The sequence below is a fragment of the Aulonocara sp. 'chitande type north' Nkhata Bay genome, linkage group LG4 (genome assembly GCF_057382095.1).
Source record: "Aulonocara sp. 'chitande type north' Nkhata Bay isolate Kocher_YH1m ecotype deep benthic linkage group LG4, A_spYH_male_GT1.1, whole genome shotgun sequence".
NCBI classification, from domain to species: domain Eukaryota; kingdom Metazoa; phylum Chordata; class Actinopteri; order Cichliformes; family Cichlidae; genus Aulonocara; species Aulonocara sp. 'chitande type north' Nkhata Bay.
In genome coordinates, this window is record NC_141347.1 from 25751655 (window position 1) to 25811763 (window position 60109).

A 60109-nucleotide genomic window follows, 5' to 3' on the forward strand; every position below is an offset into this window, starting at 1 on the left:
ACCTGAGAGACGGCTTCATTAGACAAACTGGGAGCCAATTACTCCCCAACTGCCAAGCTAAAGGAGCATTAGAGTGAGAGGAAGAACACTCAGTCATCTCGTTCAGTGGCACGAACAGCAGGAGACCAGATGAAGGGTTCATTTTTTTCTTCCCGTTGTGCCATAATGTGAAATATGCTGCAAAAATACTGTAAACCCAGGAGATCTTTAATAGTTTTCTTTAACATTGAAATGCACCACACAGTTCCCGTGTGGTTTAAGTTTATATTCACCCTTCCTGTTTCTCTGAAAAAGGGCATACTGTTCATTGTGCAGGGATTACCGGTGAAAGCGTTTCTGAAACAGGCTAAGCGGATGTGAGAAATCATCCACGCTGATTTAGAAGTGTCCAGAGACTCTAGAGCAGTACGTTTTGGGGGTTGGGGGCTCTAGAGTTAAGAAGACCCCTGGAGATACTTTTAGGAATCCTCCCTTCTTTAAGGGGGCAGGGTAGGTGTCTGAACTGGAACTGGCCAGTTCATCTGAGTGCGGACTAATGAAAACAAATGATCTGACAAGGTCAAAAGGTTGAGATCAAGGCTGAAGGTTCCCCCGCCCTTCTCAATTTCCAACATGTGAGATTAATGAGGGCAGAAAACAGCTATTTCTCTGTATCATTTACTCCCCGAGGCCTCTGAACCTTATGGCAGCAGCGTGTACCCCACCTGTTGGCCCATTAAGGCATATGACACTAAGCCAGAGGGCGTCACTCCTAGTCAGAGGTTTTAACTGCTTTGTGCTGTGAACTGACATGCAGGGATATATTTTGTTATGATAGCTCTATCCATAGGCTTCCTATAGCTTAATTTATAAGTATTCGCTTAGCATTAAGAAGAAAAGAAAAACGCAAAATGATGTGTCGTAGGTTGTAGTCACAATTGTTAGCAGTGTTTCCCTTGAATAAAGGTTTGCACAGTGCTTTCAGGCAATAAATAAAAAAGCAGCAATGACACTGTGACTAATAAATATGCATTTTACATTTGCAAGTTTTGGATTTATGTGATAAACTCAGCAGACGAGCATGCACAAAAGACAAGTACAGCTAGTCCAAACATTTGAGCTCACACATCATTTTTGTTTGAATGTGGGAACATACCAGACGTTATGATGCTAACACTGTTATTTCACACTGCAGCTGTGAAAATTTTAAGTGGTTTATAAAGCAAGACTGCTCCCTTCTGGACAGTTACCCTAAAAGCAGCAAAGAGCCCATAACACAGATGCAACAAAGCCTATGCCCTTACTTTTAACTTTCACAAAGGAGACAAATAGAAAGACCCCTTCATAGTTGATATTTTCAGTTCTGCACTCCAACCAGTTATAGGACAGAAAATATATTTCAGAAATATGTGTGTTATTCTTAGTGTCATTAAAAATTACATTATGAGCACAAGAACTTCAGTCAAAGTTTCGTATTTTTCACGTAATAATTAACTTTTCCCCCTTAATATTATAACTTAATACTACATGTGCCATGTAGTTACATTGCACTGGCAAACAAATGACACTAGATGGGGATGTTGTGCAAATGCAACAAAAGGGTGAATTGGCAATGTATTGGCACATAATGGACATTAGATGGGGTTGTGGCCAAGGCTGACTTACAGTAATTGAGCTATTAGTGGAGGTTTGAGTGCACGTTTCCTTATTGAAACTCCTGTAGCAGCTTAATTTGCCATAAGGGTAAAAATAAAAATACAAATGAATAGTAAAATTTTCTCAATCAATCAACCAATCAATCAGTAATTAACTGGGCTTCCCTTCACGCTTTCAGTGGACCAGTATAGGCAACCACTGATATCTACAGAAACACACACACACACACACATAAGAAATAAATACAAAAATGCAAAAATGAATACACATTTGATCCGTTTAAGCCTAATAGCTCACAGGAACCGGCAAGAATAGAGTCTTTATTCAAGAGTCAGCCATAGATACACTACATTTCCCACACTGCATTGCTGCGCAGCCGCTACTTGTCACTGCTGTCGCTCCCTGCCTGTGTGTACGCGCGGTGGACTGGTCCAGCATCCCTGCGCAGGCAATGGAGCAAATATAGATGTGCAAAAAATATACATATATCTATCAATTGAAAATATGTAATCGTGGAATACTTCTTCGGCGCTGGCAGCTTGCGATGAGGGAAAGGGGGGGAATGGGAGATTGGAATTTGTGCTGCACCTCTGTGGAGGATGGAGATATGTATTGTGAGAAGTAATGCGGAATATTTCCCCTCGTAGGTGCTAACAGAGAAAATACAAGATGAAGAAGCAATTCAATCGGATGCGACAGCTCGCCAACCAAACGGTGGGAAGGTAAGGAAACCGTTTCCGTGCGCTATTGTCGCGACTGGCCAAGTCAAAGAGAGGAGAACCCCCCTGCATGGCCCCAGAAGGATGCGAATCGGATGAATGCAAACAGACTTTCATTCTTTAATTTGCCCCTTTTTTCCCCTTTTTGCGCTTTTTGCTTATTTACTGAAGTATATTGTATACCTCATGTTCAAAACGCCCTAAGTGTTCTATGCGTAATACCAACTGGAATAGGCTACCGCATAGGCAGCGTGTAGGCGCATTGCCACAGTAGCTCCAACCTGCCCACGGAAATCTGTTAAATATAGAAAATCACAGCGACATGGACCATCAAATAGTGACGACCCAATTTTTATGACAGAGTATCATCGGTGGAGTTTGACAAATATGGCATTGCCAAGTTATGTCGTGATTAAAATAGACTCCTGTCACCGAACCTGTCGATAGGTAAACGTGATGCAGACGGATGCAGTGTGGGCTGCGACGTGAGGGGAAAATGAGAAAAAGGCGCAATGTTTTTATTACGCAGTGATATCAGCTGTGAGGAGGGAAGCACCTCTTAGGCGTGAGTTATCCACTCCGTGAATTCCTGAAGGTCGTGATCACGCCTCCCTGATGCGCTTCTGGAATGATATGTGTCAGTTTAAATGGACGGTTTTCCATTCCACTGAACGTGCTAAAACTAAATTAGGGGTTTCTGAAGACAGATTTCCACCTCTGTCCTCACCGTCCAATCTTTTCATGTTCTTGCTCTGCTTCTGAATGGTTCTGAAATCCGGTGACATTTTACACCGATCCAGTGGGCTTATCAGTCTTCCCCCACCCTCTGTGTTCAGGGAAAGCAGCTTGTCAAGCAGCGCTGGGCCAGAAGGTGTTCTCTGCCCAGCAGGGGGGTGGGAGGGGAGGTGGGGGATTAGGACCAGGAGGTGTGTCTGTCATTATTATTATTATTATTATGCGGAGGGGCACACATTGCAGGCTGTGTTGGTGCTATCATTTTTGTTTTCCCCATAGGTCATACTGCTTTTTCTAGCCTCAGTCTTTTTTATCATCATTTCTTCTAGTGACTCATTAGAGTGTTTGTGTGTGTGGGTGTGATTCTGGATATGTGTGTGGGCAAGCAGGTTGGAGGACTTCAGATGGCCACAGAAGATATGGCACTTTTCCTTTTATGCATGTGTACGTGCACATATACAGCTTATTTAATGCAGATGGTCCAAGTGGTGCTAGTGTAAGTAGAAAATTAGCTCATTTCTGGGGCTGTCTAAGTTGGTCTGTTTGTACCACAGTGATAATGAGGAACATAACTCTCCCCGGACAGCCCTGCTGGGCTCTTAATAATAACAGTGGTCCATAACAAGAACTGCCACTCTCAAACCATAGTCAGAGATTTGATCTTTGGATCAAGAAGTAATGGATCTGACCCTGTGGTGACCTTGAACAGTGTCAAACACTGGCTATGCCAATGGAGATAGATCACTATCTATCTGGAAAAACCAAATCTAGCAACTAATGACCTGATCATGCTGGTTTGACGATCATGTTTTGTTTGTTTTGAGGTTTCTTTCGCTAGAAAAGAGCAGGTGTCTCCATTCAGTAACTATGTCTGTATTTCTCCACCACTTATAATTTGAAGGATTTTAAGAGGTGTATAGAGGTGCTGAAGCATGGTTCATTTGGAGAGCTAAATTTAAACAGCTCTTATTTAGATTAAACCGCGTAACATAAATGTTTCTTGATATTACCACCAATAAAGTAAACACGTATGCTGTATGCATACACTATGTGTGGATCCAGGTGTTCTGCACCTACATGCCTTAGAGTGTTAGTGTCGGACAGTGGGAAAAATGTGTACATATCACAAATGTGCAGATTTATTGGACTTTTACAAGCATTTATACAAGAAACAGTCTTATCATGCCAATGTCATTTTGCTGCTCTTCCTTGCACACTGCTCTTGCAGAAGATATACTATTATATAGTGCATTAAGTAAAATGGACTTGATTTAGCTTTACCCCTGAGCTGTCTTTTAATTCCGCTGGTTTTGTCCTGTGAGTAATGCAGGGCTCCTATAGGAAAGAATAAAGTGCCAAAACAGTGAAAACAGGCTTCATATTAACTGTTCTGCTGACTCAAGCTTTAACCATCCTCAGACTGGAGCAGGGTTTCTCTGTGGGTATGGCCTTTGGTCCCCCTGAAACTCAGTGCTCTCTTTAGATTTGATAATACCAGTGACAGGTCCTGTTACTAAGAATATGTAGAGTTACATTTTATCATTTAGAAACAAGATTTAATAATAAAATTATGCTTTAGTTTATTTATTGTAGGTTTCTTTATTAAGAATAGACTCATAACTCATATCTTTTTAATAACTGTTTTTTACTATATCTGCTCGTCTTTTTGTCTTGTATTGGCATTTGTAATGGCAAGTCTATAATGAAGGTCTTCTTTTAGCTGGGGGTTGGTGTTCAGGTGTGCTGTGTCAGCATCCCTCTGGCTCTCCAAGGCGGCTGCTGCTGCTGCTTCTGCTTCTGCTGCAGCTTGCCTGGGTGAGACCCATGTCATGTGATCACCAGCTTGACCAATTACCTCTGTGGAGCAAAAGGGTGTGCAGCCATGCATACTTTAGTGCTAACAGAAATGTGTTTTGGTACAGCAGGAGAGACCTGTATTATAAATATTATTTTTGGACATTAACCTTTAATTGAGATTTTAGTCTCCGTGAAAACTCTCCTGTACTTTAGTGTTTGCGTTTGTCTAAAAAAAGACATTCTAATTTTTTGGTGTCCTTACAGGAAGCAAGCAAAAGATTATATTGGTTCATCCAGCTCCCACCCTTCATTTCTCTTGACCTATTTCTCTATTCCCAACTCACTGTCCTATGTAGGTCTAGGACAGACTGTTAAAAAGATTCTATGATTCAAGACTGTAAGAATATGATTTCCTGCACAGTAACATTTACATATAGATACAAAAAAAAAACCCAGGACTATCTCATTCCCTAACACACCCACATTCCATCTTTGCACTCTGCTTCTGCCACCTTTGTGGTGTTCGCAAATACCTCTATGATAGATGCATTCTTCTTACTTGTGCCTTCTAGCTCACCAATCCACAATGCAATTATCTGAAAATGGCAGTCATTTGTGGGCTGCTTTCTCTTTCATGCATTGTCTCTTACTCGGTTTCTATCTCTTTTCTGACGCAGTAGGCGAATGAATTATTGTTAAGCACGCAGGTGGCCGATTTACAGATTGTGGATGTGGAAAATGTCCACATTTTTTGAAGGTTTCAGTCCCGTTATATCTGGTGTAACACTAACACAGAATTTCATAAAAAATAACATCATATCAACAGTCAAACATGGTGGTGGTCAAACAGTGTGATGCTCTGGGGCTGCTTTGCTGCTTTAGGAAATGGTCGACTTGATGTAATTGATGGAACCATGAATTCTGCTGTCGACCAGAATATCCTGAAGTTAAATGTCTGGTCATTAGTTCATACCCTGAAGCTCAAGCACACTCGGCTTATGTAGCAGGACAATCTAAAACACACCAGGAAGTCCACATTTGAAAGGTTTTTGAGTGACCTAATCGAAGTTTAGTACTAATATTAGGTTGAGATATAAGCTTAAACAAGCTGTCCACGCTTAAAATCCCTCCAATGTGGCTGAGTTAAAACAATTCTGCAAAGAAGAGTGGGCCATCATTCCTCCACAGTGATGTGAAAGACTCATTGCCAGTTATTAGAAACGCGTGATTGCAGTTCTTGCTGCCAAGAGTGGTGCAACAAGTTATTATGATTAGGGCTCATATTATTGTTTTACACAGGATCAGGTAGGTATGGATAAGTTGTTGTCGTTTTTTCCTTAATAAATGAAATCATCATATAAAACAATGCATTTTGTATTTACTTGAGTTATGTTGGGTTTTTCTACTATTGAAATTTGTTTGATTATCTAAAACATCTAAGTGTGACAAATATGCACAAAATAAATAAGCAATGAAGCAAATACTTTCTCACTGCACTGTATAAAGTAGAGAGAGGAAGGGGCAGAAACAGCATTGAGCACTAATATGTAGCTGACCATATTAACACTGAAAACAAATTACTGTTAGAATAAGAAGTAGGTGTCTGTGCTTGTTTTTAAATTCAGTGCAAGATTAACACATTCACACCTCTTGGTGAGAATGTGTGCCAGGCTCTAAAAGGGCATATGGTCGCTGACAGGTAACTTGTTGCATGAAAATGCAGCGTCCCCCACCTCTCAGCTCTCTGTTCCTCCTCTTAGCCTTGATTCTCTGGGTTGGAACCATAGAAATCTTGGAGCAAGTTGCATTCACAATCTGATTCACTGCTGTTATTGTCTTTTTTGTAATCATTTCTAGCTGAACATGGAACGACATTATGGTGTTATGAATTATTATGAAGCCATCAACAGTCAGAAGTGAATCATTATGTGTGCGCTAGATCATGCGAGAGCCGTTGCTAAATAAGTGTAACCCTCCCATATCCCCATCAGTGCCTTTCAGAGACAGCATACTACAGGGTATGGTAGAGATAAAGAGCCTTTGTCAAGGGGCCATTTTGGCCATCAAAAGAGAGATGATGTAATATCAGAGAGAAGCGCTGTTTCTCCCTCTCCATGTCACTCGTGTTGATTCATTCAAAAGACTAACCTCTTAAAGAGCGCCTGTACTAAAGATCAACTAAAAAACTCGGTACTGATTTTTTATTTATTTTTTTGTTGTTTTTTTAAAGAACAAACAACAAAACTTGCAACATTTTGAAGGAGATTGATTAATCCCATCAGATCCAGATTCTCCTGTGGAGTTTTATTTTCGTTTTGTCCCTATTGACCTGGCTCCTGTACAAGTGATCATGTACACAGCAGGGTGGCAAATAGAAGAACTCACATGATAATAATGGTGTCACAGAAATTCTGCAATATATCACAAGACAATCTTCTCTGATACATAATGAGATCTGTGTAACTGAAGTAATTTGCCCTAAATTGGTAAAAAAAAAAAAAAGAAAAAAAAAGAAATAGGGATTGTGTATTTATTCACTGCGCTTTAATGTCAGTGTGAGCGTGTGTGTGTGTGTGTAATGTCATTATTGTTCATTCCAGTAATGTGTCAGTTGAGCTAAGTAGAGATCTGATTCGCTTTCCACCACCATCCACCATTTTCCTCTTGTGAATATCTTCTTCTTCATTTAAGTTTCCATTCGCATTACCCTCATTTATCTGAGAGGCCTCCCCCCACAAAAACCCGTAAAATAGCAAGTCAAAATGTCAGGGAAGCTGTTTAACTGTTTAACAGCGACTCAATAACTGGATTGCAAGAGAAAGCAGTAGAATAGCATTGCTGCATCAATATTTTGACGTGACATGTCAAAGTATTAGGGTTGACCCAGGCTGTTGCTCATGATATCATCTCCAACAGGGATGCAGAGAATGAATCACTAAAGGCTAAATTTATGATGATACCACTGTACATAAAGTTCTCTGGTATATAATTCTTAGTACTAAACTGCTATAAATGAACTGGACAAGCTTGGCATTGTTAAAAAGAAAAACGAGACGGGTGACTCCCTTTAAGCATGCTCACTTCCGTCCATTCAAGAATGTCAATAGGCTCAGAACAGGAAGCACTGATCTACTAATAACAACTTCCTGTTTTATTTACCTCTTTTTCCCCTTTGCTTTTTCCCCTTTGCTGTTTAATCATTCTCCAGCTCCTTTTTTTTTGTGCACAGCAAATATAGTCGTTCCTTTGCTTTGGTTGCCTAGAAACGCTCATTTAGTATTAGCTGTTTCATCACATTCGTTTGACTCTGCCAGCGCACATGTTACATTTCCCAAAATGGTGAAGAAATTTATAGCTTTAACAAAAAAGGTGGCAAAAAAAAGGTTTCATTTCTAAGTAAAGGATTGTTTTGACCTTTGCTGCTTTGTCGTAGTTTATTGTTTGCTTGCATTTGAAGTCATTTAGCTGCTGTGTGTGTGTGTGTGTGTGTGTGTGTGTGTGTGTGTGTGTGTGTGTGTGTGTGTGTGTGTGTGTGTGTGTGTGTGTGTGTGTGTGTGTGTGTCTGTCTTTCGGAAGATGACAAGTGTAAAAACACAGTTAAGCCACATTGTTGCGCGCCTTTTTGTCGAAATTATTCAGCGCACCATGAATAAAGTTATTAGAGATAACTCAGTGCTTGTGTTTCCAGTGAAACATTAGCTACTGAACACTGCAGGCTCTCACTCTCTCTTTCATTCACTCCTTCTCTGGACGCATGTGTGTGTGTATATGTGCATGCCTGTGTGCATGTATGTGCTCACAGTTGCATGCCTGACAGAACTGTGACCTAGTTTAGTGGACAACTACAGTAAGTGGGTTTTTCTGTTTTAGTAACCCCGTATCCCATCGCCTGCCCCGCCTCATCGTTTGGGTAGAAACCAACTGGGCCTTTAGATGCACGAGGCAGGTCTAGAGAAAACAAAAAGCAATCAGTGGAGAAATATTCACGGAGCATCTCAAGCATAAACACCATTGTGGGTTTTTGTGTGTGTCATTGCTTGTGTGTATGTATATAACTGACTGTGGATCTCATGCCAGCGCTCCAGGGTGTGCAATGCCCCGCTGAGGCCCAGGGCCACCATTCTGCTCCACTACCCTCCCCTAGCAGTACAAGACCTAGCATCCAGTGTAGCTCTTCCAGGCCTCAGAGTAGGGGCCTTTGTTAGCCATGCTAGCAGTGTGAGCAAACCAGATAATGACCTTTTTTTTTCCTTTTTGTCCTGCTGAATCTCAGACAAACTGAAAGTCAGCAACAGCCAGCAATTGGCTCGCTACCAATGCAATATGTTCTAGACAGCGGCTGCTTCTTTATTCGCATTTTGATTATGTCAGCATGGATTATTTATGCTTTCATAAACCATGCTCAGTGCTGGGGGGCTAACGATGCAGCTGTCCAACATTGACACAGCTTGAGATAAAAATATATAGATGCAAGCTAACATTTTAACTGCAACTTAACAGAAATACAACGAATTATAATCTCTGAAACCTTACAAATATGTCCTAAACAGACCTTACCTAGACTTTTATTCATGTCAGCTCTTTGCTAATGTTCCTCCCAGATGTAGAAAAAGTTTGTCATTCTGGCAGCTGATCATCTTGCGCAAATATTGTGTCAACTCATTTATCTTCCTCCGCTCTCTGGGATCGTTCATGTTTGCATTGCTCCGATTTGAAGTCCTTTTCACCAGTGTTACATTTTGCATGCAAGACTGTAATAAATGTCTGCAATTTGAACATTACTTCATTAACCTGCGTATTTTTAGATGACTGTGCACGTGTTTGTATTGAGTCATCACCAGTTCCAGGTAAAGGAATGCCTGCATAGTGGCAGATGGTTGGCATAAACCTGGCAACGTCTCCCTTTCCCTCCATGAGCATACCACCTGCGAGGTTGCCAACTCTCCCACGTCTTTATTTTCCTCCCAGGTCTCACTTTGCACGATATTTGCTGAGAAGAACATCTCTCCTCACCTCTAAGCTGTCCCTGAAGCTAGACTTACATCAGGTTCGGTAGGGCCAAGAAACTTCAGTACCCCCCAGTTTTCATGCCTCGACAATGCTGCTTTTTCTCTGCATCTTCGCAGCAAGATTATGTGCGATGCTGCTTTCCTAAGAGGAAATGCCACTCTCTGAAAACAAACAAACTCATAGAACAAGACAGCGCTGCCTTTGAAGATAGGCTCCAATCTGTTTGATGTCTAGGTCATAATAGCTTGCGGTCCTTGAGGATGCTAGATGTCTATGATTTAAATTGTTATTGCCTCCTTTTAAACAACAAATCCAGTCAGCTGATCAGCCTGCAATAGACAGTGGCAGTGACAATGCAGAGCAACTACCTACTTTCAGTACATAATACAGTCTTGCATGGGAGGTTGTTTCATAAACCATGGCATTTCAGAGTTTTTTTGTCTGGTGGAGTGTTCAGCAGAACGGTGCCAAACTTTAGTGTGCTGCTTGGGTTATTTTTGTCCTCCCTTTGTCATGTAATCTGCAATCTGCGATCGCAGTTATCCTTATAAATCACGCCAGAAATCTCTTGCTTTGCTATCTTTCTGTCGCTCTCTCTTAGACATGCACACACACATTTCCTGTATTTTGCCTCCTAGCTCATTGAGTAGAGCAGTTTTCCGAGAGGCTGGCTGTGATTAGATCCACTGGTACATGATTTGACCCAGTTCCCATGGCTCCATGCTCACTTTTTTTTTTCTCTGAGGCTGGAGATGCTAATGTCTCAATAGTTCAGCTTTCTGTTATTGGTAATGTGTAAACAACTGTGTGTCAACATTAGACACTTTTTAGTCATTTCATACTTTGCCTCTTTTTAGCAACAGTTTTAGAGAGCTGTTATGTTGCCTGTTTGATAACATACATGAAAACAGCATTTTGGTAATATGCTTCTGAATTATTTCCCCTGGCTCGTGACAATTATTGCACAAACCAAGGTCCTTTATATAATTTGCTTTGCCAAGATAAATTCAGATTCATTATTTGCGGTTGGCATGGGCATAGTCTGGGCACAATCACAGGAAGAGGCTGTGTGTACAGGAAGGGAAGTCCCAAGTAACTGTGTTCTGCTGGGGATCTGAAAATGCCTCATTTTAGGAGGTCAGATGGTCTGCCCGATCCCTGTTTCTTGGCAGAAAGCATATGTTAACCTCCACATTAGGTATTCCTTATATATTGTTTATATATTGCATGCATTAAAGTTTGGTTGGTGTCAGATTCTGTAATAGTTTACCACAAAAAAGAAAATGTACAATAAAATTGTTCTTAGGAGACAAGTGGCTATTCTGTCTTTTCTTATAGGATCATAAACGGCATGTTAAGCTATATGGAAAATGTCCTTGCTGACTAAAGTCATAAAATGAAAGCTGATTGAACTGAGCTGACACCATGTATTTGTAAAATCCAGTGGTTTGCTCTTTTCTGAACTAATGGCTCTTTCACTTCTCCGGATGAGTAGCTTTATCTGCTTCATCTGCTCTGCAGCCCTTTCCTTCAGTCTTTGGCTCAATCCCCATCTGCTGGATTTTTAGTAGGATGTGATGCAGTGGGAATTAACACATTTGAATCGGCGGCTTTAATGTGCTGTTGTTATGCATTGTTGAAGATGATAACTTAAAGAGACACTTGCATTCTTACACAAACTCACCCACTTACACCAAAGAGGCAGGTGTGCATGCGGCCTATAAATTTTGGAGCATTGCCACATTGGTAAATGAGCCTTCTATACCCACAGCATTTTGAGAACGACACGCAAGAATTGTAAAATGTGTTAAATTATTCAAAACTAAACTGGCATGTCATCAAGAACTTAAAAAGGTAGCATGTCTGATGTTATTTCTCCTGTGTGAATCAGAAACTGTGTGATTGTGGCAGCTGTTCTGTGTGTATATGGAAGCACCAAGATGCCGCCTACCCAATGAAGAGCATACCAAAGCTTCGTAATTCTTTGTGCGCATTGTGCAATAATTCCTTTCATTTGTTTTCATCAGAAAACAAAAAATAACATAAAATAATACAAGGAAGAGAGAAGCCGAATACTTTAAACCATGGGTTAGTTTCCCAGTGAGAAAGTTTGCTTCTCTTTCTTGAATGCAGTGTTTAATATATGAAATTTAATAAGCTCTGCATAGGAAAGATGATGAATGAACATTTTCCAAGAATTTCTGCTATCTTGCAGTAATGTTTTATTGGTCTAGAATTGATTCCCATATCTTTCCCTACATACTGATAAAATTGCCACATGCAATCATGTTTCTGTGGATTTAAAAATACGAAAGAAAACGTATTAATATATATGTTTGTTTGTTTTTTTATCTTTACAGAGCAGAAAAAACAGAGGTGTTGAGCGAAGACCTTCTACAGGTGAGCTGTAGATGTGTATGGGAGCTGTGATGTCAGATGTGTATATATGTGCACCTGTGAACAGCAGTGAATTATTAGTAGTCTGTAATAAATTGATAATGATTATTAAACATCAAAAATAATGTCCGTCAAAATCACCACATGGTACATTGGGAACAATGTACTTTAATTGCTATATATTCTGTACTTTTTTTAAAGTGCACTTGAGTCACAGTTCTGCCAGCTTTCCAAAGTGTTTTTTATTTTTATTTTTTCTTTGGACATTGGCTGCTTTTTCAATTATTTTCAGTCAAATCCTCAAACATGACCATTTTCAGAGGATTTCTTTTTTTGCTTCTTTGTTTTCCTCCCATCATGCCCAATCGGTCAGGGCTGAGGGCTGCCCTTTTATTATTTTGACACAGAACAGAACAAAAACCAGCCAAAATTCAAAGAAGAGCTCTAAATGTCCTTCAAGAAGCCCAGAGAACTATTCCTGAAGACTAATTGAAGAAATGGCAAGAAAGCTTGCCTTTTTTCAATCCTTTTTTAAAATATCACAGGTTTACTGTCAGTATGTACCGTGAAGAGAGAGCAGGTGCTGATTCATGATGCTGCGTTAGAGCTGACAATTATGTTGCATCTGTGAGGATACATGTGTGCATGTAAGCACATTCACCTGCTCTGCGTGTGCTTTCCCAGGTGGAGAAACGCCTAGATCTGGTCAAGCAGGTGTCACACAGCACTCACAAAAAACTGAATGCCTGCCTGCAGGGTCAGCAGGGGACTGATATGGAGAAGAGATCTGTAAAGTCACCTTCTGTGAGTACGGGCGTCAGTCCTGCTGGCAACTGTTGAAGTTTACAGAAGTGCGTGTAACATTTTTTCTATGTACCGTCAGAAAAAATTACCGCTTACCATCCTGGCACAATGCATGGAAGAAGGGGCTGCAGTGTTGGGGGAAGACTCTCTCCTGGGGTTAGTGACTACTAATACGCCTGTGCTTAACTCACACACACAGAGTCATCTTTAATTACAGATTTGGCAGCTGAATTCTTCTCTGTCCTTATTATCCTTGTGTTTAATTGTATTTGATTGCTTATGACTTTGTGCTTGGCTTTTACCAACAGAAAAATGCTGAAGCTCTGTGGGGAGACAGAGGAGAAGCTCGCCCAGGAACTCATTCAGTTTGAGTACCAGATAGAGAGAGATGTGGTGGAGCCTCTTTATGTCCTTGCGGAGGTGAGCAGATAGTGTTATTTTAATGTACCAGTTAAAAGTTGCATTTTGGTGTTTTTATTTCCATTGCTATTAGCAGAAACAAAGTATAATGAGTTGACTGTTTTCATATTAACTCCTTGGATTTTTTTTTCAGGTGGACATTCCTAATATCCAGAAACAGAGGAAGCACTTAGCTAAACTTGTCCTGGACATGGACTCAGCACGAACAAGGTGAACAGTGTTCAAACAGTGAGGCTAAAACCTGCTGTGGTTAGTGTATTGCTAAAATAAAAACTTGGAATGTCTAAAGCAGGGGCGACTGCTTCATTTACCCACAGATATCAACAGTCATCCAAGTCATCCAGTCACCCCAGCACTCTGCAGCCCGGTGCCAAGTCTGAGTCCCTAAGAGAGGAGATGGAGGAGACAGCCAATCGGATGGAAATTTGCAGAGTGAGTCAACGATCAGAGCTACGTATATATCATGCCTTCATCCAGCTACTTTTGCCCTCCTCTTTGATTTATAACACTTGCACATGAATCAGACACAAATAGGCCACAGTCATGGAATGATATTAAAGTTCTATCTATGATGTTAGTGAGATTATTTCCTTAAGACGATTTTTCTTTTTCAGGATCAGTTGTCAGCAGATATGTACAATTTCATGGCCAAAGAAATAGACTATGCAAACTACTTCCAGACGGTAAGTCAAATATGTCATCAAATTGGCAAATTGTTTTGTTTTTTGTCTTTTGGTGTAAGAGTTCATTTACACCAACAACATTAAATATGGGAGCTACACAACTGCTTCATATCATGTAGGTCCCACTCATGTTGTCACTTCTAACCTGTTGGGGTATGGACAGGACATGTGGCATTAAAACTTGATATTTTGGCTCCTTTGTGATCAGGCCTTCTCTGGCATATCCAGATTAGGATTCTAAGAGGCTCGGTTAGGTCAACGCCTTGGTGTCTTTGTTGTGTCGATTAAAACCATGTCCGAGCGGGTTTGTTATTTGGCGGTGAGCATTGCCCTACTGGTTGAAGCCACTGCCTTCAGGGCATGTCATTGCCTGAATTGGTGGGTGTGGTTGGTGCGCAGCGATGAGTACTACGTGTCAGTGAATGAATGAATAAGACGATGAGTGTTGCTGTCTTAACCTGCCGGACATTTTAACGTTGCGGCTGATAAGAATCAGATTTTTTTTGCGTTTAAGCACAAGCTGTAGTAAACACTGAAGATGACTTTAAAATCATAATTGTTTGGTGCATTATCTTATATTTTATTTCCCCCTGCTCTCCTCTGTAGCTGATAGAAACGCAGGCAGAATATCACAGGAAGTCATTAGAGATTCTTCATAGTGTCCTACCCCAGATTAAAGCTCACCAAGGTGAGTCATGCATTGTGTCAAGAGCTATGTGTGTGTGTTTGTGTTGAGATCTGCTCCATTTCTGTACCCGAAGGAATACCAAGATGATCAGTAAAGAATACACTAATAGGCCTGGCATGTTACATAACAACATAATTAAGGAACAGTTATGCACCTTGATATTTAATTAATGGTTAATTTACAATTGCTAGACAAAAGACATGATGCATAGGGTTGTTTTTATCCACGTGTGATTCTGGGCACTGTTTGGTATTGCAGAGGCGTGGGTGGAGAAGCCGTCGTATGGCAAGTCCCTGGAGGAACACCTGACTATAAGTGGGAGAGAGATTGCCTTCCCCATCGAAGCCTGTGTCACCATGTTGCTAGAGTGCGGCATGCAAGAGGAGGTAGAATAAACGCTCATATACATGAATCACTTGTCCATAATTAACATTTAATGGAAATATTCAAAATCTGCGTTGTGTTCCTGCTCAGATGTGTTAGATATGATAATTACACATCACGTGTTTCCTGTGTGGGGGCTGTAGGGCCTCTTTAGAGTGGCTCCATCAGCCTCCAAGCTGAAGAAGCTGAAAGCGTCCCTGGACTGTGGAGTTCTTGATGTGCAGGAGTACTCCTCCGATCCACACGCCATCGCAGGTGATCTACGCCCACATAAATGCATTGTTCAAAGCACATTTCCATAACAACAATCCCAACTCTCTGTAATTGTTAGAGGCTAAATTGTAAACAGCCAATTATTTTCACTCCATGATCAAAAGTTCATTTGTAAAAAGCTGAAGTGTTTGCAGTCTTTTTTTGGACATAATGCACTTTGCAAATGTGGTTCTTTGGAAAATGTCTTCCTCTGCGTTATCTTCCCAAGAGCTTTCTCTTCAGATATTGCTGTTCATTTCACAGATTAGCATGAAATCTGTGTTGAGCTGTCTGACTTTGGCAGATGCACTAGCTATGAGGGCCTGCTAGAGGGGAGTAGAGATATGGAGCATGGGCTCGCCAGTAGAGAGAAAACAACCCTCCACTTCTTTCAAAGAGCTGACCAGTTTTTACGCTGTCCTTGTTTTTTTAATCCCACAGGGGCCCTGAAATCATACCTTCGTGAGCTCCCAGATCCACTGATGACCACTGAACTTTATGATGAATGGATTCAAGCCTCCAAGTGAGTTGCTGTACTCTTAAGAGTATTTTCTCAAATTGTGCCATTGGCAGTGATTAAAAATAGAAACCAGTTCAGCGTGTTAGTACAGGGCCCCTAACTGTCAAAAAGAAAAATGATGAAATTTATAAAGAAGTAGAGCAACAGTAAACCGTAATAACTTTATATTTCCTCAGCATTCAAGACATTGACAAGAGACTACAGGCGTTGATGGCAACATGTGAAAAACTCCCCACAGACAACTTAAACAATTTCAGGTCAGTTTCTTTCCCTGATTTTCTGCCCATTGATTTGCAGGATTGCACATGTTTCAGTGTAGCCTTACTATCATAAACAAAACATTAGGAGATCAAAAACCGGGAAAGTATGTAGAAACAAAACTGGACCACATCCAAGTGAAAATCCGGGTGAAATCCTTTCAATCCTACAAATATCTACTCAACTTGTGCCACCTACAGGAAATAATATTAACAGCAGGATCAGCAACTTTAGAAGTACAAGAATCACTGACAAGAAAATTACTGTAATGTCTTTGCAGTACTCGTAGTTGTACCTCCTGCAGGCAATAACTCATGCTGTTTTACAGTCTTATTTACTGCCTGCAGGTGGCACGTCTAATATTGCTGCTATTATTTTTTTTTTACTTTATAATCAGTAAATGGTACAAGCAGACATGTCACATCTAACCAAAAACAGTGGGTTATACTTTTAAAATGCACAGTTAATTTTATCCAATCCTACAGATATTTGATCAAATTCTTAGCCAAGCTGAGTGAGTATCAGGATGCTAACAAGATGACTCCTGGTAACATGGCTATTGTCCTTGGACCAAACTTGCTCTGGACACACAATGAACCGTATGTATTCTTAAAGCAACTAATAATTTTATTCTTTGGATTTAAACCAACGATTGAGTGACTCTGCTATAGCTCACTTGTCTGCTCTATCCAGGAACATGACAGAGATGATGACGACCGTGTCCCTACAGATTGTTGGCATCATCGAGCCAATCATTCAGCATGCTGACTGGTTCTTCCCTGGAGGTGGGGATTACACACTATGTATGTAAAATTGTAACTGCGCTGGGCATCTTATCTGTTTTCTTGTTTAAATTATATCATTGTAAGTAACAATTAGGGGATTTGAGATGATAAAAACATTGCCCAGAACAAAAAAGTGTTTAGCTTTATTCAAATGGACATAGTTTTGCATGTCATAATCATGCAAACATCTCAAAAATCATATGGTTGCATGGCTATTCTCCCCAGCCTGATAATACAAGACAATAATGATACAAACAAACACCATACAGCAATACAGCAAACTGACTAACCCAATAAAAAACATACATAAACATACTTAACAATGGACAAGACACTATGGACCCTTAACAAAGGTAATGCCTGTTTTTTGTCACGCTTCAGAAATAAAAGAACCACTGATGTTTCATATTTCTGTATGTTGAAGGGACTGCAAGAAACTCACTCTGGTGATATTTAAATGTATACATCTTTTTTTTTTTTTCATTTTTGTGGATTTGAACAGCAGCACCTGGTTGGTGTATCAACTACTATTATACATTGATTCACAGCACAGTGCAATGCTGATGTTGCAGCATGTGACTTAAATTGAAGATTAACTGTTATTGATTGGATGTTCTCTGTAGACTTTCATATGCTAAAAAAGCATTAAAATGTCATTTTAGTACTGTATTTGTTGCATAGCTTAATCTTAATTTTATTATAGTTATTTCAGTTCTTCATACTAACTGTGGGTTTTTTTGGAGTAATTGTGTGCACTCAAAACGCACACAATTCTAAACATTACTGTAAGTATAATAGACTACATGCTGATGGTGTGTCTGCTTCTGCCTCAGAGATTGAGTTCAACTTGACAGGCAGCTATGGAAGCCCGATCCACACCAACCACAACTCCAACTACAGCTCTATGCCCTCACCAGACATGGACCAATCCGATCGCAAGCAGCAGCACGATCAGAGCCGACGCCCACTGAGTGTCGCCACTGACAACATGATGCTGGAGTTTTACAAGAAAGATGGGTATGATGCCAAGTGCTCACTTCTGCTACCCACCTCTCACTCTCCTTCAGTCTCTCTCTTTCCACCCACGCCTCTTCTCAGGCAACAGATACTGAATTCTTATATTTGAGGAGAGCAGCGTTTGCACATTAAGATCCTCCGATCTAAAGTTTTCATTCGGATGAGTCAGAAGCCTTCATAAGCAGCACAGAAATCAGTTTCTTGTTAAATATCTTATCTCACCGTAATATATACAGGTGTATCTTTAATTATCAGGATTCATCAAGAGAAGCCTGAAAACTGCCCTCATTTAAATACGTAGGGCTGAATAAGTTTGAATGGCATGGTCTCTATGGCAACAGGTTTCTGATGGAGAGCTGCTAGGTTTTTTTCTTCAAGAGGAAATATTTCTCCAATCCCATCCTCCCACACCCAACTCCTCGTTCACAGTCTGGATTGCACGTCACCTGGCATGACTCATTCACTGAGACGGTGGAATATCACTGGAGAAATTAGAACCAACACCTTGAACAAAACACCCCAATCAAGTGAATACAAAGGATGTAACACTAAAAGCATCAATCTAAATTTGTTTAAGCAACTATTCAATGTGGGGGAGAAGCCTGAGCTTTTCTTAGACTATAAAGGTTTAATTGGAAGAAATAACCCTCTAAATGGTATTCAGCAGATTAGCACATACTGGTTATATGACCTGACTTTCTCTCTGAATCCCTTTACTGTTCCCTCTACTCATCTCCCTGCCATAATCATTGCTTCATATCAAATATTAAACATTTTGTGACCCTTGTCTGCATTACTTATGACCTCATGTCACTTTTGCCTCTCTTCTCCCTTACTAACGCAGCATTAGGAAGATACAAAGGTATTGTATCATTCCTTCTTCCCACGACTTCTTTCCTTACTATCCCCACTTGCCTCACATGAGTTTTGCTGATGTCACACATGAGTCTGTACATGTTTTTGTCTCCAGTATGGGCGTCAGGGTTATGGATACCTCGTGGGTGTCTCGTAAGGGTTCATCCACCCTGGCGCGTAAGGCTTCCTCCACTCCTCCAGGCATGCAAGGCCCCGGCTCCCCTGCAGACACACTCATCCCCGAGCAGCCCGGAGAGCTTGCCATCTCTCCGTCTGCCACACCTCCACTTGGAGAAAGGGTTTGGTAAGTCACCGTGGAGACCCTGGCCCTCGCTTCTCCATGCATCCACCCGTGTTCGTTTTTATTGTCATCACCATCATTACCATCATCTTGCACTGGTTCTTGGCCGTGTTAACCATGCTTCCATTCATATGCAATGCTTCCATCTTTTTTTTTGGAGTATCTCCCTCAACATGTTCATGTCGCATTCTGTTCTGAATTTGTTTTCAGACATCACACATTCTTAGAGTTGTCCTTGTGTCCATTTGTCAGGTCACTGTGGGTAAAATTTGCCAAAAAAAAAGCCCATTTCTTTTCAAATCTGAAGGATTTTAGTCCTAATACTGTATAAACAAGTTTTGTTTATCTACGTGACGCAAAGCTTCAACCTGCTAGTTGTTGCGTGCATGCTAATCTATCCAATATCCCATTGTTGTGGCTTGGCTTTCTCAGCTTTGGTCGTGAATTAGTTATTTTTCTGTTGACACGCAGACTGATTTCACAATTTCTTTGGTATCATTATCACAATTAAACACATGAGTAATCACCTCATGGTCACTGGCTCTGCCTATGTGGCAGACAAGAAATATTATGGCTTCTGGCTTGGCTGTCTTTCTCCCCCCCACCCCCATTTCCTGTGGCTCTTTCAGCCTTTGAAAGGGTTTTGTGTCTGTTTCACACTGCCCTGGGCTGACTGCAGGACCTGCGATACAAACAAGTCATATAGGATTAAGGCGGGTAGGGCTTCCATATCCAGCAGTGAGGAGAGTTTCAGTCATCAACTCAACTTGGTATTACTGAAAGCTGCAGACCAGCACTTTGGTTCCAGAGAAGGATCCTCACAGCTCTATGCAGTGTGCAGACACAAGGTGATCACAGAGGGAGTCCTACACACTGTATCATTTTTTCTTTCACAATGAAACTTAATTTTCTTTGCTATTTCTTTGTGCTTGTCTTTGTATTTGCAATAAGCTGACTGTGTACCCACTGCCCACCGCAAGATGCAGCACTTTTTTTTTGCCAACTGGTTTCGGCTTCGAACTGACTAACACACTAACACACCTTAATCATCCAAACAGCTTATCCTATATCGCTCCAGTGCGTTTCCCTGTTCAGTCAATAGAGCTGTTTCTTTTGTGCTGTCTATTCTCTTAATATCTACAGCTCAGACAACGTGTCGCTCAATCGGCCGGACACCTCTCATGCCCACCCGCCCCCAGGGGAGGACCGTCCACCCCCCCCTTACCCCACTTCTATGTGCCACACTGCCCCCCACCACTTCTATCCCAAACCCCCGCCCTGCGCTCGCCCTGTGGCACCAGGTCCAGAGTCCCAGCCGCCTGGCTCACCCCCACCCCCAATGCGCTGGTCTGGCTTCACTCCCCCTGTTCCTCCCCCTTCCTCCTCTTCTTCCTCCTCCTCCTCGTCACTTGACATCAATTCGAACCCCAAACCTAGCTGTCTTCACTTCCCCAAACACAGCCCGCCTGGTGACATGTCGCATGCCCCCCCACAAGACACTAATGCTTTGCCCCTCTACGTCAAAACCCCCTTGGTACTAACCCGTCATGACCAGAGCCTTGGCAACCCCCCTAGCCTCCCTTCATCCGTGCCCCCGCCCCCGCCGTGGGCTGCCTGCCCCTGTGCCAGAGAGAGAGGACCCCCCAGGCTGACTAGGTAAATACAACACACGCCTGGCCACTATGGATGCATCACAGAGTGGCAGCTGTATTTCTCCTTTAGCTCGCTGGCTCATATTTTTTCTTTTTTTCTTTTTTTATTACCTCTCCCATCAAATTGCATAGCTGAGATTCTGTAACACACAGGTTGTCTCAGGATGCCTGTCAGCTGGGTTGCCTAGCAACCAAGGATGTTACTGGCTTATATAGCGCTCAGTTTGTTGCTGTTATTGAGTAGATGATAAATACACAAGGAATGGCTTCGAACTAGAATAGAAATGTATTTATTGTCAAGTCTGCTGCAGTTTTTCTACTAACCAGCACACAGTACATGAAAAACCTCTTCGTTTTTTTTGAAGAATTTTAAGGATTTATGAGATTAGCAAAATGGGAACCCTAACAGTGCAGTACCTCCAGCTGGACCCAAAGTGCTGAGTTTTACAGTTTTGCCTCTGATAGTTTCTTGAGTCAGAAGTCTTTGGTGCTACTACCAAACAGGACGGTGTGAATCATTACACCAAATCTCTGTCTGTGGTCAGAACTTGTTTTTTTAACACTTTTCCTGTGATTTGGAAAGCTGATGACCTGTGGTTCGGAAGTCTGCTGAAGATGTACAACTAAAACGAATACCATTTAATTAGATGGCAACTTTAAATGGCACTTCTATAAGTGTGTTATTTTTTGTTTGTTTGTCTGTTTTTTTCTTACTTGTGGTGGTGGTGATGGTGGAGGGGGTGGGGGGGTATTCAAATGGGTCATGTAAAACAAAGTTTCTAAACCGTTTTTAAGCAATTATTTGTTATTGTTGTTCATGCAGTTTATTTAGAGTCACTCGACTTCGGTTCATTTATGTACTCAGTTAATACTTTGTCAGTCATATCTAGTTGCATGAAGTGTCTCTCATCTATTTTGAGTGTATTGTCACTGTCCAAAGACACATTCAATCCGTATTCACACCCTGTTGTTTACTAAATCTGGCAAACGTTCTGCAAGCCCAGGTGGAATTTTTCTGTTTGTTAATCACTCGTGAAAATGAATGTCACATCCCAGTAATTGAGTTTCTTAGCACATATATAGTCAATATACTGGTATTGCTCAATTATTTTTTGAAGTGTTTGTCTTATTTTTTTCTATAGTGTAGTGGTTTACACATTTGCCAAGCAACAGAGCCATGATTCCTTTTAAGAGGGAGACAGAAATCCTCCAGGGATGCATCAGGAAGGGCATCTGCTGTAAAAATCTGCCCAATCAAATATGTAGAGCTACCTGCTGTGGCAACCCCTTGTGAATAAGGAAACACCCAGAAGTAGCTTTTGTTGCAGGGGGATTGAAAGCATCTGCATCCATACAGAATATTGTGCACCAACTTTTTGTAAATCTATTAAAAAAATAACAAACAGGTGTTGAGATTTTGAACTGCTTTCCTTGAGATTAGAAAAATGTTATTAACAGTGGAAGCAGCCATGTATATGATGGTGATGATGGTGTAGTGACTGTAAATGTAGACTGCGATGAGTCCAAAACACTGTTTATATGTTTATATGTCCACATAATAATATATATCCATCCTTTTCAGTTCATTGAAGAGTAAAGAGCTTTCCCCTGTAATTGGACACAAAGCCATCCAGGTCGCAGGTCCAACAGTACCCCCCAGCAGTAGCCCTCAAAGCAGCAGCCAGTCTCCCCACTCCACAGAGCACAGTCCACACACCCTGCGCAAAGGTCAGGGCCTCAGTAATATGTGCTTTCATTGACATTGACATTGAAGTTTTAAACATGTCTTATTCGTATTTCCACAGGTAACTTTAATATGACTATGGTGTGTTAACAGGTTCCAAGAAGTTGGCTCCCGTGCCTCCTAAGGTCCCATACGGCCAGTCTGGAGGGATGTCTGACCAGTCCACAGGTCAGCCGTCACCAGTCAGCCTGTCCCCTACACCTCCTAGCACCCCTTCCCCTTATGGACTGGCATGTCCTCCAGGTCAAGTACCACCGTCCTCCCCTGGGCAGACCCCACTGGGTACACCCCACTCTCTTTCGTCCCCGCCTTCCCTGACGGGGACACTCACCAAGTCGCGGCCTGCCCCTAAGCCCAGGCAGAGACCCAGCCTGCCCCCTCCTCAGCCACCCATAGCCCCTCCGGGGCTAACTGGCCCACCTGTGGCCCCAGTCCCTCAGCCCATGGAGCAGGGCCTCCTGGATGGACTGTCTCCTGGGGAGAGCATGTCTACAGGTAAACATCAACCCTTGGCAACAACACCCCCACCGCCACCCCCACAGGTGGGGCTGCAGCGGCCCTCTCTCAGACTCGCTGTGGCTCTGTCCAATGGAGACGGTGGACGAGTGTAGGACTCTGTAGAACCTGTCACTGTAGACAAACCTGTCCCCTTTACTGACTGCTCCCAAACAAATGTCCGAATGAATACAAGTTGCCTTTTAGACACAGATGCCTGAGAATGATAAGAAAATGTAAATATTAGCATTTCTTGTGCTACTGTAGTAAGGAAATCTCTTGAACAATGTATTCATTGCTTGTGTTATGTGATGATGTTTCTGGGTAATGTGTGGAAACATCAGAGAAGCATAGCTCGTCCTGCTTGTATGAAAGTTGCCATTAGATTCATCATGTGCTCTCTGTTTATCTGTGTTACCCAGACCCCCACTTGGCAGAGGTAGGTCAGAGGCTTACACAGTTCACACCAGTCTAGCATCTCTTACTGGGTAGCAGGAGTGGAAACCTAGCCAGACAAACCCAACGATAAAGCTACAATATGATGTTCTCAAACTGAGGTGCTCTGTCAATATATATACACCAGTGATTTTGTCACTTTGTTATATTTATCATTCTCTTGTTCCCCCTGCTACTATTGTGTACTTTGCAGCTGTGTGAGGCCAGGGATTCAGTGTGGGCTAAGTGTGAGGGGGACTTTTAGGGTAAGCCAGACCGCCCCCGCCCCATATACTCCATCTCACTGCCTGGCCTCGTACCGTGGATGCCTCTGGGGTCTCCTGCAGCCTGCCTCAAACATACCTACCCTGTAATGCCCAATCATAATCCCCGTCCTTTTTTAGCAGGTTGGCTGTACTTTCCTTGCACTGTCTTCAACCAATAATGCACGGCTTAAGGACTTCCCAGAGTGCATCACACTGCGCTCACATTGCAGATGCCATTGCTTACAACGGTTTCATCTTAAAGCCCCTTTCCTTTTGTTCCCCATTCCCAGCCCTATGCTGGCAGACATCTCCAACGCCCCTGCCACTCGTATCAGGGGGGTCACAGGTAACCCCCACTCCTCCTTTGGCAGGTTCATCGCTTTTTATAACCTCTGCTTCCTCTTACTACACTGCCACACTCCATCTCATTCCGACACAGGAGTAGCCATCCGTCTCTGTTTGGATCTGCCGCTTCCATTAAATGGAGCAGCACGTAAGAGTATCTATATTCACAGCAAATACTAATTTCAGTCCTCTAGAGATCTCCATTCTTACTTTAAGCCCACTTGGTGTCTTGGTGCCATTTTCTTTCCAGAGAGTTCCACACACATCCTGTTGCCTCCTTGATGTTTATCTGTCCACTGTTGTAAACATGTAATTTGTCACTGTGCAGTCATTTTGACTTGTTATTGTATTTTATCTGACAGAATATCTGTTCTTCCTGTCTCAAAAGACACAAAAGGCAGCGACTCGCTACACTAGCCTCTACCAAGTTTATTGACATAATCAGCACCACACTGTAAAATGTGAAGCACACGTAATCTACTGATTCCTTCGATCATATGCCACTTACCATGAGTTCAGACTCAAAACAATTAATATTATTTCTGCTCTCTTTCATTTTTACACTCCATTTTCATTGTCATATTGCCCTCTCCTCCTCCTCTTCCTTTTCCCGGTGCTCATTATCACCATCCACACTATTCTGCTCACCATACTCACCTTTCCCATCCTCACCATTAGATATCTTCAATTATGAAATCCCTTCCATCAATGTCAATCTGGACAGCCTCATCGATGAGTTCAGCGGTGCCCCCTGCAGGAGGTCCATGGCAGTGACAGATCCAGAGGGGGATGGTGTGCCTGAGGAGGAGCCCCAGAGCACCACTCTATGACCTATCACCCATAGGCATCATTTCCAGAACCCCTATGGCTGTACATACTCTTTAACTGTCTCCGCCAAGGCCCGATGGAAAAACACTGGCCGCACCATTGCCAACCAGAAAATGAACCCTCCCTCACATCTGCTACAGGCTGCAAACAAACTGAACTTTTCCAACTGCTTGCTAGTAAATTAGTGTGACTACAACTACCAAAAGAAAAAAGAAAAAAAAAAAAACACACCAAAATGCCATAGTGGAGGAACAGTTGCCTTTATGAGGAGAGACTGGAATTTAGATGAGTATTGCATTAAAAAGATTTTTTTTTCTAATTTCTTTTTATAGCTTTGCTTTGTCGTTTAATGCAGTGGTCTGTATTTCTGTGTTTTCAAGTTTCTTTTTGCCTTATTAGAACATGCAATCAAATTGCAATATGATATTTGCAAGTTGTACAATATTTGGTTAGGGAAACTCAGAGCCTGACATGGTTTGGAGCAAAGCCCATCCTCAGGGTGAAACGGAAACACGGAGCGAGAGCGTAGTCTGATTTTATTGCTCACAGGGTATTCAAGCTTTGTGCACATTAGGAATATGCGGAGCCCCAGAGACAGGCTTTGCATGCCAGAGTAACATTTAACGTTGTTTTTCTTAGTGCCACTCCCCATTTTAAATTCCCCTCTTCTGTCGCAAGTACAGCTACAGTGCTCTGTCTGAAATTTACCTTTAGGTGAACTCACTTTAACTCACTTTATACCAGCACAGTAAGAGAAGAATGTTATTATGATTCAAGTTTTTGTACTTCTTGCATCCATTATTTATTTAGAAAGCACCACGACGTGTTTGCATGACAAGCCAATATCGATCGACCTGCTTCTTACCAAGGGCCTGAGAATGGCAGTGCTTTATTTTGTGCGAGTGTTACTGTTGTTGTTCACACCGAAAAGTAACTTTAGTTCCCACCCCAGTGCTGTAACAGTGAGTGATAACGGATGGATGACTACACTGCCTTTAGGTTCGTATGTCTTTCTCTTTTAACTTTGTTTCAAGTGCTTCAGGTTCAGTGACCTTTGACCCCTTGTGTAAATACAAAGACTGTACATAAACTGATGTATATAAGCTGAGAGGAAAACTATATGTAAAATGCATATCTTGAATATATAATAATGATATATGTGCTGATATTTATTGTGTAGAAAATGTAATGATTAAAAATTTGATGTTATTTTTGTCCCGACACACAATGAACAGGTTTACTGTAGAGTCATAATTTTTTCACTTTAACACCAGGTAACTATGATGCTGCAGCAGAAATGCAGAATGTTTTTTTCTGCTTAAAGAAAAAAAAATCAAATGTGGTCTTTCTAATTCTTCCTCTTAAGCTTTGACTTCAGGCATGCTAAAGGCCGAAGGAGTTGCACACAGATGCCATCTTCTCTTCTTTTTTGTTCGACTCAATGATTTGTTTGCACGGGCCATCTAATGAATTCATAATGAGGACACATTTATCCCCTAAACTGCTGTTGTTAGTAGTAAAATTGGCGCACGTTTAAATTTGAAATAATTGCCCTTTGCTGTTATTTTCAGACAATTAATGATACAAATTTATCATGTAACAGATGCTGCAGTGGTAGTATAATTTCCTTCAAATATTCCGAGTACAATAACGTTGTCAGTTAAAGTGCAATTACAGTGTTTACTCATCCACGAGAGTCCAAAAAGTGGTCAAAGTCACCTTTCCCGAACCTGCAGAAATAAGCCATTAATTTCATTTGAAAGCCTTTTTGATTATAATTATTATTATTTTATGTGTGAATTAATCTCTGCCAAAATTAATTATAGATTATTCTCACTCCAGAAGTAATCAACTGTATGCCTCAGTGTGTGTTCTCAATGGACTTTGTTTATGAAGATTTTAGTGATGTTGATTATATTGATAGTTGTGGTAATTGTATGACAATTGCAAGTGCCCTCACACCGGTTGTTATTTTGGAACTATAGACATAATTAATGTGTGCTAGAGGATTTAATTTTCTGTGCTGGATCCATACATTTATACAAGGAGGCAGGTTTGTTTCTGAATGTGACTGACTCAGATCTCATATAGCAGGCTACCTGATTTTGTAATACCTAACAGGACAAGTAAGAGTTAGCATTGGACAGAAGGTTGATTAGGGCCTTATGGCATGTATTGTTACCAGTACCGAGCAGCATAAATGTAACGTTTTTGTGAATCATTACTGGAACTTGGAGCCACTTAAAAGCATGCATATATAGGTGTAATTATTATGTCGCCAAACAAGGGAAAAAATCTGTACCCTTCCCCATAACACAAATCATAATTGTTTAAAAGAATTACGACAGTAAAGTAACAGCAGATTTCAAGTGCATATCCATCGGTTGCAACAAAGTTGCATAGGTTTATCATTTAACTTAAGTTGGCCTATATTTCCTAACTCACCTCATCATCAAGTATGTTGAAAAAGTAAAGCCCAGTTTGTTTGCATTATTTTGTGTGTGTGCATGTGTGTGCGTGCGTGCATGGGTGAGAGGGTGGCGTGAAAGAAAAGCAAAAAAAAAAAAAGGAAAATGTGAAAATGTGTTTCATGCATGCGCTTAGATAGTGTTTTGATAATCCATGTTTTCTGTCGATCACAATTTTCTTTATGGATTGTAAGAAGGACCATGAATAAACTCTAAGCCTGTAGATGGACTCTAGAGAATGTGGATCGTTAAGACAAATGGTCCTTTGTGGGTTTCAGAGCAATACGGTGGAGGAGTAGACGTTGTCTGTGGATGTACTGCCTCCTTCTGCTTTCACTACTAATGTACAAAAAAAACCTGCTGCTTGTCAAGCCCACCCGTCCCACCCCTTCCTCTGCTTAGCATATCAAGTGGAACACAGTGTGTACTGTGAAGCCTACCTGCAATCCTTATCAGAATGTCAGAAAGAAATATATATATTAAACTCTACATTTTTAATAATCTCACCTGGTTAACGTGGGTTTTATTTGATATACGTCTTGTTATTTATAAAGTGAATATTTATAAAAGTTCCTTACCTAGTTACAATTTTAAGGTTCCTATTCAAGTTGTAATTGCAATTTGAGACACGTCCATGTTAGTTTTTCTACTTTTCAAGAGCATATTTCTTTACTACATTATTCTATTAGACCCCATGCAAAATTTTACATATGACAGAAACCATCTTTATTTCAGTAACAACACATAAGAAAAAGCTGATGGTTAGCTTTTGCATTCTTTTAGCGTGCTAGCTATGCTAACATGTCGACTGCCACTCTCCAAGCTTCAATGTTATGGTCACTGATGTGCTAGCTAAGTTAACTAGTGCTAAATTTCAAACAAAGTAAACAATGTGATGCTAGTGGAAGTTATATTTTGGTTAAGTTCACTTTGTAATATTTTTTGTTGTTGTTCACATGATTGGGGTGATACTGATGGCTAATATTAGGCACCTATTTGCCCGATGTTGGAGAGAGGAATAATGGGTTCTTATGTGTTTTTGTTCACATCAATGTCCCTTTTTCTGGTAAATGGACTGGTACTTGCATAGCACTTCTCTACTCAAACTGATCAGTCAAAGTGTTTTTTACTACAAGTTACATTTACCCAATTACACACATATACAAGCAATGTTCCCTCTAAGCTGCGCACGAGTGCAATTGCGCACAGAAAATCTGCGTTGCGCACACAAAAAAAAAATCTAACCTGAATTTAAAGTAAAATTAATACTTTAACAATTCTGTTTTGCAGTGTTAGTCAGTAAGTGACTGGCTGCTCCTGTATGGGATTAGAACAATGCCACCTTATCCCATAGTCCAGCTAATAATGAGATTCACATTCGTATATATGCAGCTAATCAACGTCGTTGACAGGCTATGACAGCGTCCTTGTGTGCAGACACCGGGGTTTTAGCTAGCAAAGCGGCGTGGCTGATGTGGAGTGAAGCCACGTTAATCACAACGTGTACAACCATTGGAGATGTGAGCAGGACAGACGGAACAATTGACGGGAAAAGTGTGGACTTTATACCAGATTTTATATTGCGTTGATAGGCCACGTAAAACCGGAGTTATGATAAAAATATATGCAACGTTTGGTTTTCTTCCTGAATACTATCGTTGTTTATATTTACTGTGGGAAGAAATGGTAAAAACGGTGTTTTATAAGGAAAACCTCGAAAGCGCTCTCCGCCTTTGAGCAAAAACAAAACCAAAAAAACCCCAACCTTTCCTATTGGTCGAAAAATATACCATGTCGACCAATCAAAAAACGATATGGCAACATGGCATTTAGTTGTTTAGGAAGGGGGAAGTTTTAGGAGCGACGGCAGTGTCTTGAGATTGAGTGAGAGATTTTCGACGTTTAACGCAAATCTCGTGCAGTTAGTGTGTAGTGTAGTCAATAGTTTTGTTGTGTGTGTCAGAACAATGAGGCCACTACTGAATGTTACAGGTGTTACAGGAGTGATACATCTCCTGTTGTCAGGCCTGCAGGTATCAGGCTGTTGTTCTTCTTTATCTCATAGTGGACAGAAATTATTTTTTGGAGTGGCACAAATAATTTGTGTGGCATCAAATTTGATGCAGAACACCTGATTGTTCTATAAATAGTTTGAAATGTTAAAAAAAAACGCCTTGGCTGCATTTTTAGGTAAACAGCTGCAAAAAACTTTGTTGTTTGCATAACTCAGTTACTTTTTTAAAGAAGTAACTATATAATTAATTGCCAAACATTGGTCATTATATTCTGTATTTTGCAGACAGAGAGTTACAGGACTCTCTCCCAGACCACAGACTCATACCTATAACACAAGTCACAGCTTTTTTTTTTTCTTTTTTTAAAAAAAAAAAAAAAAAGAAAGTTGTGTTTTCAAATTTGGAGTTCAAGTTTTTACTTCCAATAGTGTTAACATACTACACAGGTCATGAACAAGATTTTTTTAATTTTCATTGTAAATGGGCTAAAGCAGTTAATTAAAAGTAGTCTAACATAAATGTAAATGCTGTAATTTGATTATTTTAATAAACCATGTAACTTGGATGGATTCGATGCTGGCGTGACCACAGTGCACATGTCTACTGTTGCTCACAGTGGTCCAAGTTTGTGTGTTCAGTCAGACACATGAAAAATTAGAGGGAACATTGTATACAAGCACTTTTTTCTATACCTCACATTCACGTGCACATTCATGGATGCATCAGGGGGATCTCAGGCTTCAGTATCCCAAGGATACTTCAACGATGTATAACGACCTCCTGACCGATAGACAACCCACTCTGCCCTGTTTTGTTTTTAACTCAAATTCATGCTCACATTTGAGTGAAGCCAGATTGAAGCCCTTGGGGAGGTCATCTCTCTCCTTTTCAGTGCACACCAAATCCAGCATGTCCAAATTAACACTGTCAGATTTGATTTCAACACTATTAAAGTGTCTATATGGGTCCACACCAGAGAGTGTTAATTTAACTCTTTTTGGAGAGTTGGTATGTTAATTCTGATTTAGTGTTAAACACCAAATCTATCTGGAGTTGATAATTTAACACTTGCTAATGCTAACTAGGTGTTAAGAGTTTATATATTAACTCTCAAGGAGTATTTTAGTTTAACTACATAAGAGTTATCTTCTAATTAATTCTAAAAAGTGGAAATTTTACTGTTCTGAACTTCTAGAAATTCCTTTGGAAATAAACATATATTAAAAAGATGCAATGGTTTTTGAAAAACATTTATTCTGAACTGTGCACCACAATTTCAAAACATTTTCTGAAAGATGTAACAATGTACATGTTCTCACTTTCATTAGAATTTTGTTTATCAAAAGGTCTGACATGGCAAATGCAAATAACAGCATTCTCATCACTTATTTCTTCAATACAATATGCATGTCCTTCATTCATCACTTTGTGGAACTTCAACGCACTTCTGCTGTCCCCCATATTCCACCTTCATATTCACAGCATATTCTGTGTGGAGATTGATTAAAAATTTATTAAAAATTAGTTGACACTAATTAATTGCACAAATAATCTGGTAATCAATTGCAGCACAGTAAAAAAAAGGAATCATTTTTGAGCCATTACTTGTGTAAAGTATTTTCCCAAAAGACAAGGACACAGGCAACAGGTAATACTGAACTAAATTTAAAACTTCAACCTTTTTCATTTTTACCTAAACCATGTGCACAAAACTCTGGAGGGATCTAAATGCTAACGTAGAACCCAGTCAAGACATCTGCTACTGCTGTTTGCTCGTTTTTTTTATGGGAGATCGTTTTCAGGCTTCAAGTAGCACCATTATACCAACATTTCACATTCTATACATTGTTTTAGGTGTATTTAAGTTAACCAAAAATTTGACTGAAAATTCACATGTAAGCTTTTTTTCAAGGCTGTAGTATTTGGCTAGCTAAAACAGATTATTATGCTATCAGCGAGCAACATGGCTAATGCCTTTCACACAGCTTTGTCTCAACTCCAAAGAGCCACAGAAGTAAAAGCTAATAATAATAATTGAAACAATCTTTGAAAAAATGACTTACCAAGCATGGCAGACAACTCAAATATGTAGAGCAAAATGTTCTGAAACTGCTTCACTTCAGCTTCGATTGGAGCCTATGGTGCTGGGGGCGGAGTCTGTGAATTTACTCTATTAGTGTCATAAATATCAGCAAAAGCAGGATGTTATATTGCTGCCTCTGTTAGGTGGTGTCGAGCTGAACGGACTTTAACGTGTGTTTGAACGAGCTGACGGTTCACTCGTTAAGCTGAAAGAAAGATGCTTTAATCACAGGAGTCACACATGTGTCCACTGCACCATCTGGGAACTCTTCTTGTTTAGCACTCGTAATAACACAAACACTAAATCCTCCTTCTCTGGTGCTGATTTGTAGCAGTGTATACACCTGAGACTGTCACCTGTCTGTCTGTCCTGCACTCTCTCTCGTTTTCTTTCTCTCTGATTGTTTAATAAAAGTATGAACATGTATTTATAAGTAGGGGTGGGCGATAGAAACGATATACGATAGAAACGATATAAATTTGGCCAACGATAGAGATTTTGACTTATATTATATCGCTCTATCGCGATAGCGCATGTTGATGATGTCATCAAGCTGTGCCTGTTTTGGTCGAAAGCATCGCAGCGGCTCCAACCATTATCATCATGTATGATTAGAAAGAGAGAAATGTTGTAATGACATGAACAAAGTGCAGTATTCCAAGATGGCATCAGAGTTTTAGCACCTTTTATACTCGTGTTTTTATAATTATGTTAAGTGTAAAAGGTCAAAGATGATGACATAGATGCATCTGTTTCTGTTATTATCACAATAATCACAACATAAATGAATGTTGTGACATTTTTTCTGTGCTGTATTAAGGTTACCAGAGTCAGCTGGGGATTCATGAACATCATCAGTGATGTTTCTCCACAGCGGGCTCATCAGTACCTGGTGACAGAAGGCCAATCCAGCTCTGACTTGAGGCTGTTCAAGAATCAGCTCCACTTGATCTGGTTCCACCTCTACCACAGGCAGAGAAACACAGGGTGAGATCTCCTCCTGCCAGTCATCACGCTATAACTGTGTCCAGGTGTTAAATTCATCCATGTGATTCAGCAACACTGTAAAATAATATTCATTTCTTTGGTAAGAAGTGTGTGTTTCTGTTCTTAAATATATCATCACCAGCCTGGACTCTTTGTTGGCGAGACAAAATCAGGAACGGAAATCATTGGTTTTCACAACTGGGTCCAGTTCCACCTGCAAAGGATATAAGGCCAGGGAGCATGATTTGGTAAGTATAACATTTCACCAGACAGAAGAGTTTGATTTCAGTATTCTCAGCCGGTCGGCCTCACGTGTAAAATGGTAAATGGCCTGTATTTATATAGCGCTTTACTAGTCCCTAAGGACCCCAAAGCGCTTTACATATCCAGTCATCCACACACTGGTGATGGCAGCTACATTGTAGCCACAGCCACCCTGGGGCGCACTGACAGAGGCGAGGCTGCCGGACACTGGCGCCACCGGGCCCTCTGACCAGTAGGCAACAGGTGAAGTGTCTTGCCCAAGGACACAACGACCGAGACTGTCCAAGCCGGGGCTCGAACTGGCAACCTTCCGATTACAAGGTGAACTCCCAACGCTTGAGCCACGATCGCCCTCACGTGTGCCTGATCACAAGTCGGTCCACTTCATACATGCACAGTAGCGCAGGCGCAGTTGTTTATACAGGATTAACCTGAGTGACCTGTTCCTGGACTGTTTTTTTAACAACTGTAATAGATTACAGGGAGTCTCTGGCTGTGTTGCTGAATCTGCCGATGCAAGATCAGACATGGATGGATGAGGTGCTGCAACTGAGACCCGCCGTTTGTCTTTTCTGGTCGGCGAGTGGAGAATCACACAAGCTGGTCTGCAAAGAGAGCTTTAGGATGCTTCCTCCCACTGTCCACTGTATCGTTCATCCACAGGGTTTGCAGGGCTGGCTCAACCCATGGCTGCCACACCACTAAGACGTTTTCAGAAATATGCAAGAATGCAACAGTCATGTTTTACAGTCCTGTGGTCTCAGCCTCAGATACTTAATAAATCACACAAAGCTCATGTAGAAACAAACAAACAAACAAAATATGTTCTCCTTAATTTCTGTCAACCACACGTTTCCAGCTATCATGGTTGCTAGGCAACCTGGGCAGCGCAACGGAGGCTAGACCGTCCCATTTCACAAGCCTCGCACTTCCGGCCTTAGCGGTCTTTGAGTACGTGGCCCTTGAGGACCATTGAGGCTGCGTACTTTAAGGCTGCAGACCCTGAATTGGGATACAGCCATAAAAACCATGAAAAAATATTGCCGTAATATGAAGCGATAGACTTTTTCATATTGTCATCCATATGTGTCGTTATATCGAACAGCCCTATTTTGAACTCTCCTCGTCCTTTGAATGCACAGTCGCCTTTGTTATATAGCAAGGTATTTAAAATGAATAAATAAATATCCCGTTCATTTCAATACGCATGATCTGAGCATGCGCGGAATGACACGGAGCTATTCTTTGATCCTTTGATCTTCTCAAAGGGGAGACTGTGACGTGACGGTCGACCGCACGTCACAGTCTCCCGTGACGGTCGACGTCACCATCTCTGCCACATGAGTCCTTAAATAGAGGTGCTTTAACACAGTTTACCTTGGTGCGTCTTCAGTAACAGCGAGTTGTTTTTGCAAAGCAGGAGCCTTTGACAAAGGTAATACCTTTACATTTAAATAATTCAGGGAACATTTTTTTTCTTTTGACACTTGTCCCTGCAGCAGTTCCAAAGTGAGTCAATGGAGAGAATAGCTCAGCGTTTAGAGTTTTTCATAGAGCAAAATAGAATGATTGATACTAGGATGGACAACATTGAATGGGAGTTGAGTGTACTAAAGGAAGAGACTGAGAATGTGAGGCGTGAAAGGAGGCGTGAGAAAGTACCACAGAGTGCTGTTGCCAACTTCGCAAGTAACGTAGGTCTAGGTCTAGGTCTAGGTCTTGCCATAACGGGCGCTATTTTTGGTGCAGTTTACCTGTCCACCTTGATTGGTTAATTATAACATAATAACTATACTGTGCTCTCATTTATGTTCAGTTTTATTTTGCCCTCACCTCCCAACCAGTCATGACAGAAGACTGCCCCACACTGAGCCTGGTTCTGTCACAGGTTTCTTCCTGTTAAAAGGGAGTTTTTCCTGTCCACCGTTGCTCATAGGGAATCACTTAATTGTTGGGGTTGCATTTTTGGATTGAATTTAATTGCCTTAAACTGAAAATCAAAAATTCAAGTGAGGGGTTGACCAGGGCTCGTTAGGTGGGTTGTTTTTTTTATTTGTAATTTGATAAGTGTGTGTTTCTGTTCTTAAATATATCATCACCAGCCTGGACTCTTTGTTGGCGAGACAAAATCAGGAACGGAAATCATTGGTTTTCACAACTGGGTCCAGTTCCACCTGCAAAGGATATAAGGCCAGGGAGCATGATTTGGTAAGTATAACATTTCACCAGACAGAAGAGTTTGATTTCCTTTGAATCCTTCAGTATTCTCAGCCGGTCGGCCTCATGTGTGCCTGATCACAAGTCGGTCCACTTCATACATGCACAGTAGCGCAGGCGCAGTTGTTTATACAGGATTAACCTGAGTGACCTGTTCCTGGACTGTTTTTTTAACAACTGTAATAGATTACAGGGAGTCTCTGGCTGTGTTGCTGAATCTGCCGATGCAAGATCAGACATGGATGGATGAGGTGCTGCAACTGAGACCCGCCGTTTGTCTTTTCTGGTCGGCGAGTGGAGAATCACACAAGCTGGTCTGCAAAGAGAGCTTTAGGATGCTTCCTCCCACTGTCCACTGTATCGTCCATCCACAGGGTTTGCAGGGCTGGCTCAACCCATGGCTGCCACACCACTAAGATGTTTTCAGAAATATGCAAGCAGGAGATGGTGGATGCTATATTACTACTAGTACAATACTTTTAACTCTGTAGCAGACAACAGTTTGATAAAAGGCTATGAAAAAAAAAGAAACCAAAAGATTAGATTTTCTATAAGTTTCAAAGAGATTTAATTTATATATTTTATATAATAAAGTAAATGTACGAATGACCGGCAATAATTCAGTCACTGAAATTACGATTCTCTGGATACGATTGTCTCTGATGAGCCTGAGGTACAAAGCATGCTGGCGATGACGATAAAGTTTTCAAACACTGTTTGAATAATCAAAGAGACATTTATAAAGCACAGTCTACAACAGACATACTTACTGTGTGAAAGGGAGCAGAGAAACACGCTGTATTGTTGCAATTCTCTTTTACATAAGCCACACCAGAAACGCTCTGTGCAGATAGCAAAGTCACTGCAAAACTTGTAAGCCCTAGTTCGGCTCCCTAAAAAGATGCTCGAGTTTTTCTTGCGTCCAACAAAATTCTAATATGTTTTATTTTTAATGTTACTAGGGGCTGTGTTGAACAAAGTGATTTAGCACAATTTCAATTCAAAAAAAGTATTAGTCTCTTAAATGACTGGCATCTGACATAGCTAGACCGTCACCGGGGACTCTGTGAGTGGTAAGAGGTTTAAAAACAAACCATCTATACTGTCAACAAACAACTCTTCATCTGCATTTTTTCAGAATAAATTGTTTTCAATCTTGTGCACCTAAGTACACCAATTTAGCAATGAAACTCGAAAAGTGGGATAAATACACACAAATATACACACACAAAAATTATTCTGACTCCTTCTTGACCCGTGGTGTGCGTAAAACAAGGCCGTTTCTCTTAATCTCACTGTAATTTTCTTTTGGGGTTTCTGTTCTTCTGTCTATTGAGCATTTCTGCTAATGAGAAAACCCGCCTCCTTGTTGTAAAAGCATTTCTGCTAATGAGAAAACCTGCTTCCCTGTTGTAAAAGTAGCACCTAAGTACACCAATTTAGCGATGAAACTCGAAAAGTGGGATAAAGAATGTGGATGTTTAGGTTTTATGACTGTGGAAGGGGGGCTGAAGGTATAAGAATGTGGGAAACGCTGAGACACGTCGAGATCAGGCGGACACCCTCCCGCGCTCATCTCCCCTACCAATGGTTTATGCTCAAAAGTGTTGCATGGAATAATGAGAATTGTATGGAATAAAATGAGAATTTAACAGTATCCATGTAAAATTGTTCAAAGTGACCATTATGTTCATAGATGTTAAAAATACCTGAAAATAAAATGAGTTCAGTGACAGTAAGTGTTTGTTGTAATCAATTTATTAATAACAAAAAAAACTTTCAAACTAATGCAACACATATAACAATGTCACAAAATATTCAAATAAATACATTTCTTAATGCATAACTGATATTGGAACTGATTTTTCAAGAAGTGAAAACAGTCTGTCCATCCTCTCCCTGATCGAATCGATCGATTTGGGACCTTGTGAATCTGAATCGAATCGATTCTAGAAATCCGTGACAATAAGCAAGTAAATAAAATTTTATTTATATAGCACCTTTCAAGATAAAAATCACAAAGTGCTTCACAGAAGCTAAAACCTAAAAATAAAAATCAACCAAAAGCAAGTTTAAAAAGATGAGTTTTTAGCTGTTTTTTTAAAAGCGACCACGGAGTCCACAGATCTCAGGTTCAAAGGGAGAGAGTTCCACAATCTGGGGGCCACAGTTACAAAAGCTTTGTTGCCTTTTGTTTTCAGCCTCGTGTGTTGGACAACCAGCAAGCCCTGGTCACATGACCTCAGGGACATGCTGGGAATGTATGGATGTAAAAGTTCACTTATATATGTTGGTGCTTGTACATGCAGAGCCCTGAAAGTCAAGGTCAAAACCTTAAAGTGGATTCTGAATTTACCGGGGAGCCAGTGCGGCTGAATCAGCAGGGGTATGACATGGGAGTACTTGGAGGACTGAGAGAATGGGGAGAGAATGAGATGAGAAGAGGCAGCTGTGCAGCGTAACGACAGAATAACTCCAGCTTTGTGTCTTTTTTTCATTCTAGCTGAAGTACGGGACAAACTGTGTTCCTTTTCACCTTAATACGACCGTGGCTCAGGGGGTTGGGAAGCACATCTGTAACCAGAAGGTCGCCGGTTCGATCTCCGTACTCTGTCCTGGTCATTGTGTCCTTGGGCAAGACACTGCGCTACCGTGATATGGCAGCCTCACTTCTGTCAGTCTGCCTCCCTCACAGAGAGAATTATGACCTTGTTTTCTGCTTAGCCATCACCTAAGGATTTACATCCCTGATAAGCAGAAGGAACCTCACTATCTGTTTAACATCTCCCATTACAATGGCCTGACTGTGTTAACTTTCCACATGCATGTAAAGTACTGACAGGAGTGCTCTTACTATAGTAAAGTGAGAAAGAGATATTACTATAACTAATGTGACATGATTAATAGGGGTGCAACAATACTCGTATCGATATTGAACCGTTTGATACAGTGCTTTCAGTTCGGTACGCATATGTATCGAACAATACAAAATTTTTAATTAATTTTTTTCTTCTGACGATGCTGTCTGTGTTGAGCACTCAGTGGATCTGCGCTCGACAGTGAAGCCTAGGCGGAGTAGTCAAACGCAGATTCACTGAGCGCAGGGCAAGCTAGCGAGACAGAAGTTAAGCTCCTTGCAACATGGCAAATTGAACCTCCCCCACCCTCATTCAGATCTGGCGTTTGGAACTATTTTGGTTTTCATGTGAAGTATGACCCTGAAGGTAAGCGCGTCATGGACAAAAGTAAAACAGTATGTCGAATGTGCCACGCAATGCTCAATTACATTGATGGGAACTAGTGCGTTAGCGCAGTTAGCTTGTTAACGTGTTGGCCGTCCAGTCCCATGCACGGGCGATCCGCGGTAGCTCGTTAACGTCATTTCAACGAGATTAACGCTGACAGCACTAGTAGGAACACAATGAATATGACTGCACATTTACGCCGACATCATGCTAGTGAAAAGAGAAGTGGAAGCAGACAAAAACAACAAGCACGCATGCTACAAACTTTACCCGAGTCATTTAGGCAGCCGTTAGCACATGATTCTCCTTATGGGGACCTGATATGTTTAATATGCTGCTGAGAATATACCCCAGAAGAAGCGTATAGTATAGCTTTTATTTTGGAAAGAGCCATTTCTCTGTAATAAACAGTCTTTTCCAAAGATGAGTGATTTCTCGATCAGATAGATTTAGTTTTTTTATTACTTTGTTGTTTCAGCAACATTAAATTTAAAAACTGTACTTTTGAGTTAATATATATATTTATAATTTTAATAAATGACAAATTAAAAAGGCATGAACATTTTTTTTGTATCGAAAAAATATCGAACCGTGACACCAAAGTATCGAACTGAACCGTGAATTTTGTGTATCGTTGCACCCCTAATGATTAAATATGTGATTAATCCATGAGAAAAGAAATCTGCCACCACACTTGAAAAGCGCTATATAAATCCAATCTATTATTATTATTATTATTATTATTATTATTATTATTAATACAAAACGCGTAATGTTTTCTCTAAATGAGGGATGATTCCGTCTTTTTACAGGCAACTCTACCAACTAACCTTATGAATAAAATACAGTTCACTATGGTATCACTAACATCAAAGCACCCACCCAACTCTATAGAAACTCCGTCATGCTAGCTAGCACGCAGTACGAGTTATTGTAACTGACTGTAAAAAGTCAGCACAACGAAAATAAACTCCACCTAAACTTGGTTTATATCTGACCCAGATAGACTGCAGGTCATAACTTCTTACCTGAAGTTCAGTTCACCTGACACTCGGACTGGCGGCTGCCTTGGGTCTCTCCTCCTCCTGCCTCCCCTTTCACTCATCCACCTGCTGGCCTCCATCACTTACTGAATCTGAGGAAGCTCCGCCATAGCCACCACCAAACAACTGAGTTATTTTTACTAGGGCTGGGCAATATGACCCAAAATTCATATCTCGATATTATTTAGCTGGGTGGCAATATAAGATATATATCTCGATATTTTTAAAGCCATAAGTTAAGAACAAAAAGAGAGTTCTTAGTCACACTGTCCCAGATGTCACACAGCATTTTTATTTACATACAGCATAGATTTACATGAAGAAATTACTCAAAAATAAATTATCAGCATTTATTAAATAATCATGCTCCATAAATAAAAGAAAACAATGTTGTTTTTGTGCATAACAAAAAGCTCATAATTGTGCAGTCAAAATGTAAACTAACAGACGCTGAGCATAATAACAAAGACAGATTTCACAGCTGCTCTGTTCCCAACTTCTACTGCGTGACTGACAGCCTTGAGTTTGAAATCCGCTTCGTAACCATGTCTCTTAACAGGTGCCATTTATGGTCCTTATACACACACAATACGGTAATATTACATCAAAGCACAGTACGTATCACTCCGCGAGGCTCCAGACTACGGTAGCCGTAATGCTCCGACAATTCATCAAGCGCTGCAGCTCCGTAGCTTACCAAAGTCGTAAAACATTTTTTGACAGATTGCTGAGCGCCGTGTACCACCTAAAATCGGTTTGCGGTCAGTAAGCACAACCAGAATTCATACATAAGGCGCGCTGTCAACTTTTGAGAAAATGAAAGGATTTTAGGCCGTGCAGCCCCTGTGGGCTGCATGTCGTTAGCGTGGTTAGCGCGGTTAGCTCGCTAACACGTTGACGCCGTCCAGCCCCACAACTCGCTAACGGAGATTTGCCGTGTCCATCTGGTCGCTGCCTGCAGGTGAAGCTATGGGGGAGGGGGAGTTGTATTCAGTCAAGGAGAGGCGAGGCCGAGTAACGTTGCTTAGAGACAAAAGTGGACGAAAGAGAGGCAAACTTGTGGCTTCACAAGTATAATTATAACGTAACATAGACTATGTCGATATAAAGGATATTGTCACATCTTATATCTCGTATGAAAATATATCGATATTTTTTAAAAACTCGATATATCGCCCAGCCCTAATTTTTACACACCGACCAGCATCTGGCCAATCCACCACCTTTCATTGTTTATACCATTACAAAGGAAAACCGAGCAAATGCCCGATCGTCAGTCCAGCTATGGTCGTGCCATCAGTTAACCCTTTGCGTGCCAACTGTGGCACGCGTGCCTAGGGTTGCCGACCCCTGCTTTACATAAGTAAACAAAGAATTACAATTATCCAGACGAGATGAAACAAATGCATGAATGACAATTTCTAATTCGAAGCGCGATACAATGGGACTCAGCGTAGCAATGTTTCTCAAGTGATAAAAACAGGAGCGAACCAGAGATTTTACATGGGCATCCAAAGTCAGAGCTGAGTCAATAGCAACACCAAGGTTCCTGATAGACAGTTTGGCAAATGTAGCAAGTGGACCCAAGTTTTCCATAACACTAGGTACAAAATTTTTAGGAGCACAAACAAGGACTTCATATCACGGCCGAGGCCGCCTCAAAAGAGAAAGGACTCAAATGCTGGACGCCGAACAGCACATAAGTAGTTTTAGAGACAACGTTTATTTTCTCAGTTAGTGTTCATAAACAGGAAACTGGAATGTGTGTTTAACAAGTGCAAAATGCCACAACTAAACCAAAAGGGTTTTAAGCAGCCTGGGCTAAGTAAGCAATCAGGGCCCTGTTTCAGGAAGCCGGTTTAGAAAACTCAGAGTGAAAAACGATACGCAGGGTTGAGTAACCCCGAACTGTCCAACTCGGAATATTCGGTTTCAGAAAGGCTGATAACAATTAGTTCAGTCAACGCGGAGTTGCTTTAACCCCAAGTGAAGCGCGCGGACGAGGATACATAAAGCCCTGATAAGCGGAGCACAGATTAAGCGAGTCACCATGGAGACGGAGGGAAAGAAGGCGTGGTCAATGTATTTTACAGCGCTTGAGGCCGAAATTCTGATGGCAGCATATGCCGATAACACGCAAATTCCGCGGAAAAAAGTAACACAGCCACAGCTGCGAAAGAAAGTGAGCATGCATGGCAAAACATAGCCGACAGAGTCAATGCGTGAGTGTTAATATAAACATTGATCTAGGGATTTCCACCCATTTAACACGTTATTTTATCATATGTTATTTTATTTGTTATTTTATACATTTTATTTTGTGATGTGATGTGAGCGCAGGTGCAACCCAACAGGCCCCAAACGTTCCTGGCAGCAAGTAAAAATGAAATATAAAAATATAGTCCAAACAGGTAAGGTGTAATTGTATTATGAGCCATAGTGCTTGGTCTGTTTGTCCGATGTAAATCAATTGCAGTTAGAGGCTACATTAATTTCCTTTCTGTAAGCACTTATTGAAATTATCTGAGCACATTACAAGTACATATTTGCTTACTCTGTATGCTCAAATGTGACCCCGTTATGGCCACTAGAAAAAAAGCAGAGGCCCGAAAAACAGGTGGGGGTCCTCCACCACCACCACTCACAGAGGCTGAGCAGTTGGCCCTCAGCCAAAACAGTGGGCGCCCTGTGGCTGAAGGCATCTCTGTGGGGACATCCTCTGAGTCAATAACCCCGCAAGACACAAGTGCCTACATAGGGGGTAAATCCAAAATAATACATGATGTGCATACATCCTTTCTTCACAGTCACCTTCGCAGTGCTACTCATTCATTTGATAAACTCTTCACCATAATGGATTATTTTGTAGTGAAGTTATTTTCCTACTGATTTTGCCTTCCCTCAGTCTTGGTTGTCTTTGAGAGCATAATGACAATGAAGTGTAAGCTGATTGGTATGTTTGTTAATTGCCATTTGGTCCCTTGTAAGTTATAAGTGACCTGTATAAACCTCATATTCTATCAGTTGATGGTGGTGGTGTACTGCATCTGGTGCAGCCTCCTGTTGAGCCAGACCAACATGCAGTTGTGAGTAATACTCCACAGATTATATGAGTGTACAGTAGAACAGCAATGTTGTTTATTTCTTTACTACAGGAAAATAATGAAGAAACATTGACAGCTGTTACAGAGGAGGAAGCAACAGAGACACTTTATGAGGTTTACATCTTTTAATACTTTGTGTACAGGAAACACAGGCGACCAATAAAGCCAGTTGAACAAAAAATCTGTTTATTCGTCTTTCAACATGTTGAGGTGATGGGTCAAAAGAAATGATTGTGACATATGGTGTCTCTGACTGCACTTCCATCTTGTATGTCCGTGGGAGGGTCAGGATGTTCATGGTTTGGATCACTGCTGATGTTTGGTTCAGAAGGACAGTGTTCTCCTCTAATTGTGGCAATGTTGTGAAGAATCACACATGCCACAATAATGTCACATGCCCTTTCTGGGGTGACCCTGAGTCTTTGCAGGCACTGTAACCGGGCCTTAAGCATTCCGATAGTCATTTCAATTCTGGCTCTTGTCCTGCAATTAGCCAGATTATATCGCTGCTGTGGGCCCGGTTCAGGGTCAGGGTAAGGGGCAAGCAAATAGGGTAAACATGGAAACCCACTATCACCAAGCAAGTAGCCAGTGAACTCTCCTAAGACAGAAGGATACACTTCAGTTCAAATGTCCCTGAAGCAATTGGTCTTTATATATTTTAAAGTATTCTCAACTCACCATGTCCAAATTTTGTGCTCAGTGTACATTCACGGAATATTTGTGTGTCATGGACAGAGCCTGGCTGCTTGGCTTCCACATTTGTGATAATGTTGGCAGCATCACATATGATCTTCACAGTGCAGAGAACACAAATTAGCATCCATTACTATGATGAAATAATCTGTTAGTTTGAAATGCTACAGGGAACTATGTACCTGTACATTAATGCTGTGGAAAGACTTCCTGTTCACATAGTCTCCTTCATTTACTAAAGGAGCAATGACTGGAATGTGAGTGCCATCTATACAGCCAATCACGCCTGGGAACCGTGAAAATAAATGTAAAATTTAAGTAGTAGTCCAAGTATCACCACATCATAAATTAAGTTTTGGTCATCCTGATACCTGCAATTTTGTGGCATCCCTCTTTGATGAATCTTGTGGGTCTGTGACCGGGGAACACCACAAACGAGTGCAGGAGACGTTTCAGTGCAACTGTAACATTCCTGACTGCCCGACAGACGGTAGCCTTGGAAACGTGCTCAGCGTCACCAATATTATACAGAAAGCTCCCGTTTGCAAAAAAACGAAGTGCAATACAAATAATATGTAATGAACTGAGAGCATGTCCGCGATGTGTCACATGCGTAATATATGGCCTGAGGATGTTATTCAAATAAATTATAGATTGTGCTGAGAAACGGTAACGTTCGCACAGAAAATCATCAGGAAATGATAAAATGTCCAAACGCGCTCTAATCACTCTCTCCCGGCGGAGAGCTCTGCGGAGAATTTGGGCTTCACGATCTACTGGCTCTTCAAGGAAGGGACACGCCATGTCCGACACTTCCTACTGTCAGGTTTCCGACAAAGGGGCGGAGACAGTCAGGGTTAGTTGTAGTAAACCTGCTAGGGGGCAGGTTAGCTTCACGGCGTGTGTCGTCATAGTGACTCACTCAGGCTTCAGCTGAACTCGCTTTGTGAAACCGAAAACCCAGAGTTTTCGTTAACTCAGGGTATACTTACTCAGTTTTTCCACTAAACCGGCTTCCTGAAACAGGGCCCTGGTGTTGGTCAGTGGAAACAGCAGTTCCTGTAAATAGAGTACAGACGTTCAGGTATGGTTCAGGAGGAATATGGGCAAGCTGTTCGTTCTGAATTTTCCTTAGCACTGCGTACTTGCCGCGGGTGGTCTGTAGTGGCGTGGAGGGGTGGGTGGTCCGGGTGAGTGGTCCAAAATTCCTGGCGTTGAGGCAGGGAGGCAGGTGAGTCGGGTGAACAGCCCGTGGGACTGTCAGGTGGTCCAGCGTCCGGATTGGAGCTCTTCGGCAGAGATTTGTGTCTGGCAACTAGTGATGTGCGGATCGATCCTGAAATATCGATTCCTCCGATACCAGTCATTTATGTTTTAGAATCGATTCTCACATTAAAATATCGATATTTTAGTAATTTAGGGTAAATTTGTAGTTTACCATTAACATGAACACAGTGGAAAGTAACTATATCATTCAGATTGTCTACATTCGAAGGAACTACTTCCTCTTCCGCCTTTCATAGTCATGTGCGAAATACGGCTGCATAAATGTCTGCAGCCCCTTGGCGTGCGCACTCACAACAATGGCTGAGCGTAATTGGAGTCATGTGCGGACGTATTTTACCTCCACAAACAGCTGAGCTGGTTTGCGATACATGTGGCAAAAAAGTGAGGTGTTGTGGCAACACCACTAACCTTGTCAAACACCTCAGAGTAAATCATATCACAGAATATGACGAGCGTATGTTGAGGCGAACTGAAGAGGAGGAGAGGGACAGGTGCTGCTAGGGCGAGACAGACGTCTGTCATGGAGTCCATTAGTGCTGCAGGCAGGCAAGGTGTTCAAATAGCGCACAACGTCAGTTTTTTTATTTCTATATGATGAACTCTGCATTATTAAGTGATAAGAACAAGTAATCTGTTGTCCTTTAATCATTATGACACTTAAATTTGAGATACAATAAATAAAATAAGTTTTTGTACAAAGTATCGGTATCGGATCAGTATCGTCGATACCACCCTGAATTTTACTTGGTATCGGATCGGAAAGGAAATCAGTGGTATTGCACATCACTACTGGCAACTTGGTGCGTGGCTGTGAGAGAAACACACAATGAGACAAGGTAGTTTACAAAGTGTGTGCAACATCACAGTGGTGGCCTGCACTAACTAGGGTTAGCTGAGAATCTGGCAAAGAGAGGTTGAGTGCGCTGGCCTTATGAGTCCCCGGCTTAATTACCCACAGGTGTGAGCAATCAGCAGAACACTGAGGCCCCTCCCAGGGGTGGAGATGCCAACTCGGAGGGAGACACCCTGGCATGACACTTCAGTCTTCTCCTCATTTAGTTGAAGAAAGTTTCCAGCCATCCAACCTCTAATGGAGTCTATGCACTTATGCAAAATCTGTAGCTTGGAAACATCATGGGGCTTAAAGGAGATATATAACTGAATATCATCTGCATAGCAGTGATACGAAATGTCCTTAAAAGTGCTCAATAAGTGTTGAAGAGGAAGTAAATACAGCAAGAACAATAAAGGCCCCAAAACTGAACCTTGTGGCACACCATAGGCAAGAAAAGTAGAAGAGGAACTGTACTTAGAGGTAGCCACAGAAAAGGATCGTTCATGCAAATAGGATTCAAACCAGTCCAAAGCAGCCCCTGATATACCCACCCAGTGTCTCAGCCTATCTAGCAGAATATGATGGTCCACAGTATCAAAGGCAGAGGTCAGGTCCAACATCAACAGAACGGAGCATTCTCCTCCATCACATCTCATCAAAATGTCGTTGGAGACTCTAAGAAGTGTAGTTTCAGTAGAGTGAGCTCTACGAAAGCCAGATTGGAATTTATCCAGAATGCTGTATTCATCTAGAACAGCTATAAGCTGCTTAGCCACAACCTTTTCTAAAATCTTAGCAATGAACGGTAATTTTGAAATCGGTCTGTAGCTACTGAGAAGAGAAGCATCAAGCTTAGGTTTTTTTTTAACAGTGGGTGAATAACAGCATTCTTACAATAAACAGGGACCTGACCAGAAACCAGTGAGGTATTGATGATTGTGAGCACACAGGGACCAATAGACTGAAAGACATTTTTAAACAAAGATCCAGGTAAAATATCCGCCAGTAGCAGCAAGCTCCAGCGCTTGGTGCTTTTTAGACACTGATCTGAAAGATAAATGTTTGTGTTAGAAGCAGCTTTGCAGGATTTGTTTTTAATTTGGTGAAACATAGTGCAAAACTCTTAATTCAGTATTTTTACAGGTTTTAACTGTGTGGTCTTTCTGGAAAATGTAGGCCAACTTGTGAAATGAGAGCATGCACCGTGCTCTTCAGAACTGTCAGCTTTGCTCGTTTCATGGGTCCTCTGTTGATAAAACTGATTGTTTTTTTTAATGGATCTCAATGTTTAGAGACAATGGCGAAGGTACTGACCTGTGTGTCTCTTTATACTGTAAATGTTAAATTCTAAGGCTACACATTATTTATCTCGCACTAAGTCTGCTTGGCATATGCTATGTATAAAGGCTCTGGACCTATCCAAAAAGGCGTAGAGGTGACTTTAGCGTGATTAATTTATTACAATGTCAGTTTCTGGGAAGTTTTCAGTTTTCCCTCCTGTGTCTATGGCTGGTGCAAGTTTTTTGTTTATTTTTTAAACTGAGCGTGGTTGTGGACAATTCCGACTGCGCTGTTTGATTTGAGTTTCGTGTTGGATCACTTTCTTTAATTGTTAATTCCTTGCGAGCAGTGAAGAGTCAGACTAGGACTTGCAAGTTTTGCCGTGCCCCAGTGGCCAGTGCGAAGTTGTGCTGCAGATCCCAGCATGAAAGCTGAGGGACCAGCCAGCCGGCAGAAAGGCCAGTTGATGCCTCGACGTGCGTTGGAACCAGCTTTGCCCGCACAGAGCGTTTCTGACAGGCTGGCGTTGCTTATGCATAAGAGAGAAGGAACAATACAGCGTGCTTCTCTGCTCCAAGACATCCGCGGTCCTTTCACACGGTAAGTATGTCTGTCTGTCAGCGCTAATTATTCAAACCCTGTTTTAAAGGCGACTCATTTGTTGTCCAAAAACATTTCCTCTAAATTTGCAAAGTTACTGATTTAAAAATATATATTTTCGATTTTTAGCTGGATGTCACACATATGATAGACTCTTGAGCATATTTATATAGCAAAATTCACAATGGTATAACCATGTTAAATAAAAGATGCCTAAGTGTGCACCAATGCACTGTAATGCAAGCCTTTAAACTGTAAGCTGATAAGTGCATGAAGTATGCCTTTACCTCTATAGCTGAAAAGAGTCTGTATCCATAATTTGTGGATCTGCTGATTTGTTTTTAATGTGGCACTTTTTGTGTGTGTGTGTGTGTGTGTGTGTGTGTGTGTGTGTGTGTGTGTGTGTGTGTGTGTGTGTGTGTGTACAGGAGAAAGGTGATGGCAGGAGCTTCTTTTTTTTTAAATGCATTTTGAATCAACTTTTTTTGTTTTACAAGAAGTGTATTTCATACATTGGAATAAATGTATTCTTTTCTATACTTTATAAGTATGAAACTCTAAAGATTTTAAGTTCATGCACATTATGTGTGATGGACCGAGCAGTGAAGGAAACTTAGGCACAGGTTAAAGTCCAAAAAAATGTTTTTTTATTTAACCCAAAAAACATAATTGGTTAAATCATGCAAAAAGAATCAAAATCTTGGGCCCATAAAAGAGGTCAAAATAACAGAACTCTACTCAAAGTTGACAGATTTGACAGATCCAGATTCCTTTTATAGTTTGCAGTGAAATTTGTTAAACCGTTGCTTAATGGGACAGAAGTACAAGTCACTAACACATTGTAGATAAGTTTATTGCTGGACAACACAGCTAGCAGTCTCACACACTCTTTAGATTTTTGAAGTTTTGTGTGTAATGGTTTAGCCTCTCACACCTTACCCTTTTCTCCCCAGCATCACAACAGTATGACTCCCAAAGTACGACTCAGTAAACAAACAAGGACTCTGAAGTCAGAACAGAAAGATACAGTTGGAAGATGAATGACTGCGTTTTTATTATGCTCAGCCTGAAGCGTATTTCCCCACTTTCACAATGCTAAGGTGTCAAATCCACAATCCCCAACAGATGGTTTGTCACACGCTGGGTTCAAACACTCAAAAAGCAACACAACAGCAGGTTCAAGAAGGGCAAGTCACCCTTTATTTGCACAGCCTCACACACTAAAGATTTTTAAAGTTGTGGTGTACAATGGCATAGCCACAGACGTGACTTCTACTTTTGATAAAGACCACTCCACCTGCATATTTCTTAAGAAATGAAGCGTCTTTATTAAGCTCTTATTTATAAATGTCTACACAATAAGAGACATCGTGTGCTCTGTGACATTATGGTCTTCTACTTCTGCTTCCATTGGTTTGCATTTTAAACTCCCAACCTTTTCAGGTTGTTATGAATGGCTTATATTTCTAACATTTTGTGATGTAAAAGTGAACCATGCGGCTTTGGATAGGATACATTTTGTAAATAGTTACCTCAGAACCTGTACTGTCAGATCTATGTATTGTTACGATTCGGTGTTGTCAGTGTTTTGTTTTAGGCATGACTGTTATGTTTCCGGTTTTACTTTGAAGGTCTGTTGTATCTCAGTGTGTTCAGGTCACCTTTTTTTGTCTCGTCAGGTCTGATTTGCCCCAGCTGTGTTTCCCTCCTGTGGTCCATTCCCTGATTGCTCCCTCTATGTATTTAAGCCTTGTGTTTCAGTTTGTGAGGGTTGCGATCTTCCCCCCCGGTTGTAAATAGTTTGGGGTTTTGATGTAAATAAATGTCTTATTTTGCTTTGATGTAAGTAGTTGTCGATACTTTCATTTTGGGATTTTTTTGTGGAGACCCGTAGTAGTTTTTTTTGTTTTGTTTTTTTTTTCCTTATTTTTATTTTTCCTGTGTTGCACGCCGGTTGCCTAGGCCGGGGTGTAACAGTATGTAAGGTTAAACTTTCCACAGTACATCCACTTAAGTAAGTAACCAAACACATAAAGTCACCCTTACCAATAATGTTGGTAAGGGTGACTGTTCCTTGAAAAAAGTAACACAAACAGACAACTGACTCATCAATGATAAGTAGAGCTACCCGAGGCTGAGACTCAAGCAGAAGAAAATTAAAAGTTGTTTTGTTTTTTTTATGGCTCGAAAGATTGAAGAAAAATATGTTTAATAATTCAACAAGAGTCGCACCTTCAACACATGTACATTCAAATTTTGGAACAGGCTCAACATTGCTGTTGTTCAATAGTTTTTATCCACTCTCAAAAGTCATTTTATGGCTTTAATATTTCCAGCTGATAAGGAGACTTATGGCATTTCAAATGTGCGTCCAAATGCTTTAAACATCCGCTTTGTCTGTAATGACAGTATCAAACTGCAGAGCATTGTTTTTACTAAAATTCAGCATTTTCTGATGAAAATATGGCTGCTTTTTTTCCACTGTAACACCCCCCTCAGTGCCATTTTTTAGGGTGATATTCTTGGAGATTCATTTTTTTTATATTTATGCTTTTGGAGTGAGGGTATCTAATACGCACGTTGTCACTGTGTTTTGTACTACCAGCTTTGAGGTCTCTGCTTTTACTTTGAGAAGTCTGGTTTTATTTTGTCTCGTGAGTGTGTGTTTTTCAAAGGAGATCTTCATCAGTTTGATTTTGTTACCACAAACTTTGTGTAAAGTTCACAACAGAGGTAAAGAGATTTAAACACACCAGTTTAAGGAGGCATGCAGGGGTTGGACCAGCTGCACATGACAGGTGAAGAAGAGAGTGTCGGGGGAGATGTGCAACAGCAGCAGAGGGAACATTTTACAAGATGATAAATGGCAGCTTTAGATGATTACGGATTTTGTTGACAAGATTAAAAGACATGTCCATCAGAGTTCGGCAACATTTCAGTTTGATTAAATTAAAGTTTTTTTTAAACTACACAGGGTTTATTTTCTCCTTTGATAGTAATCATATTGAACATGTCAGTGATAGGAATGGGTACCAGTACCACTTCTGACATAAACGGTAGTAACCAGACCGAAAAGCAGCGCACATTTCGGTGCTTTTTTTTCCTGAGCTGTGATACACTTTAGATTCTAGCCAATCATTTTACGTTTCCGAGGATAGCAGGCGGGGCCAGGTACGTACGTTCTTTTAGAGCAGAGCTACAGATTAAAAATGACCAAGGCAAAGCGGTCAAAAGTCTGGCTGTACTTCACAGCAAAATATGCAAACTCAGCAGCCTGCAACAAGTGATTTAAGGTAATACTGTCAAAGGAGGTAACACCTCAAATCTGATGAAACACCTGGCGATGCATAGCGTTTTTTTTAAAAGCCGAGAAATGCGCCGTATTTGATAGCTTGCTGTGAGACCTCACACCGAGCGCATCTACTGCGGGTGGGTTGCCTGTTATCGGACCCGGAGTTAGCAACATCCCCCAAAAACACGAAGAGGAGAGGCCTGGCCCCTAGCCCTGCCAGTGTAGCAGAAATGATGACGGATGATGATGGCAGCAGCAGCCATTCTTCTCTGCATGAGTAGCTTAATGTTGTTCGTGTGTAATTTACGTTGAGTAGGCTAACCACGTTATTACATTAATGTATGTAAGGTGAACTAGCAAACATCATCATAGCTACATGTGGCTGTCTTCTTGTTTGATGGCAGATACTCCCTTCACCCTGGCCAAAAAGGCCAAGAAAAAGTGGAAAACAGTTAAACATGAGAGGTTTTTGGACAAAGTTTGTGTTTTTTCCATTGTTTAAGCACTGCTTCCAGCCAAGAGTGATGCCATAAATCCCCTATAGCTGCAGAAAAGGCTAACATTGTTATCTTTTTACAAAAAAACAGCTGAACATGAGAGGTTTTTGGACCAATTTTGTGTTCTCCATTCTTTAAGCACCGGTTTAAGCACCGTTTAAGCACCGGCACCGTTTCAAAAGTACCGGTTTGGCACCGGTATCGGATAAAACCTAAACGATACCCATCCCTAGTCAGTGATGGAAACAAGAATATAAAGAAAAATGCTAAACGTGTGTCTAATTAAACTGTTCCTGTGAACCTTAGAGCTTATATTATATTTTTACATGTTGTAGTGCCATTTGTGGGAGCATTCCAAGTTGCTATCAATACAACCATTATAGCCCAAATTTTAATAATATGTATGCATTAAGTGCATAGTAATTACATAAATTGCAAAAAAGTGCAATAAGCTAAAAAAAAAAAGAAAAAAAAGAAAATCACTTTTGATTTTTTAACATATATTTCTAGTTAGAGAAATTTAAGAGGCTTATGCCTCAAAACTGTAAATACAAAAAAGTTGCACAAAATAGTTTCCCACCACAGGAAATTTATTTTGAATATCTTCATAGTTTTATTTTTGAAATACGCCAATTTTTATATACATTTTTATATACATTATTGCAGGCAAACCAGCATGTGAAATGGATGTAACAATTCCAGACTGGGCACCAACACTGCACACGGGCCTCTAAAAACATACTAAATTTCTATCATTGTACACTAATCCGCACATAACTTCGATATGAATCACACACCTGTCATTGGAATATTGGTGTACATTTACCTTATGTGTATGCACCTTGAGAGCAAACTGCTGCTGAAGCTTAACCATCACCTCACCGAGTGAAGAAAGGGCACATTTTTGCTAAATATGCAGAAAAAAATGCACACTTATACAATTTATGGTAAACTGAGCTGCCTTGTATGTACATATGTTGAAGATGCCTCGTTCTGTTTTCTCTGAAGCTGCTGTGCCATTTGGAGCAAAAATGAATCTAAAGTTTACAGCATATCTTGTCACTGGAAATTGTTTGCACTGTTTATATATTACTTACTGTAGGTATTGGTGAAAAAAGCCTGTTTGAAAAATGTGAAAATCTGAAATCTTGAAATTAGAATTGTTGTGCCTTATTTTGTGGATCTTTTTACATATATTCCTTTTGAAAATACTACAATTTGTATATTTATTTTGTTTGTCTGATAGCATTTATTTATAAAATAAATCGGACATTTCAAACAGTTACTCGCTACTTGAGTAGTCTTTTCACCAAGTACTTTTTTACTCTTACTCGAGTAACTTTTTTGACGACTACTTTTCACTTTTACTTGGGTAATAATATTTTAAAGTAATGCTACTCTTACTTGAGTACAATTTTTGGATACTCGACCCACCTCTGGTCATAGCCCCTCTAGGAGTTCGGAGTTAAGAGGTCAAGAGTTAATGTTTCCATTTTAACACCTCCAGATTTGACATAGAAACACTAATTTTTAACACTCGGTTTTAACTACTATCATTTTACACCTCAGAGTTACATTAAAAGAATGTGACTCTACTTAGAGTAAAATTAACTCTACTTTTGCAAGAAGACTACTAACACCAATACATTTAACACTTTTGAATTTGCTGTGTACTAATTTTGTTAACCAGTAACTTTCCTTGCATAGTTTTTGCAAACAACCTGACAAAAACAACATGATAATCAAATAAAAACGATTGCGCAAAAACTATGATGAAATATCTTGATGCTTTTATCATTGAACAATGAAAATGAAAAAAAATATTCTTGAGAGAATAGATCCAGTCAGAGCTAATTAAGTTTTGGAGAAAGGCAGGACAAGTTTGAAAGTAAGACCTACCCAGGAGGTAAGACCATTCAAGGATTACTGCCACCCTGTGCCACACGTTTATGCACGCCTCTGCTCCACCCACAGTTAAAAGTAAGAGAGTTGTATCGAAGAGAAAGAACTTGGAGCTTTCCCTCAACGGGTAAACAAAGTCTATCTTTTCATGCTCTCTGTATTAAGTTCACACTGGAAGTATGGCACTCTATAAGGACGAAAGCCAGGACGACGGACCAGAATGCCCGGTATGTTACGAGTATCTTTCTGGGACCGAACGAACTTTGAGCTGCGGACATGTTTTCTGCCACGATTGTCTCGTCAAAACGCTGGTGACCATCAACAGCGATGGAAATATCAGAAACACGATCGTTTGCTCGATCTGCCGACATCTTACATTCATCGAAAAACAAAATGAAGCGCGGAACTCACTCGAAGCCGATAAGGATCCGAAAGAGCGGCAGACCCTGAAGGTGCCTCTCCCTTTGCCGGTGGGACAGCAGCAGAGCGCACGGCGCGCCTCAGGAGACAGTTTACGGAGTGAAGTTTACTGTATCACTCGCTGCTTTAGAGGCTTTTCTCAGCGAGCTCGCCGACAGAAGCGGATCAGCCCCTGCCAAAAGGGATCCCAGATATTCATCATAAGCGCCCAAGGGCGACCCATGACTGAAGGAGATGCGCCCGGTGTTGTAATATCTGTGGCTCGCCCCCAGCGCAGGCGTAGGATTTGCACGACAACGGGATGGTTGTTCTGCCTGCTGTCTTTGTTTGTTTTACTGGCAGTGACAGCTTCGGTTTTTCCCTGGATTGTACTGATGTAGCCCAGCGATCCGCATCCCTCGGTCAAAGAATTGAGTAATTTACTGACATTTAAAGAAAGACACGCGATTGGCTGTATTCAGTGTCCAGAATTACTGAAAATGGAGTGATGTGCTTTAGTTGGAGTGAGGATTTTTAAGATGTTATCAGTTTCCTTCCTTGATTCTTTGGAAAAGTTTATACACGTGACTTGTCCTTTACTGAGAATCGCCAAGCAAGTGTTTATCTTAGGAAGCCTCAAACAGTAAAACCTTTTGTTCTGCAATCTTGTCTGACGTGTTCAACCTGCTGGAGAACCACATATCACAGCCCATAGATAGTAAATCCAATAAAAGTGGACACAGTAACGTAATTGAACTGTTAAAAAGGTGAAGAAAACAATCACTTTGCTGTTAGAGCTGCTAACTTTAGTTGTGTTACCCTGTTTGTTGTTCAACACCCTGTTTCCAAGCAGGAGCAAATACCTTTGTGCGCAAAGCCAAGCTGCACATTCAACCCCGATCTCAGGATTGTTTAGTTTGTCTGCATTTGCCCAAAAAAGAAAGTCAAAATGGTACATTTAATATGAACTTGACCTTGGTTTATTTATTTTTGCAGACAAAATGAGATGATAGAACTTAAAAAACACACATACTTGCAAATGATATATTAAAAATATACACTAAGTTTAACATTAAACGTTTGAGCAAACTGTTAAAACACTTGTATATGGCAGTGCAGGTGGAGCCTCATGACAAATGCAAAGACTCATTTTGACAGTGTGCTGTGCAGTTATCACCACCATACTGGGAAACCCGTACACTCCTAGTTTCTGTCAGTCTCTGGGTTGGTTGTCTTGCTGAGCCAGTCCTACAAGTTGCAACCTGCAGAGGGTTCTTCCTTTCAGATATATTTGTCTCCATAATGGTAATATTAAAAAGTATTAGTTTATCTTTTAGATAATATACCCTGTTACTGGATTCCATATTGATAGATGGCCCCACATTGAGAATACATTTGTGATGATACAAGAGCACAAGAGAAATAGCCTCGAATTATTGACAGCAAAAAGTGAACATGTTCATACTGTGTGTGTTTTTAGACATAGAATATTTACATAAATTAAACCATTTGAGAGGAGAACTGTCTATATATGTCTTTTTCTCTTTAATTATCAAAGATTATCAAAGTGAAACTGCAGCATCTGTTATATGATTATTGTAGAAACATCTTTGAATGTTCTGAGCTACAATATTGGCTAATGACACAAGTAAACATGCAATCAGACTAACAACACAGGCTGATAACTATATTTATTTACATTACGTATGGCTAGGAAATTTTTTTTTATGTATTTTTCTCTCTGCTTTTACTGCAAGGGGTCGAAGGTCATTGAACCTGAAGCACTTGATACAAACTTAAGAAAGAAAATCATTAAATCTTAAGTCAGTCCAGTCAATCATCAAACGGATACAACACAGTTACTTCTCAGTGCAACTAACAAAATGCACAATATAAAGCACTGCCATTCTCAGACCTTTCAGATGTAAATTGAACATATTAGCTCGTCAGGAAAAACATTATGGGGCTTTCTTTCCTCCTCAGTAACAGATGGAGGTACAAACATTTTAATTGAAATAGGATTCTACATGCTTTGCTGGTATGAAGTGGGTATATTAGAGAGAAACAATGTACACTGTACTCAAGTATTGAAAAGCTTTGATACCTTATTTTGAGATATGTACATTTTGCTGTGTGAATGTAGCTAAGCCACAGATCATTATATAAACTAGATCCAGCTGCAATATATACTGAATATGCTGTCCATCATAAAATATATTATCTCAAGTGCTTAAGGTATTTATCTTATGTCAGATATATTGAATGCAGGATTTGTATTTTTTAAGTAGAAAAGGAAAGCAGCATTTAATGAACAAAGTGTAGCAATGTTTCAATATAAGGAAAATATATCTGCCATGCTAATGGTGCTTTGTAAGTTTTTAGCTATAATTATTCAGTAAGAGATGCTTACATTTAATTCAAAAGTATTTTTTTAAATCGAAATGCTGAATAATGTTTTTTGAAAATCACAAACAAGTCTCGTAAAACTATTAAGTTATTTTTGATGAAAAGTTGGATTTTTAAATATAATCCTTTGAAAGTAAATATGAAATAGAACTGACTGCTGTGTATTTATGGCAGAGGATATGAATTAAACAGGCAGTCACTTCTGATGCTAATAACACTAAGGTCGAAATTAAGTATCAAAAACTGCTTTTTTTAAGACCTCTGAGGGCTGGCTTCCAATTTTTTAGACTCCTAACTTTAGAATAAACACTTTTAGGACTGGTTTGAAAAGTAATTTTATTATCTATAGCTTATATATAATTTCATGACAACTAATTACATGTTTAACTGTATTAGGTCTTGAAGCTGCTGTACCTTAAAAGTTAGATGGCATTAGATGACAAAACTGTGCAAAAAACATAATGTATGATGATACACTGATATTTACAATTTTCAACTTACACTGATTGTATATATTTTAACAATCACTCCCAATCAGTACCATCAAATGGTCATTAATTCTTTCCAAAATGTCTTTCCAAACTTCATACCCAGCTGAAATGTGGTGTTTATTAGTCTCAAATGAGTGACCCATGACAAAGGACTGCTAAGTCCTGTGTTTCAAGGCAACTTTCAAGGCTATATAAATAAAACCGATTTGAATTAAGTTGAATTTACCCAAAACTCAATAGAATATACTGTAATTTATGCACAGATATTTGTTGCATCTACTGAGTTTGTGGATTTATTCATTAATGTCAGTGCACATATGTGTCAGTCAATGACATACATGCACATACTGGTCAAGCAAGTTTGTCCTCAGTGAAGACAGTTAACACATTGTGTTTGGGTCAGGTTTAACCTGTTTTGATATTTGACAGCAGCAGAAACTCTGTTATTCTTTCAGCCAGAAATGAGACTATTCTGGTAAAAATTTAACCAGCATCTATTTGAAAGCTTTTCAGATCCAGTCAGTGTTAAATGAAGAAAATTAAGACTTTAGATGAATCTTGAAACTTTTTTTTCCAATGGGTTCCTGCAGAGACATCTGCTGGTCTTACAAGGGTCATGGGTGAATCTACAAACAGTGTTGCTTATATGCAACAGAGGTCATACAGAGGTTGGAGGCTGTCTTGACCCAGAGATGTGACCTGAAAAAGGGTGGTATGGTAGTAGAGTAGTTAGCACCATCACATCACGGTAAGGTGATTTTTTTAGTTAAATAACAGCAGGGTCTTTCCTCCATTTATTCTTAAATAAGTTAGATTAAAATTATAGTAATTATTGTGTGACAATAGTTGCTTTGTCTAAAAGTGATTGTAAAACCTTTAAAAAAAAATTTCCGCTGCTCTTGAAACCATTAAAGCTTAATCATCCATTTATTATATACACAGACATGGCTTTATAAACATCCTAAACAGATCTGTAGCTCAAAATTTGAGGGGATTTGACAGGGGGAGTTTTTAGCCTAGGTCAAAATGAACTCAAACCATGTTGTGAAGGCACAGAATATGAACACTAGTAAGAGTTAAATGTATTTACTGGGATACTTTTAACTTGGCCGCTGGCATAAAGAAATGTGTCAGAAATATGTCACTACCAGGGACATCCTGTAGAGGGCATAGCTTAACTCATTAATGAACCTGCCTAAATTGGCACTGATGTACAAAATTTAACGGATGATATCTAATGGAGATATATAAAGATGAGTATGGTAAACAGAGTAGATAAAACAGAGCAACAGGAACAGAAGAGGAATTTTGATAGAAAAAAAATTGCAAGGTTTCAGGTGGTTGATTGAAGTTATATAAAATTTAACTTCAATCATGTTAAACGATGTTTTCACAAAATAACTTTGCATACTGAGTCAGATTTATTCCTCAGAAAGTTATTTTATTATAGTTTATGATTTATGATGCAAATCTTTTCAAAACCTCTTTACTACAAACTTGACATTAATGTAGTCATAAAATATAGCAAATACTTGTGTGCACTTATATTGGTGATATGATTCTCCCATCTTACTCTCCATCTTAAAACATCAAGTACTCTACCTTCAGATATTTTTCAGATATCATTGTCCTAAAGATGACAGGATCCTCCTGAAACAGAAGAGGGCAGTGTAGTATGATGTTAACTTGTGATTTCACAAGCATTTGAAGCAATCATCAAGTAAAGACAGTTATATTTTTCTTAGTAATGAAAGTCTACTTTTCCATTTGCCTGGATTTGTTGTTCCTGTTTAGATGTCAAACATGACTCAGAAGTAAATTCTCAACCAGATGACCCATTATGTGTCCTCTAAAATCATCTGAACTCAGTGGAAGCAGGGAGTGTAAAAAGAGGCCACTTACCACCCCTGTGCAGTAATAACTACACAAGCCAAAGTTTCAAGCATTGGCTGTGCTCAGAATGCATCAGTCAACATGCGTCAAGGTCGACACGTGCTGGGTAGACCTTAATTTATTGCAAGTGTGTAAGATGATTGACACTCGAAAATGAGATGTTAGCAGACAGCACAAATAATTGTGATGCCTTCATGACTATGAATGGCCACCAGCATTTTGACAAGACAATCGTAGCCAAAAGCATGTCTACAAATCAAAATTCCTTTGGTGCCAAGACGCATTCTTGTTGTATTGCTGGGATTATGGCACCCAGCTGAATCAATATTCAGTTTGTATGTAATTTTGCTAAAACAATGTCTGACTCATTCTCTGTTCCTCTCAGCAGTAAAACCGCTCTGTGGTAGGAGTTTTTGTGCTAGCATGGCTTTTGGTAAACCAGTTTAGAGGATGTCCTGGCTGCAGACTTCCAGTGTCCATTCGCAAGACAGATCTTGAGATACAAGATATTTGCCCACACCAGCAACAGTAAGACCAAATTATGATTGGTGCTTTCAGAGATACAACCATGACTGATTATTGATCTCTATTTTTTTAAATTATTGAGATCAATTTTAAGAAGAACATAAATCCAGTTGTTGTACCCAAACAAGTACAAGGCTGAAGACAATAGTATCAATACTGTAGGCAATTGATACTGAAGATAGCCAAAGGGATTCAAGAATGTTCAATATGCTGTAAATGTTTCTTCCCCAGCTACTGAACATGTACAATAAACATGACAACATTGCTGTTTAAAATTATGGAACACAATATCCTGTATGCTCAGAATCGGTTTTTCAATCTGTTTTTGCGCGAAAGACATTGTTATCTGCAGACAAGCTCTGCTGCCTGGTCAAAACCCACAGTGTCAAAATAGGCCCAGCAAGGGTCAGAGACAAAACATGGAGACAAGTTTGCTCACACTGACAATGGTAAGGCTCAGTCATACTCACTGGTGCTTCAAGAGAGACCATAAGAAAGTCAAAATCTACCTTTGCTCATTACCATTATATGTTAACAAACCGCAAACCAAGAGAGAACCAGTTTCTGTACCCAAAGCACAAGGTTGAATGCAGTGATGCTGCACTGTAATAGAGGTAAAAACAGCCAGGACGGTGTGCTCAGAATGTGTTCCGGGCACACATTAATGTAATGCTCTCATTACAACATCCTGGTAGCCATCATACTGCAGCAAAGTAAGCCCTCACTGCTGGTATATTATAGCCATCAAGAGACAAGAAGCACCTGAGTCACTTGGAGCAGATATTCCACATAAAGGACAGGAGTGGCTTTTCTATCAGTGCTGAAACCTTTGATGGTTTCAAACACAAGAGTTAGGGATGACATACTCGTGTGGTCTAATGCTCTTTCTGATACTGGAATTACAAAGATATGAATATGTTATGTCGGTATGCTACCCAACAGTGTTTAATTAGAACTCGCTAAAGATAAATAAACATGTTGGCTTCCTCAAATTGCTCTGCTTATCTCACAGCACAACTTTTAACCCTTTCACACACAGTGGTCAGCCAGTTGTCCACATGTAAAAAAAACAAACAAAAAAAAAAAACTCTTTGAAAAGTATGTTTTAAAAAATGAAGTTCAAAAATCTTTTTCTCATGCCTTAAGATGAATAAAAATACTTAAGAATCAGAATCAGCATACTTTATTAATCCCTAAGGAAATTATTAGGATTAAATTAGTGGAGTGTGAGGTGAACTAAACCATTTTGCCTAACTTTGAATGAGTGATAAAAGAAAGGCTCCAGTATTTAATTATTTATTTTAATCAAAGTACAGTCACACAATTGATTTATTCGGGCAACTTATTTGGATCTCAATTATTTAGAAATAAAAATGGCAAACAGATACAAACTCTTCATTCCAGGTTTCCAAGGGCTCCTCCAACTGCTTGGATCTTGGGTAGTTACAATTACTGGCCTCCATTAGGTTCTGTACTGTAATACTTTCCAATCTTGTAAATGAGTTTCAGCTGCTATCTTGTACACAAAGGATTACCCCTTCCAGATGTAAGCCC

The 60109-nt window shown here is 40.4% G+C and overlaps 2 protein-coding genes and 1 long non-coding RNA gene across 5 annotated transcripts; 2 read left to right on the forward strand and 1 right to left on the reverse strand.

The window, feature by feature from the left end:
* Nucleotides 1–2042: 2042 nt before the first annotated feature.
* On the forward strand, nucleotides 2043–25331 carry arhgap44a (Rho GTPase activating protein 44a). Of its 3 annotated transcripts, XM_086289396.1 has the most exons (22): nucleotides 2043–2357; nucleotides 12257–12296; nucleotides 12978–13097; nucleotides 13177–13253; nucleotides 13406–13517; nucleotides 13651–13727; nucleotides 13835–13949; nucleotides 14132–14200; nucleotides 14807–14888; nucleotides 15147–15274; nucleotides 15416–15527; nucleotides 15966–16047; nucleotides 16221–16301; nucleotides 16788–16901; nucleotides 16996–17087; nucleotides 17921–18104; nucleotides 18949–18966; nucleotides 19075–19263; nucleotides 20404–20916; nucleotides 22495–22640; nucleotides 22750–23151; nucleotides 24876–25331. In XM_086289396.1, the coding sequence occupies exons 1-22, from the start codon at nucleotides 2305–2307 to the stop codon at nucleotides 25025–25027; spliced, it is 2958 nt and encodes a 985-aa protein (XP_086145522.1). In that variant the 5' UTR covers nucleotides 2043–2304; the 3' UTR covers nucleotides 25028–25331. The 3 variants fall into 3 exon arrangements, with proteins under 3 accessions (XP_086145522.1, XP_086145523.1, XP_086145524.1); XM_086289397.1 differs by lacking the exon at nucleotides 20404–20916; XM_086289398.1 differs by lacking the exons at nucleotides 18949–18966; nucleotides 20404–20916.
* A 16987-nt stretch (nucleotides 25332–42318) lies between these two features.
* Nucleotides 42319–44170, reverse strand: LOC147332720 (uncharacterized). The gene is made up of 3 exons (XR_015128941.1): nucleotides 43330–44170; nucleotides 43133–43244; nucleotides 42319–43052 (listed from the first exon to the last, which is right to left on the reverse strand). It is a non-coding gene; the product is annotated as an uncharacterized LOC147332720 (long non-coding RNA).
* An 8748-nt stretch (nucleotides 44171–52918) lies between these two features.
* On the forward strand, nucleotides 52919–55581 carry LOC147332721 (RING finger protein 222). Its single transcript, XM_086290706.1, has one exon. The coding sequence runs from the start codon at nucleotides 53021–53023 to the stop codon at nucleotides 53639–53641; it is 621 nt and encodes a 206-aa protein (XP_086146832.1). The 5' UTR covers nucleotides 52919–53020; the 3' UTR covers nucleotides 53642–55581.
* Nucleotides 55582–60109: the final 4528 nt, after the last annotated feature.

Bases quoted from the DNA above. Each gene is read 5' to 3' on its own strand.
- LOC147332721 (XM_086290706.1), top strand. From the start codon at position 53,021: ATGGCACTCTATAAGGACGAAAGCCAGGACGACGGACCAGAATGCCCG.
- arhgap44a (XM_086289396.1), top strand. From the start codon at position 2,305: ATGAAGAAGCAATTCAATCGGATGCGACAGCTCGCCAACCAAACGGTG. The intron at 13,728-13,834 runs GTGAACAGTGTT...ATTTACCCACAG, and splicing joins ATGGACTCAGCACGAACAAG to ATATCAACAGTCATCCAAGT. The intron at 15,275-15,415 runs GTAGAATAAACG...TGGGGGCTGTAG, and splicing joins AGTGCGGCATGCAAGAGGAG to GGCCTCTTTAGAGTGGCTCC.